Source organism: Salmo salar, chromosome 13 (assembly GCF_965601325.2).
Source record: "Salmo salar chromosome 13, fSalSal1, whole genome shotgun sequence".
In the NCBI taxonomy this organism is placed as follows: Eukaryota; Metazoa; Chordata; class Actinopteri; order Salmoniformes; family Salmonidae; genus Salmo; species Salmo salar.
In genome coordinates, this window is record NC_138303.1 from 59,138,892 (window position 1) to 59,210,980 (window position 72,089).

The following is a 72,089-nucleotide window of genomic DNA, read 5'->3' on the forward strand; positions in this document are numbered from 1 at the left end:
CAAGTGAGATGTTGGAGAGATATTGTCTGAGAGATCGGTTTTCAATGCAAACAGATATCATAAACTTCTGGTGAAAATCTAATAGAAGTGATGAGGTTTCCTATTACACAGGAAAGAAGGAAATCCAGAAAAGATATCTGGGGTGATTTCTGTCTGTGTAAATGTCTCAGTCCCTGTAAGAATAACTCCCATTCTGTTCCGCTTCCATGAACAGGGCTCAGCCTTATTTTTAAATAACCAAATCTTGGGACAAATCTCAAAACTACTGCTCTGGATAACTGTTTTCTCTTTGTCTTTCTTTTGTATGTAATTCATTTACATTTAAGAAAATAATTTTTGGGCTTGGGTCGTGGACGAACCTGGTATTCTGTAGAGGAATGCTGCTCTTGAAAAGTAGTTATGACTTAATGAGAATTCCACTTGCAGCAGGAAGGAAGGGTTTAGAAAGTGTGTCCCTCAGCGATTTGGGTGAATGTTAATCACGATGTCTTTCGCACACACGGAAGGGTCCGGTCTGGGCCCTGCTCTGCTCTGGGCTGCACAAGCACACAAAAAAGACGCATGCAGGGAGGGAGGGAGGGAGGGAGGGAGGGAGGGAGGGAGGGAGGGGAGGGAGGGAGGGAGCTTAGAGCTGATTGGTTTCAGATGATATACAATCACACAAGGTTGAGTTAAAGGAGAAAGGACTCTAGGAGTCTTAGTATTCCTGTCATTTCCTGATAGCCAGAGTCCACAGCATCAACTCCAAACAAACATATGGATTTGGTTTTCTGGTGCTGTTCCACTGAGGGATACATGAGTTCTCCAGACTTGTATGTGACCGCTTACTTGCAATGAGTTTATGTTCCTCCCTCCATCTCTCTCTTCCTCCATCCCTTTCACCCTCCCTCTCTTCCTCTTTTCCTCTTTTCCCCTCTCTCTCTCTCTCTCTCTCTCTCCCTCCCTCTCTCCCTCCCACCCTCCTAGTCTCTGACGTGAAGGACACCAGGCCTCCGGAGATCTTGTCCCAGTGGAAGAAATGCTCTCTGCTCCTTTTTTTCCCATAACATATTATTTATATCTGACAGGCCTCCTTGAGACAAATGGCTGCCATATGGAGACAGGAAAAACTCTCTGTCCCTTCTTTTTTCCCCCGTGTGTTTCAGCTTTTGAAATTTCAATCACTTTTTTTGTTTCAATCGTTTTTTTCTCCCGAGGATTTAGCTCTGGCTTCTTAGAAGGCATATGTGAGAAGTGTGCAGCTTCACCATGTTAAAGGACATATACTGGAGTGCAGATACACTACAGCACTCTAGTCTAAACCATGAGCGCTCTGGCACCAGCTAGTAGCCTATAGGATGCAAATCATATGTAGCAAGTTTATACTGTACCAGCATGGAATAAATCTTTGAGACTTGTTCATTTAAACAAATTACAATGTGATCTATAAAAAGCAACTATTAAAGTGTAATCAGTCAAAATACTAGTATGGATGTTTCTTTTCTCAGCAGGACAAATTTACAAGGGAATCTTATTTCCTACATTATATTCTCTATACATTCCCACAAAAAAAGGTGATATCGAGAACCTAAAAGGGTTCCCCATAGAAGAACCCGTTGAAGAACCCTTTTTGGTTCCAGGTAGAGGCCAGTATCCGAAAGGTTGTTGTTTCGAATCCCCGAGCTGACAAGCTGGCAAAATCTGCCAAACCCTACCAACAACCTAGTGATGTGGATGTCGATTAAGGTAGCCCCTCGCACCTCTCTGATTCAGATGGGTTAGGATAAATGCAGAAGACATACTTTGGTTGAATGCATTCAGTTATGCAACTGACTAGGTACCCCCTTTCCCTAGAACTTTTTCCACAGAGTTTTACCTGGAACCAGAAAGGGTTATCCTACGGGGACAGCCGAATAACCCTTTTTTTCTAAGAGTGTAGATTTCCTATATCTTATCATATTGTTTTCCTATATTGGGATTATCCTATTTGCTGTCATTCTACATCAGTCATGTTAAATTGATCCTCCGGCATATCACACAGGAAGAATACCCTGACGTGTTACTACTGTGAAATGGATGTTTCTTGAGCGGCTGTGTCACATATCTCCTCCCAGCAACTGGGTTAAACGTCTTCACCTTATCGCATTATATTGGAGGGATTGACAGGCCGACCCAAAGTGACATAACATGCCTTTCCTCCGGAGGGAGAAGTGACCAGTGTTTTCCCAGTGCAGCATCCATCCTATGTTCTTCAAAGTTATTTCTCCCTCCCAGTATGAAATGCCTCTCATGTCCTGGCCCTGAGGGGACAGCTGCTGGGTTAGCTATTCCCCCTGGGCCTCTCCCTCCCTCATTGAATCTTCCTTCCTTCCTCCATCTCTCCTCTAATAGCTCCCTTGTTCCTGCTGGACAAAACTGGCCCTTTGTGGCTGCTCTCAGAGCAACATTAAAAACAGGAATAGAGAAATTGTAAACAGGAGGCTTTTGGCCTAGAGGCCAAGGCATACACGAGACCTCTGAGGCCTACTTCATGCTAAGCAGAGAAACAGACCCTTGTTGCTAAGGGGATTAAGGGTTGAGGGATTTCGTTCTGAGGCACTGCGAGCGAAGGAAGGCATTCAGCCAGCCTGAAGTGGAGCCTTTGTAAAGCAGTGGAGGCTGATGCGGGCAGGATGGCTCATAATAACGGCTGGAACGGAGCAAATGGAATAGCATCAAACACATGGAAACATGTATTTGATGTATTTGATAGCATTCCACTAATTCCGCTCCAGCCGTTACCGCGAGCCCGTCCTCCCCAATTAAGGTACCACCAGCCTCCTGTGTTGTAAAGAAATACCTGCATTATATATCTCAGAGCAGAAATCCTACCTTCCTATTTATACAGTGGCGGGGGTGACGTGATATTGTTTCAAACTGAATGTGGACCCAGTAACACCCAAGCCAAAACACTGGGATGCATGGCCATTGGTAAGTCTCAAATGGCACCCTATTCAATTATAGTGCACTACTTTTGCCTGGTCAAATGTTGTGCACTACATAGTGAATAGGGACACAGCACTTGTTTTCAGCTGACTAATGGATCAGGCCGTGGCTATCATCTACAGCAGTGGTTCCCAAACTCTTGGCTTCTCCAGGCAAAATAAAACAGATATATATATTTTAAGAAACTCAGTCGGGCTTTCAACTTACTCTTGAAAGTTAGAATAGTAGAATGCACAAGGTGCAATTTCGAAATTGGGTAGTATATCACCTGTTTTCCTCTTGTCATGTTTGTCATTGCATACCTTAGAGTTATTTATAACTTGTCAGAAATGTCCAGATCAACTAGCCCATGTCAGCTAACATTTTTTAGCTAGGTTTTTTTGGCCATAGATTTTGTTGTAATGTTTGAGTCACTCAAATATCACATGAACACACATAAGACATGGCAAATGTGTAGAATTGTAGGAAATGTACTTTAAAACTGCAAAATGTTCTCTGCACCCCCATGACAGAATGTGTTGAATTGCAGAAAATAAGCTTAAACCTGCAACCCAGTGGGGAGTGAGAGGGGGTTCCCAATGCTGGAGGGGTGGCCTGAGTGAGAAAGTTTGGGAACCCCTGATCTACAGCGCCATTCAGCCAATGTAAACACAGGCTGATTTGTGATTAATAGGAGGCTTGCGTACGCTCTGTTTTCTTCAATGTTCCGGTTAAATTATTGAGTTCATTAGTACTGACCTCATCATGTAGAACCCCTATATATATATATATATATACTTTCTGAAGGCACTGTGTATATATATATATATATATATATACACACACTGCTTAAAAAATAAAGGGAACACTTAAACAACACAATGTAACTCCAAGTCAATCACACTTCTGTGAAATCAAACTGTCCACTTAGGAAGCAACACTGATTGACAATAAATTTCACATGCTGTTGTGCAAATGGAATAGACAACAGGTGGAAATTATAGGCAATTAGCAAGACACCCCCAATAAAGGAGTGGTTTTGCAGGTGGGGACCACAGACCACTTCTTAGTTCCTATGCTTCCTGGCTGATGTTTTGGTCACTTTTGAATGCTGGCGGTGCCAGTACATCAGGAGATGTGGAGGAGGCCGTAGGAGGGCAACAACCCTGCAGCAGGACCGCTACCTCCGCCTTTGTGCAAGGAGGAGCAGGAGAAGCACTGCCAGAGCCCTGCAAAATGACCTCCAGCAGGCCACAAATGTGCATGTGTCTGCTCAAACGGTCAGAAACAGACTCCATGAGGGTGGTATGAGGGCCCGACGTCCACAGGTGGGGGTTGTGCTTACAGCCCAACACCGTGCAGGACGTTTGGCATTTGCCAGAGAACACCAAGATTGGCAAATTCGCCACTGGCGCCCTGTCCTCTTCACAGATGAAAGCAGGTTCACACTGAGCACGTGACAGACGTGACAGAGTCTGGAGACGCCGTGGAGAACGTTCTGCTGCCTGCAACATCCTCCAGCATCACCGGTTTGGCGGTGGGTCAGTCATGGTGTGGGGTGGCATTTTTTGGGGGGGCCGCACAACCCTCCATGTGCTCTCCAGAGGTAGCCTGACTGCCATTAGGTACCGAGATGAGATCCTCAGACCCCTTGTGAGACCATATGCTGGTGCGGTTGGCCCTGGGTTCCTCCTAATGCAAGACAATGCTAGACCTCATGTGGCTGGAGTGTGTCAGCAGTTCCTGCAAGAGGAAGGCATTGATGCTATGGACTGGCCCGGCCGTTCCCCAGACCTGAATCCAATTGAGCACATCTGGGACATCATGTCTCGCTCCATCCACCAACGCCACGTTGCACCACAGACTGTCCTGGAGTTGGCGGATGCTTTAGTCCAGGTCTGGAAGGAGATCCCTCAGGAGACCATCCGCCACCTCATCAGGAGCATGCCCAGGCATTGTAGGGAGGTCATACAGGCACGTGGAGGCCACACACACTACTGAGCCTCATTTTGACTTGTTTTAAGGACATTACATCAAAGTTGGATCAGCCTGTAGTGTGGTTTTCCACTTTAATTTTGAGTGTGACTCCATATCCAGACCTCCATGGGTTGATAAATTGGATTTCCATTGATTATTTTTGTGTGATTTTGTTGTCAGCACATTCACCTATGTAAAGAAAAAAGTATTTAATAAGATTATTTATTTCATTCAGATCTAGGATGTGTTGTTTAAGTGTTCCCTTTATTTTTTGAGCAGTATATATATATATACACAGTGCCTTCAGAAAGTATTCACACCCCTTGACTTTTTTCACATTTAGTTGTGTAAGAGCCTAACTTTGAAATGGATTACATTTACATTTTGTGTCACTGGCCTACACACATAAATATCAAACTTGTTTTTGCATCGATTCTGATTATTTAACAGCTAGGACCGCTATTTCTTGTCCCAGAATCACGTTTAATTGACAGGTTAAAGTCTACTTGAAAGAGCCGCTAACCTAGCTAAGCTGCTAACATTAGCCATCAAGCTAACAAAGTTATTCCCAGATGAGTTTTCCAATGGAGCCCTCTTTGTCTAGAGAAGTAAATTAATGGTTCCAGCGCTGTAGGAGCTGTATCTACTATGCTTTGTTTCGGGACAAACTGGATCACTCAGAGTTCCAATGCGGCAATTGTTTGCTTGCCGAGGATTATAGGCTTGAGGTGGCTTGCTTGATCACACAGGTAGCCAGCCCACGTAAGAAACTGGGGAAAATGCAGAGTGGAATGTTTACCTTTTCTACGGCGGTGGCTGGATGGCATTCACGTATGTTGGATGCATCTCCGTCTTGTCGTTTGTTGTTATCCGACTGGCCGGTGTTGTCCGGAGTTCATTCGCCAGGGGAGCCATCTCCTGCCTCTCCTCCCCCATCTGACAGCGGAGTCAAAGGAGCACAGCAAGAGGAGCATTACAATCAACGATGGTCGCATGTCACGAGCCGTGGAAGCTGAAGACAGCGGCCTACCGCAAAGCAGTCTACACACCCAACGAGAGGCCTGGAGCGGATACAAACAACAAATTGTTTTGTCACCCTGGAGCCTGATCTTCCTGCACCTTCGTTGCTGGGGGTACTTGTGTCTGTGGCCACTGTGCCTACTCCTACTCCTTCCCCTACGAATTCGAAGTCGATGTCGGCAACCTTCCGTCCCTGCTCTGGATCGAGCGGGGATTTTCCATCTGTCAGAGGCATGCACCATCCTGTGAAGCGTGGGAGTGGGCGGATTTCCTCGTCCTTCTCGCCAGCCGTGATTTTGGGATGCTCCATGTTAAGAAATGTGACTGTTCCTGGTGCAAAAACAATGACCTCTCCCAGAGCTTGAGTAAATTACATTACTAAGCTGCTCCCAAATGTACTACTCCAAGACATGGACATCGATTGTATCGTAGTCCATGTGGGTTTTAATGACATTATGAAGGGCAGCTCTAAACAGTTGAAACTGGATTTCAAAGCGCTAATTGACTCTCTGCTAGACACTAATAAAATACCCATAATATCTGGCCCTGTGCCCTCTCTGAAACATGGCATTGAATGGTTTAGAAGGATTCTTTCTCTTTATAACTGGCTACGTGATTATTACAGTACAGTGGGTGTAACTTTTGTTGACAATTTCGATACCTTTTGGAAACAACACACGTTTTATATGGAGTATGGGATCCACCCAAATAATTTGGGTTCCTGGATCCTTTCACAGCATTATAAGGCTGTATTGAGACAATGACTTATCAATGACTCAAGCCCAGCTCAGTTAATTGTGAGTCATCATAATGCTTTAGCAAATGTACATTATACCAGGGGCATTGGTAGACACAATGTAAGTAACTTAATTTATGTCCTTCTAACTGCCCTGAATGCCTCTGCTGATCGTACAGCTATTGTATGCAGCAATCATGTACCTATGAACCAGATTTATGCTGTTAGCACTGAGGCAGTGTGCCCTAATAGGAAGTCCACTGTGTGCAGCTCACCCTGCACTAACATAAATAACATGAGAATATCTACTTCTGTTAAGCTTCCCAGTAAAGCAATGAAAACTAGCAAGCATCCCAGAAAAGTGCTCAAAATATCCAACGTTAACATATGCAGCTTAATAAAGAAACAAGGTTAATGAAATTAATAACTTGCTAGTAACAGATGGCACTCATATTCTGACTAGCTCTGAAACTCATTTACACAATATATTTGATGATACAGTGGTAGCAATACAAGGTTATAACATTTATAGAAAACACAGAAATACCAGTGGTGAAGGTGTCAATGTTTATATTCAGAACCACATTCCTGTAAAGATTAGAGAGGATCTCATGTTAAATACTGTTGAAGTAATATGGCTACAGGTTAATCTGCCTCATGTAAAGCCCATTCTTGTGGGAAGCTGCTGTAAACCACCAAGTGCTAACAGTCAGTATCTGGATAACGTGTGTGAAATCGAATCAAATCTAATTTTATTTGTCACATTCGCCAAATACAACAGGTGTAGACCTTACAGTGAAATGCTTACTTACAAGACCTTAACCAACAATGCTTTAAGATGTTTTAAGAAAAAAAGTAAGTAAAAATAGATACAGTTGAAGTCGGAAGTTAACATACACTTAGGTTGGAGTCATTAAAACTCATTTTTGAACCACTCCACAAATTTCTTGTTAACAAACTATAGTTTTGGCAAGTCGGTTAGGACATCTATATTGTGCACGACACAAGTAATTTTTCCAACAATTGTTTACAGACAGATTATTTGACTTATAATTCACTGTATCACAATTCAATCAAATGTATTTCAATCAATCAAATGTATTTACAAAGCCCTTCTTACATCAGCTGATGTCACAAAGTGCTGTACAGAAACCCAGCCTAAAACCCCAAACAGCAAGCAGTGCAAGTCTAGAAGCACGGTGGCTAGGAAAAACTCCCTAGAAAGGCCAAAACCTAGGATGAAACCAACCCGGACAGGAAGATCACGTCAGTGACTCAACCCACTCAAGTGACGCACCCCTCCTAGGGACGGCATGGAAGAGCACCAGGAAGCCAGTGATTCAGCCCCTGTAATAGGGTTTCAGGCAGAGAATCCCAGTTGAGAGAGGGGAACCGGCCAGGCAGAGACAGCAAGGGCTAGCACTGGAGACTAGCACTGGAGTAATATGATCACATTTTTTGGTTCTATTCAAGATTCTAGCAGCTGTGTTTAGCACTAACTGAAGTGTATTTAGTGCTTTATCCGGGTAGCCGGAAAGTAGAGCACTGCAGTAGTCTAACCTAGAAGTGACAAAAGTATGGATACATTTTTCTGCATCATTTTTGTACAGAACGTTTCTGATTTTTGCAATGTTACGTAGATGGAAAAAACCTGTCCTTGAAACAGTATTGAAATGTCAAAAGAGAGGTCCTTCACAGTTTTATTTGAGACGACAGTACAACCATCAAGATTAATTGTCAGATCTCTTTTTCTTGGGACCTAGAACAAGCATCTCTGTTTTGTCCGAGTTTAAAAGCAGAACATTTGCCGCCATCCACTTCCTTATGTCTGAAACACAGGCTTCCAGGGAGGGCAATTTTGGGGCTTTACAAAGTTTCATCAAAATGTACAGCTGTGTGTCATCCACGCCTAGCAGTGAAAGTTAACATTATGTTTCCGAATGGTAACCAAGAGGTAAAATATATAGTGAAAACAATAGTGGTCCTAAAACGGAGCCTTGAGGAACACCAAAATGTACAGTTGATTTGTCAGGGAACAAATCATCCACAGAGACAAACTGATATCTTTCAGACAGATAAGATCTAAACCAGGCAAGCGCAAGAGCTTTTTCAAAAAATGTTGAGAGGTATGGGAGATTCGACATAGGCCGATAGTTTTTATATTTTCTGGGTCAAGGTTTGGCTTTTTCAAGAGAGGCTTTATTACTGCCACTTTTAGTGAGTTTGGTACATATCCAGTGGACAGAGAGCCATTTATAATGTTCAACATAGGAGGGCCAAGCACAGGAAGCAGCTCTTTCAGTGGTTTAGTTGGAATAGGGTCCAGTATTCCGCTTGAAGGTTTAGAGGCCATGATTATTTTCATCAATGTGTCAAGAGATAAAGTATTAAAAAACTTGAGTCTCTCCCTTGATCCTAGGTCCTGGCAGAGTTGTGCAGACTCAGGACAACTGAGCTTTGGAGGAATACGCAGATTTATAGAGGAGTCCATAATTTGCTTTCTAATGATCATGATCTTTTCCTCAAAGACGTTCATGAATTTATCACTGATGAAGTGAAAGCCATCATCTCTTGGGGAATGCTGCTTTTAAGTTAGCTTTGCAACAGAATCAAAAATACATTTTGGATTGTTCTTATTTTCCTCAATTAAGTTGGAAAAATAGGATGATCGAGCAGCAGTGAAGGCTTTTCGATACTGCACGGTACTGTTTTTCCAAGCTAGTTGGAAGATTCCAGTTTGGTGTAACGCCATTTCCATTCCAATTTTCTGGAAGCTTGCTTCAGAGCTTGGGTATTTTCTGTATATGAGGGAGTTAGTTTCTTATGACAAATGTTTTTGTTTTTAGGGGTGTGACTGCATCTAGTGTTCCAGTGGGTGAGAAGTTTACATACACTAAGTTGACTGTGCCTTTAAACAGCTTGGAAAATTCCAGAAAATGATGTCATGGTTTTAGAAGCTTCTGATAAATGATGTCAATTAGCCTGAGTCAATTGGAGGTGTATCTGTGGATGGGGATTTCAAGGCCTGCCTTCAAACTCAGTGCCTCTTTGCTTGACGTTATGGGAAAATCAAAAGAAATCAGCCAAGACCTCAGAATACAACTGTAGACCTCCACAAGTCTGTTTCATCCTTGGGAGCAATTTCCAAATGCCTGAAGGTACCACATTCATCTGTACAAACAATAGTACGCAGTATAAACACCATGGGACCACTCTGCCGTCATACTGCTCAGGAAGGAGACACGTTCTCTCTCCTAGAGATGAACGTACTTTGGTAAGAAAAGTGCAAATCAATCCCAGAACAGCAGCAAAGGACCTTGTAAAGATGCTGGAAGAAACAGGTACAAAAGTATCTATATCCACAGTAAAATGCGTCCTATATCGACATAACCTGAAAGGCCTTTCAGCAAGGAAGAAGCCACTGCTCCAAAACTGCCATAAAAAAAGCCAGACCACGGTTTGCAACTGCACATGGGGACAAAGATTGTACTTTTTGGAGAAATGTCCTCTGGTCTGATGAAACAAAAATATTACTGTTTGGCCATAATGACCATCGTTATGTTTGGAGGTAAAGGGGGAGGCTTGCAAGCCGAAGAACACCATCCCAACCGTGAAGCACGGGGGTGGCAACATCATGTTGTGGGGGTGCTTTGCTGCAGGAGGGACTGGTGCACATCACAAAATAGATGACTACATGAGGAAGGAAAATTATGTGGATATATTGAAGCAACATCTCAAGACATCAGTCAGTAAGTTAAAGCTTAGTCGCAAATGGGTCTTCCAAATGGACAATAAACCCAAGCATACTTCCAAAGTTGTGGCAAAATGGCTTAAGGACAACAAAGTCAAGGTATTGGAGTGGCCATCACAAAGCCCTGACCTCCTTTTAAATGTATTTTGCTAAGGTGCATGTAAACTTCCGACTTCAACTGTAAGTTAAAATTTGAAAATAAAAGTAACAAATAATTAAACAACAGCAGTAAAATAACAATAGCGAGGCAATTTACAAGGGGTACCGGTACAGAGTCAATGTGCGGGGCTACCGGTTAGTTGAGGTAATTGAGGTAATATGTACATGTAGGTCGAGTTAAAGTGACTATGCATAGATAATAAACAGAGAGTAGCAGCAGCGTGAAAGATCTGGCTAGCCCTTTGATTAGCTGTTCAGGAGTCTTATGGCTTGGGGGTAGAAGCTGTTAAGAAGCCTTTTGGACCTAGGCTTGGCGCTCCAGTACCGCTTGCCGTGCGGTAGCAGAGAGGACATTCCATGACTAGGGTGGCTGGAGTCTTTGACAATTTTTAGGGCCTTCCTCTGACACCGCCTGGTATATAGGTCCTGGATGGCAGGAAGCTTGGCCCAAGTGATGTACTGGGACTTACACACTACCCTCTGTAGTGCCTTGCAGTCGTAGGCCGAGCAGTTGCCATACCAGGCAGGGATGCAACCAGTCAGGATGCTCTCGATGGTGCAGCTGTTGAACCTTTAGAGGATTTTAGGACCCATGCCAAATCTTTTCAGTCTCCTCAGGGGGAATAGGCTTTGTCGTGCCCTCTTCATGACTATCTTAGTGTGTTTGGACCATGATAGTTTGTTGGTAATGTGGACACCATGGAACTTGAAGCTCTCAACCTGCTCCACTGCAGCCCCGTTGATGAGAATGGGGGCATGCTCTGTTCTCCTTTTCCTATAGTCCACAATCATCTCATTTGTCTTGATCACGTTGTGGGAGAAGTTGTTGTCCTGGTACCACAAAGCCAGGTCTCTGACCTCCTCCCTATAGGCTGTCTCATCGTTGTTGGTGATCAGGCCTACCATCGGGCAAACTTGATGATGGTGTTGGAGTTATGCCTGGCCATGCAGTCGTGAGTGAACAGTGAGTACAGGAGGGGACTGAGCCACTCACCCCTGAGGGGCCCCCATGTTGAGGATCAGCGTGGCGGATGTGTTGTTACCTACTCTTACCACCTGGGGGCGGCCCGTCAGGAGGTCCAGTTGCAGAGGGAGGTGTTTAGTCCCAGGGTCTTTAGCTTAGTGATGACCTTTGAGGGCACTATGGTGTTGAACACTGAGCTGTAGTCAATGAATAACATTCTCACATAGGTGTTCCTTTTGTCCTGGTGGGAAAGTGTTGAGTGCAATAGAGATTGCATCATCTGTGGATCTGTTGGGGTGGTATGCAAATTGGAGTGGGTCTAGGGTTTCTGGGATAATGGTGTTGATGTGAACCATGACCAGCCTTTCAAAGCACTTCATGGCTATAGGCGTGTTCAGGTTATCAGTCAACCTACCAGGGTAGTTACAAACAGCACAGGAATGAAATCCTCGACATGTATTGATTACATCTTTACTAATGCTGTAAAAATGGGCTTGAAAGCAGTATCCATATCCATCGGATGTAGTGATCACAAAATAGTAGCCATGTCTAGGAACATCAAAGTTCCAAAGGCTGGGCCTAATACCCCTAATACAGTGTTTGGAGATCATACAAGATTTAAAGAATATGTGTTGGTCTGTGGTGTGTAATGAGGAGCAATCTATAAGGGCACAGGGTGAGACCCAGAAGCAGACACAGGAGACAGATGGTTCGAGTCTCTGATATTTATTATAATCCAAGGGGCAGGCAAAGAGAATGTCGTGGACATGCAAAAGATCATAAACAAGGTCAGAGTCCAGGAGGTACAGAGTGGCAGGCAGGCTCGAGGTCAGGGCAGGGAGTATGCTCATGCAGGCGGGGTCAGAGTCAAGGCAGGCAAGGGACAAAACGGGGAGGACTAGCAAAAGAGAGATAAGTAAAAGAAGGAGCACGGAAAACCACGCTGGTTGACATGACAATACAAGACGAACTGGCAACAGACAAACAGGGAACACCGGAATAAATACCCAGGGACTAATGGGGAAAACGGGTGACACCTGGAGGTGGGTGGAGACAATCACAAAGACAGGTGAAACAGATCAGAGTGTGACACAACCAGACGTTGCACTTGACACATTTATGAAATTGCTTATCCCAGTTACTAATAAGCATATACCCATTAAGAAAATGACTGTAAAAATGTTAAATCCCCATTGATTGATGAGGAATTGAAAAATTGTATGGTTGAGATGGATTAGGCAAAAGGAATGGCAAATAAGTGTGGCTGTACAACCGATTAGCAAAAGTACTGCAAATTGAGAAATCATATGACTAAACTGAATAAAAAGAAGAATCTACACTATGAAACAATGATAAAAAGACTTAAAGAATGATAGTAAAAAGCTTTGGAGCACCATCAATGACATTTTGGGAAAAAAGGCAAACTCAACTCCAGCCTTCATTGAATCAGATGACTAATTCATCACAAAACTGATTGATATTGCCAACTATTTTAATGATTTTTTCATTGGCAAGATTAGCAAATTTAGGCTTGACATGCCAGCAACAAACGCTAACACTACACATCCAAGTATATCTAACCAAATTATGAAAGATAAGAATTGTTATTTTGAATTCCGTAAAGTGAGTGTGGAAGAGGTGAAAAAATTATTGTTGTCTATTAACAGTGACAAGCCACCGGGGTCTGACAACTTGGATGGAAAATGACTGAGGATAATAGTGGACGATATTGCCACTTCTATTTGCCATATATTCAAATTAAGCATACTAGAAAGTGTGTGCCCTCAGGCATGGGGGGAAGCAAAAGTCATTCCGCTACCTAAGACTTGTAAAGCCCCCTTTACTGGCTCAAATAGTCGACCAATCAGCCTGTTACCAACCCTTAGTAAAGTTTTGGAACAAATTCTGTTTGACCAGATACAATGCTTTTTTACAGTAAACAAATTGACAACAGACCTTCAGCACGCTTATAGGGAAGGACATTCAACAAGCACAACACTTATACAAAGAAATTGATAATAAAAAGATAGTGGGGGCTGTTTTGTTAAACTTCAGTGCGGCTTTTGACATTATCAATCGTAGTCTGCTGAAAAAACCTATGTGTTGTGGCTTTGCACCCCCTGCTATATTGTGGATAAAGAATTATCTGTCTAACAGAACACAGAGGGTGTTCTTTAATGGAAGCTTCTCCAACATAATCCAGGTAGAATCAGGAATTCCCCAGGGCAGCTGTCTAGGCCCCTTACTTTTTAAAATCTTTACTAACGACATGCTGGCTTTAACTTATTCCTTGCCACCCATTCTGAAACTAACTGAAGCTTTATTCAGTCTTAAATATTTCAAAAACTAAAAGCATTGTATTTGGGAAAAATCATTCACTTAACCATAAACCTCAACTAAATCTTGAAATAAATAATGTGGAAATTGAGCATGTTGAGGTGACTAAACTGCTTGGAGTAACCCTGGATTGTAAACTGTCACGGTCAAAACATATTGATACAACAGTAGCTAAGATGGGGAGAAGTCAGTCCATAATAAAGCATAGCTCTACCTTCTTAAAACAGCACTATCAACAAGGCAGTTCCTACAGGCTCTAGTTTTGTCGCACATGGACTACTGTTCAGCTGTGTGGTCAGGTGCTGGGCCTTGGATGTATACAGAGAGCCAACATTAATAATATACATGTCAATCTCTCCTGGCTCAAAGTGGAGGAGAGATTGACTTCATCACTACTTGTATTTGTGAGAGGTTGAAAGCACCAAGCTGTCTACATGTTGAAAGCACCAAGCTGTCTGATTAAACGACAAGCACACAGCTCAGACAACCTTGCATACCCCACAAGACATGCCACCAGAGGTCTCTTCACAGTCCCCAAGTCAAGAACAGACTATGGGAGACACACAGTACTACATAGAGCCATGACTACATGGAACTCTATTCCACATCAGGTAAATGATGCAAGCCATAGAATCAGATTAACAAAACCGATAAAAATACACCTAAAGAACAGCACACAGTAAAGCAACAAACATAGGCGGAGACACATGCATACACATACACGATAACATATGCACTATACACTCGTACACATGGATTTTGTGTTGTAGATATGTAGGGGCTTGAGGGCATACACTTAGTGTGTTGTGAAATCTGTTATGAATGTACTGCAATGTTTTTAAAATTGTATAACTTCCTTCCTTAACTTCCTTCCTTTTGACGGACCCCAGGAAGAGTAGCCTTGGCAGCAGCTAATGGGGATCCATAATAAATACAAACACAAATACACAAAACCCCATAATGTCAAAGTGGAATTATGTTTTTAGAAATGTTTAGAAATTAAATAAAAATGAAAAGCTGAAATGTATTCAACCCGTTTGTCAAAAAAAGCTTAAATAAGTTCAGGGGCAACAAGTCACATAACAAGTCACATAATAAGTCACATAATAAGTTGCATGGACTCTGTGTGTAATAATAATGTTAAACGTGATTTTTGAATAACTACCTCATCTCTGTACCCCACACATACAATTACTTGTAAGGTCTATCAGTCGAGCAGTGAATTTCAAACACAGATTCAAACACAAAGACCAGGGAGGTTTTCCAATGCCTCGCAAAGAAGGTCACCTATTAGTAGATGGTTTAAAATAATAAAGCTGGCATTGAATATCTCTTTGATCATGGTGAAGTTATTAATGACACTTTGGATGATGTATCAATACACCCAGTTACTACAAAGATATAGGTATTGTTCCTAACTAGTTGCCGGAGAGGAAGGAAAACGCTCAAGGATTTCACCATGAGGCCAATGGTGACTTTAAAACAGTTACAGAGTTTAATGGCTTTGATAAGAAAAAACTGAGAATGGATCAACAGCATTGTAGCTACTCCACAATACTGACCTAAATGACAGAGCGAAAATAAGGAAGCCTGTACAGAATACAAATATTCCAAAACAAGCATCATGTTTGCAATAAGGCACTAAAGTAAAACTGCAAAAATGTGGCAAAGAAATTAACTTTATGTCCTGAATACAACACAATACTGGGTACCACTCTTCATATTTTCAAGCATGGTGGTGGCTGCATCATGTTATGGGTATGCTTTTCATCGACAAGTACTAGGGAGTTTTTTAGTACAAAAAGATTTGCTTAAAAAAAACATTTCTCTCTCTGCCAACAAGAGGGGTCACGTGTTACAAGGTGTGGGTTTGTTACCAGGCCGATAAATGACAATATCCATATGGACCTTTGCAACCTAGGACATTCGTGTGACAGGACCTTCTTAAATAGTACTTGTGTACCCCTGATGTATACTAGTAGATCAGATTGAGAAAATATGTTAATGTGGATATACATATTAGACAGATCTGTCATTTTCTGTAATCTGTCAGCAAGATAAAGGATACCTGGGAGAGTTGTTGTTTTGTTCTCTGAGTATGAACATATCTGAAAATAACACTGTCATCCTTATAAGATAAACTGTTATAATAATTGAATTGCTTTACTTTTGCATTTTTTTCAAAAGTTCTGTAAGCCAGTTGTCTCTTCTCTCACTGATTCATCCAGCAATCAGTTGATTCTATCCCCTGGGTGCTGAGCAACTCTGGACAACAGCACTTTAGGGATCCAAACATATACTCAACCTTTTGTCAAGATGGAGAAGGATGATGATGAAAGAAAATGTTTTAAATAAAAGTAATGACTAGTGTCATAGCTATACATAGATCTGAGCCTTATAGAAAGGTGGTCCTGTACGCACACTCTGTGTTGTTGGAATCTTTGGACATTAGACAATGTCTTGAGGGCCTGCTTTGTTGTCTGGGGTGTTGTTGTTAAACATCTACACTAGTTTCTCTGCAGCGCTGGCTGCATTCTTCTCCTTTCTGTATATAGAGTGGAAGGATATTGCCCCGATCGGATTCTTAATTAGCATGCCAATAAGACTTATAATAGGAGTAGTAGAAGGAAAAGCAGCCAGCAAGTGCTCAGCATATGTGGGAACTCCTTCAAGACTGTTGGAAAAGCATTCCAGGTGAAGATGGTTGAGAGAATGCCAAGAGTGTGCAAAGCTGTCATCAAGGCAAAGGGTTTCATAGTTTTGATGTCTTTAATATTATTCCACAATGTAGAAAATAATAAAAATAAAGAAAACCCCTTGAATGAGTAGGTGTTCTAAAACTTTGGACCGGTGGTGTATGTAATACTTTTGCATAGATGAAGGATGCACACAAGTTTTCTTCTAGTTTTAACTGATCTAGTGTAACACGGTAAATCATGACTTATATTTCCGTTCTACTATCCATAGTGCTTTGCATATGACCATAAGGTGTGTGCCACGTTTGTAAAATAGGTATGGTAGATGTGTAGGGGTGAATGACAACCTCATGTTGGAGATTTACTGCCGAGGGGAACGCAAAGTGTGGCAGGTTAGGCCAGGCCTTTCATGAGAGATATCAAATTCCCTTTGAGGGTCCCCCTCCTTCTCTCCACATCGCTCTCTTTCCCTGTATGATTCTGAACTTTCCATCCACTCGCGCTCACTCTCTGTGTGCTTTGATCTCCCAACTGCTCTTTGATGGAAAGTCATAAAAAGCCCTTTTATTCAGGCCTATTTGATGGGGTTGTCACTTTGTACAGTGCTCTGAACCTTCCTTCCCATTCAGGGAGAGACAGGCCTGTGTGTCTGGCAGACCAGACAGGCCAATGGGTTCAGAGTGGGACCAACCAAGCAGGCCCAGGCCCCAGAAGCATAGCCAGCCAAACCCAGGAACTGACAGCCCATCCTGGGTTAGAGACAGCAGACAGCGCCGCCCTCCACCAGCACACATGCTTACCATTGGACCCTGTGTTGTGGTCGCTCACTGTAAATTATACCTCATCTGTCTCTCGTCACCTGCTTTCTATTCATTTCCACTCATTTTAATCATGGCTCCGGTATTCTACTCTTGTTTTTATTCTCTTTGTTATTTTTTCTCGGTCCAGACTGGGTTGGAGTAATTATTTTTTCCTGAATGAATGCACTTGTTGACATTTTTGGAACAAAATGATCAGGAGATGTATTATCCACATTCTTCCCACATCTAGTGATGGGTCGTTCGCGAACGAACGGCTCTTGTAGAAAAGTTATTTTTGGTGAACGTCGAGAACCGAATCACATCGGTGAAAGAGCCGTTCATTTGGCTCCCTGATTTGCATTCTGCTACTATTGCTTTTTGAGCTCCAGACAACAAGAATCTGCTGATACATTACACATTAATTCTCTCAATACTGTGAATCCTCACTGCAGAAACAAACATTTCTGGGGTGAGCGCGTCATTCTGGTCCATGCCAATTTTTTCATTGCATTTAAAAAAGGCTCTCTTTTTTGCAGCCAATCTAAGGATTTGGCCATGTAAAAATGTATTTGAAAAAAATTGCATTTCATGTTCTGACATAATGGTAGCCTTCTTTCTCTGAGCTTTACATTTGATAATTGCACTTTTTTAATCGTTCTAGGTTGATTTTTAAAGCCCCCATGCAGTCTTTTTATTTATTTTATCATCACTATAAGTTTAATAAATCACTGTGTGAGTTTATTTCATGAAAATAAGTCTAAATATATTTGCAATCACTTATTTCCCTGAGCCTCCTTTTGCCAATGAAATGCTCAGTCTGATCGTGTTGGAGTGTTAATAGAAAAAATATATATCATCTAGAGTATAGATCCTACCTCGCTTACCCCTTCAAAGTAGGAGGATACATATGCAAATAAAAGATAACTGGTCATTGGTCAGAATAATCAGATCAAATTGTGATGTCAGGGCGATTTTTTTTTTATTTTTTAGCTCTTTCACTAAAAGTGCATTATCATAATTTTCACAATTTCATATTTTACCCCCCCCCCCATTTTCCTCCCCAATTTTGTGATATCCAATTGCAATCCAATTACGATCTTGTCTCATCCCTGCAACTCCCCAACGTGCTCGGGAGAGGCGAAGGTCGAGTCATGCGTCCTGTGAAACATGGCCCGTCAAGCCGGGCTTCTTAACACCTGCTCACTTAACCCAGAAGCCAGCTGTACCAATGTGTCGGAAGAAAACACTGTTCAACTGACGACCGACGTCAGCTTGCAGGCACCAGGCCTGCCACAAGGAGTTGCTAAAGTGAGATGAGCCAAGTAAAGCCCCCCCAGCCAAACCCTCTTATAACGACGCTGGGCCAATTGTGTGCTGCCCTATGGGACTCCCAGTCCCAACCGGTTGTGATCAAACCCCAGGCTGTAGTGATGCCGCAACACTGCGATGCAGTGCCTTAGACAGCTGCGCCACTCGGGAGGCTTCAAAGTGTTATTTTGATTTCCAGAACGGCAACCATCTCTGCAGCACTCCACCAATGAGGCTTTTATGATAGAGTGGCCAGACAGAAGCCACTCCTCAGTAAAAGGCACATGACAGCCCGCTTGAAGTTTGCCAAAAGGCACCTAAAGACACTCAGACCATGAGAAACAAGATTCTGACAAGCTTGTAGTGTCATATCCAAGTGTCATACCTTAAGCCATTTTGCCACAACGTTAGAAGTATACTTGGGGTCATTGTCCATTTGGAAGACCCATTTGCGACTAAGCTTTAACTTCCTGACTGATGTCTTCAGATGTTGCTTCAATATATCCACATGATTTTCCCTCCTCGTGATGTCATCTATTTTGTGAAGTGCACCAGTCCCTCCTGCAGCAAAGCACCCCCACAACATGATGCTGCCACCCCCGTGCTTCACGGTTGGGATGGTGTTCTTCGGCTTGCAAGCCTCCCCCTTTTTCCTCCAAACATAACGATGGTCATTATGGCCAAACAGATCTATTGTTGTTTCATCAGACTAGAGGACATTTCTCCAAAAAGTACGATCTTTGTCCCCATGTGCAGTTGCAAACCGTGGTCTGGCTTTTTTTATGGCGGTTTTGGAGTAGTGATTTATTCCTTGCTGAGCGGCCTTTCAGGTTATGTCGATATAGGACTCATTTTACTGTGGATATAGAAACTTTTGTACCTGTTTCCTCCAGCATCTTCACAAGGTCCTTTGCTGTTGTTCTGGGATTGATTTGCACTTTTCTTACCAAAGTACGTTAATCTCTAGGAGACAGAACGCATATCCTTCCTGAGCGGTATGAGGGCTGTGTGGTCCCATGGTGTTTATACTTGTGTACTATTGTTTGTACAGATGAATGTGGTACCTTCAGGCATTTGGCAACTGCTCCCAAGGATGAAACAGACTTCTACAATTTTTTTCTGAGGGCTTGGCTATTTTCTTTTGATTTTCCCATGATGTCAAGCAAAGAGGCACTGAGTTTGAAGGTAGGCCTTGAAATACATCCACAGGTACACCTCCAATTGACTCAAATAATGTCAATTAGCCTAACAGAAGCTTCTAAAACCATGACATAATTTTCTGGAATTTTCCAAGCTGTTTAAAGGTACAGTCAACTTAGTGTATGTAAACTTCTGACCCACTTGAATTATGATACAGTAAATTATACGTTAATTAATCTTTCTGTAAACAATTGTTGGAAAAATTACTTGTGTCATGCACAAAGTAGATGTCCTAACCGACTTGCCAAAACTATAGTTTGTTAACAAGACATTTGTGGAATGGTTGAAAAACGAGTTTTAATGACTCCAACCTAAGTGTATGTAAACTTAATTTGTTTTTCAACAGGACAATGACCCAACACACCTCCAGGGTGTGTAAGGTCTATTTGACCAAGAAGGAGAGTGAAGCAGTGCTGCATCAGATGACCTGGCCTCCAAAATCACCCAACCTCAACCCAATTGAGATGGCTTGGGATGAGTTGGACTGTAGAGTGAAGGAAAATCAGCCAACAAGTGCTCAGCATATGTGGGAACTCCTTCAAGACTATTGGAAAAGCCTTCCATGTAAAGCTGGTTGAGAGAATGCCAAAAGTGTGCAACACTGTCATCAAGGCAAAGGGTGGCTACTTTGAAGAATCTAAAATATAACATATACTTTAATTTCTTTAACACTTTTTTGGTTACTACATGATTCCATATGTGTTATTTCATAGTTTTCATGTCTTCACTATTATTCTACAATGATTTTTTAAATATTTTTTTTACAAATTAAGGAAAACCCTTGAATGAGTAAGTGTGTCCAAACTTCTGACTGGTACTGTATGTAATTAGGCAGTGCTGTTGTCCCTCAACAGACAAAGGAAAGTAACAAAAAATTTGCTGTGTGTCCTGTCTGTATTTGGGGGTAAAGTGAGAGAGAACAAAGGGGGGGTGGAGTGGTGGTGTGGAGGGGTGCCTGGGAACTTCCAAGGATGGACCTGTCCGGATGGCTCTCCTCTCCCTGTCCCCGCCACACAAAGGCGGCTGGATGAGCTGGCACAGGTCCAGTGGCGGAGCCCCCGCCGACCCAGGTGTAGGGTTACGAGGCGCCATTCAGCCCAGGAAGTGTCCCATGTCGCACTGTCCCCTGGCCCATCAAAGGGCCTGCTATGTGCTCTCCATCTGCCCAGGCTAGGCAGGGGCCCATGGGCAGGCCCGTCAAGAGAGGGCCATTACCTGCTGCCATTAGCTCGTTCCCAAGCTCCTGTTCTGTTCTGTTCTGTCCACCTGAGCTGCACCGGAAAGGAAGGAAATGAATGACGAACAGAAACACTCTTGGAAAGACGTGCCGGCAGACTGTGTTACACCAGGATTTGGTTTAAACAAGGACCTTTTAGGATCCTTTGTTATTCAAGACAAATATTCAACAATGGTTCGAGTGGACAAACTCCTCTCAGTTGGAAACGCTGGTTTCCAATGGCGTATTCTAAAAGCCAAAGCAGAGAGAGTGAGAGAGATATTGAGAGAGATATATAGAGAGAGAGACAGAAAGAGGGCAAGAAGGAGTTCTGAGCATTCAACCTGAGCTTCCTGAGTGTCAGTTTCCAACCAGATTTGGCCTGTAAAAATACAAGTATCAATTTTTAAAAGATTCATTTTCACTGCTGACAATCTTATTACTTTCATGTTCAGACAGTTACACTCAGGAGCTATGACTCCAAGAGTATGCTAAACAGATGTGAAAAGGCACTACTGGCACATCATTTCTCTGTTAAACCAGTTTGATAAGCAACCTGTTTTCTGCTGGGCGGGAGGATTTCCTTTCCTTGCTGCTTTGTTTGTCTTCTCCATATGAAGGCTGTGAGGCCTCGTCTGTCTCGACTGACCCTAAATCACACACTCACATTCTGAAAACATCCTAAGAGCCATCTCACCCTGATTGCCACAATGTTATCTGTGCATTTCTAGACCAGGGTAAATGAACAGTTTAATTAGTTGTGACTAAGGAGTGGAGAGCATTGACTTACAACAAAACACAAGTAAGGACATGTTCAACTCACTTCAGTTCCTGGTGCATGGGGTTCATTCACTAAGTCAGCCTGCTTCTCATTTAATAATATGTCATTAAACACAGATATAAAAAGATTAATCAAAACAAACTTGAGATGACAATAGAGAGGTACAAAACATAACATCACATCTAATCTATTTTCCATGAAAAACGGAAGTTATGAGTTCACCTTTATACATACACATCAAAGCACATGACTGGATTGACATCACCAAAGCAAGATTTCATTGAGAAATCAAGCCTCAGGTCACTGGGTCATAGAGCCACTGTCCACAAAGGAGGACAAATGGTCACCGGCTGACTGCACTCCTCTGAATAGCCGATCCCCAACCCTCACCACCCATAATGACACAGTGTCACTGCGGGTGGTGTGGGGGCGGTAGGGGCGGCAAGGAACAAAGTGTGAGCCCCCTCGGATAGGGTAGAGGCCACATTTAGCCTGGATCGGGTCGGATGGGTGGCAGGGAAGTCTGACAGGGAAGAAGGGGGCTAGATGAGGGAGTGACACTTTAAGCAGGGCTAGGCTGCATGTTGTTTCAGGTGGCCAAACTCACAGGCCCCCAGCTGGCTGCAGGATGCGGCCCTGGAGGCAGTATTGGCAGCTCATTAGCTCAGATCAAAGGGGACACTTCACCCTGAGTAAACCAGCTCCCACACACTGCCCTTTACCTTGCTCACCAACAGCCCATCTGATTGATATGCAGGCAATGGGGTTTCAATGAACAACATAGGAGTGACAGGGGAAGCAGTTGAGACTGATGGGGTTGGTGACAGTCATCTCACCAACCCCATGATGATACAGAACAGAACACATTTGAACAAAATAACTCTGAGTCAGTCAACCCATTCCTCATCTTATATTTCCTCCTCTACAACTCTCTATTACCATTTAAAACACATGATGCATTTGTATTTAGCATGAATCAGCTACAGATTAAGAGAGAGCAGCCTGTCACATCCGAGGGTGGAGCACCTCGCCCCCTCACCCTCCTCAAACCTGCTGCCTCACAGGAAGTGGGCTAGCTGCTGATGTTGAAGTGTACTCTTCCCAGATGGAGCTTTTTTTTGTGGCTGTTAGCCTGTTAACAGAAGCACTCAGGGGATGGGTAGTGCTGATGCTCTGTACACGAGCCAGGCCTGCGCTGCTGAATCAGGTCTTAAATATAGCATAGCCCCTGGTGACTCTATGATGCTGTTACTGCTGTGGGGCTTAATGAAGGTCAGCACGTCTCATGTCTCCGCGACTGACTGACTGACTGCTGAGGTACACACTAAACTGTCACTTCCTCTCCTCTGACTGCCTGCCTCCCACCCACACCCCGGCCAAGCTCTAGCTTACCCCCCTCCCCCACTTCCCTTCCTCTGTGAGGCAGAGGGTACTATATTCACACCTACTGTACCAAGGCTAACATGAAAGCTCCAAATGTTTAACGTGATGACAACGGGGATGAGTCATTTGATGGACAAGTGAGCTCAGAGACCCTTTGCCTTGATATAGTCATCCAGCAGGATTGAAGTGAATGAGGTTTTGAGAAGGATGTCTTATTTGAGGTCACTCTTGATAAGTGTGTTTGCTAAATGACTAAAATGGAACTGTGAAAGTACTTTTCTATTCTCTGAATTCTTTATTAGTGAGGTGTCACAAGGGACCAAGTGGATCTACATCATGATAAGCGTAAGCATTGAAACTGCTGACAGCAAGCCCATGACTACACACACCCCCACACACATTTGACTAAGAGTTTACATAACGTCTAACAAACAGCTTTTCAAAATGTCTTAAAGGTAAGTGCAGAATGCCATCATGCTTTTCCTGACGAATAAATCAAACTAAATCATCATTGCATTAAGCAGGCATTAGTGTGAATCACAGGCGGCTGGTGGGACCTTAATTGGGGAGGACGGTTCATAGTAATGGCTGGAACAGAGTTGATGGAATGGTATCAAACAAATCAAACAATTTGTTTTCAAGTGCTTAATACCATTCCATTCCAGGTATTATTATTACCAGCCTGTGCTGTGAATGTACAGTAGGACAGCCATGCTGCCCTGATTGGGGCGCCCATTTTACACAGCCTGATGACAGTTTGATATGATGTATAATTCCAGCCATGTAATTACTTCCTGGTCTGGGCTGCTAGGCTGGGCCAGCCCATTGTTGGACTTGAATATATCCAGTGCCACAAGATGCGAAGTGGAGAGCACCACTTTGGGCTGAGCCACACAGGGAGGATAAATATAAACCACACACACACAAACACACACAACGCACAGACACAGGCCAACAGGCTTTACCAGACAACCACAGGCGAGTACAGCCCTCCCACAAACCAAGCTGTCTGTAGCAGTGAAAACAGTCTAGATGTGCATGCCATACAGTGTGAGCATCCACCATGTCCATGAAGGCCCCGATGTAGGGCAGCCCATATGTAGCTCATAGGTCTCTATTCCTCTCCAAGTGGGATGTACCGCTATGAATCATGAGCCCGACTGGAGAATGAAGTGTGAGACGTCCCTCTTTCAGGGTGAGAGACGGGACCACCTGTGCCAGGGTTGTTTTGTGTTGTGGATGAGGGGGTACTGGGGTGGGGTCTCAGGGGGCGTGGATGATATGTGCACGGAGCAATGCGTGAAATGCCTAGAATGTGAGTGGCACGAAGGGTGCTGCACCACGTCCCCAGCAGCAGTTCACGCTTCAGCGTTGGTTGGTCTTCCGGGTCCTGGTCACCTTCCACCAGGGTCTCAGCTTTCCCCTCTGTCACTGCAGGGGGGTAAGGGATACTGCCTCCAGTCTTCCCACATCGCCCCCAGCTCACCAAAGGCCCACATCTCCAACATACGTTGTCCATATCAGCCCCTCTTCCTGTGGGTTATGTCCATGACCACAGAGGCCCTACAAATATCTGTAGGTGGCCAACAATCTGTACGTTTCTGTAGGTGGCCAAAGCTGTGTTCATTTAGTATGGATTTTCTATCATATATTGTTATTTGAACTTATGTGTAATGGATCTGAATAGATTGAACAAACAAAAGTTATAGTTCTACATAGAGGAGAGGACAGTTTGTCAGCTGTGTGTTCGAGCTATAAAACTAATAAACATACCTTGCTTATTACATGATTATTACAGTCCATTGCTGAGTGTTGTGAAATGAGACAGTGTTTACAGGTCCAATGAATTGAGCTTTGGTCAAAACTCATATTTACACAAGAACATTCTCCATATATTACCTATGCTCATATCTAGATAGAAATAATGATTACATTTTGAGCAATTTCTAGGGAATATAGTGCTACTATTTCTAAAAATGGGTATAGATCACAATGCAGTTCAAGAGTCATTCAATGCTCTCTGATTAAAGATATTGAAGTAATCACAATCAATCTATCTCAATTCTACCATAAGGTGCTATATTCGGCTTTCGTTTCAAAATGAGAAGGCTCATCATATTAGTATTCATTGGATTCAGATTGAGAAGAAATGCATATTGGCCAAAGTAATCAATCTTACATGAGACACTTACAATTATGATAGCGACACACAGACAGGAAGGCAGGACACATGCTCTTGTGTGTACAAACACACACACACATACTCCACACACACACACACACACACACACACACATACAAAAATATACACACATACTCCTCCCCTTCCTACTTCCCACAGACCTTTCTCCACTCCAAAGCACACAAACACACCTTCTGAAAACCCAGTTTCTGCAAATTCAGGAAGTCAATATTTGAAGAGTTAAAATTACCCGCCTCCATGTTTGAGATATGCCTTACTGCAAGGAACGTACTGCGGAATGCATGATCACTCTCATGTTGTCATTGGGTCAGCACTGGAACACCCTATCATTGCTTATTCATTAAAATAGTTTATTCTGTACAACAAGAATGGAGGTACCAAGAGGATGTGGGAGTGACCATAAAGATGATCACACTGACAAAGACATCTGCAATTCAACAGGCGCCCGTGCATGCAAGCTACACAGTTGCAAAGATAGAGAGGTAACACTATATTTGGATAGTTCATCTGTAGACGCTCTACAGACTACCTAGTCTATCAGTAATATTTCAACTAACTATCTACTGACCCTAACCTTAACCCTTATCCTAACCCTAAATGTAACCCTAGTCCTAACCTTAAACTTAACCCTAACTTTAGCAAGCAGTTGCTTATCAACAGATAGTTGGTTGATAGTGTGATGGAAAATCCAAACTATTCAAATCTGGACCATTCAAAGTGAGACTGAGACTGAGAAAGAGAGAGAGAGGAGAGAGAGAGAGAGAGAGAGAGAGAGAGAGAGAGAGAGAGAGAAAGCTCAGTGGGTGCCACCAGGCAGGAAGAGAATTCCATAGCCATGTGTGATAGTGACCACTGCTACCCAAAAACACAATTGGAGCTGTGAAAGACCATCATTTCCCAAGTGGCATCCTAGTTCCAATGTGTGGTCATTAGCACTGAATAGAAATGATTACAGACTGGGCAGGAGATGTATCTATGTGTATTCACACTTTTCTAGTTTACCTTTATTTAACTAGGCAAGTCAGTTAAGAACAAATTCTTATTTACAATGACGGCCTACCCAGGCCAAACCCTAACCCGGATTACACTGGGTCAATTGTGCTCTGCCCTAACTGCTGCTCTATAACATAACCTTTTATTCACATAAACTGATATAAAATAGTGTATCTCACAAAATGTTGAATCTAAGTGATTGCCCAATTGCTGCATGGTCTCAGATGAATTAAATAAATTCAAACCATTGCCAGCTTATTTTCCCTTGAGCAAGCACTCCCAAACAATTACAATTTGGCAGTTAAAATGATGGTTAGGTTGGTTAGGTTGTCATGGAAATCTGTGCTAATGTAGTGGACTATTAACCTTTGACAGAGCATTACAGGCACAAGCTGGAAGCTGCTATCCGTGGGGGAAGGGCAGACAGTGGGATGTTAAAAAGGAAATTCACACTAATTTCCTTATTGTGGTTTCGGTCCTTATCAACAACATCCTGTTCTTTTGTGAATCCTGCCTGCCCTCATGCTGTTTGCGTTTCACAGTTTGGCGTCATAAACTGGCCTTTTACTGCGCAAGGACTCGACTCAAACTGCAACTGCACTAAATGGAGAAAGCAAAATGACCTTATTCGTAAATGTAAATAAATATAAACACAAGAGCTAGGCTAAGCAACAGCAATCTAAAAATGTCGTTGTTCTGCCCTTTGAATTGTGATCCACAATGTAGCCTACATGTAGGCCTCCTAAAGTTATTGATATAATACGATATAGTAGCCGATTTGCCCCAATCTAGGTTGAGCAAACATATTAATTTAGAGGTTTTACATTTGGGGCCAAGCTTTGATCTAACAAAGCTCTCCTGCATAGAATTTTATTCGCAGTTTACGCAGCTCTCCATAGGCTAATGCTTGTGTGTTTTCTGGAGAACATATTTAGATACATTAGTGTGGAATGTGGATGCATTTTCTATAGCCTACTCTATAATAACGACAAAATAAACGTAACCTTCTTTACACTACAATAGTGTGCCACATAATGACAAATCCCACTGGGCACAGACGTCAGTTAAATGTCTAGTTTTGATTGATATTTGGATGAGTTGTCAACTAACGTGAATTCAACCAAAAATGACACCCAGTCATTGGATTTATGGTAAAAGATCGGTGAAAAAAGACAAAAATCCCTTACGTGTATGTTTTTTTTGCAAATCAATCAGTTTTCCACGTTGATTCAACTTCATCATATTGAATTTCTTGGTTGAAAATACATCAAATATTTATTTTCCTAATGTTATTTCCCATTACACAATTGAAAATGGTCACAATGGCCCTAACATGAGGTTAAATATTCGTAAATTAGCGTTCCCTTTCTGGTCGAAGGCCCATTGGGAAACATGAATGAGTGAATGCATGGTGTGAGACTCATAGCTGCCTCATTCATTTAATTCTCTATGACATTGCCCTTGTGACGAAAAGCTCCCAATTCTTCCATTCATGAAATCTTGGTATTACGCTTGCGCAATGAAATTCGGAGTCCTCCCATTCATAAAAATGTAACCCCTGCATTTGAGCCCTGAGTCGTTCTGCCCTCCCATTCACAAAAAAATCGGTCAATGCATCTGCGCAGTTTGTTCTTTACCCTCCCATTCATAAAAACCCATTTCCCCATGTAGTTGCAACATCGTATCAAAAAGCCAGTGTCCTGACCGCAGTACGCATCGAGTGGATAGTGTTTAATAATTTTTCGCCTTGGCCTTTTTTCTTTACTTGGGAGTAATATCTTTGGAATATACATGCAGTCGTCAAGCTCAACAGAGAAATGCGCTGCTAGTCTGGAAAAGTAAGTTATTCTCTCGGATTTATGACGTTTTCGACATAGGCTAGGCGGGTTTGGGTATCCCATCACGTTTTGGTTGAAAAAATTAGAATACTGTTGTGTTTACTTCAGTTTTGTGGTTTATGTGTGTGCGCTGAAAAAAAGCTTGCTCTTTTACAACAAGCTGTTCCCGTATTTACACTTTGTCAATATTTAACCATGGATCCTACAAGGTTGTGGGCGAGAGATGAATAATAATACGAATAATCGTTCATTATGATAGGCTAGGTTGTAAGCCGTTTATACACATCTGAGAAATGGTGTTGTGTTTAAAAACAAACAGTCTAAGGTATAACTAACGGACTGCTCACCATTCGCATTATTGAGGATCTTTGCGTGACGCTTCTCTGCAGCGTTTGAGCTGGCACATCATATGCATATGTCAGGTGGTTTTGTCATCTATTCCTTTAAATAACTCAACGTTTTAAAAGAAACCGTTTGTCCAATAAAATGAAGCAGTGTTTTGGTCTAAACGGCCACCCTCCTTTTATAAATCAATAGCGACTTGCGCGTAAAAAAAAAACAGCCTATGTTCTGTATGCGATTTGGCTATTATTGTGAATTAACGTTACTTGTCGAATGATGCTATCATCGTGTCTCGATTAATATTTAATCCGATTTTACATGTATTTAATATTTCTAGCGACTGTGGTGCCGCGTCGCCTCCGATTACGATCACTCAATTCACCCGCATTGAGGGGAGGGGGACACTTGTACCTTCTGTGGATTCACTAGGGTCCTACATTTGATCAGGAGCATTTGTCCCCCTGCCAGCAATGTCGCAACAGGTTTGTTCAGTTGTTCAGGTTTGTTCTTCATAAACTGGTTTTTGCAGATCTGAGAGACACAGCATTATAGTCACAATTAGGCTATATTCAGGTTCTGTGACTATTTCTCTGGCAAATGATCTGACAATCACATAATTATTTCAATGAAATAATCTATTGAGAGATGTATTGGTCAACACTATATGAAATATTATAAAGTTGATAGAATTCCCCTATACATGTTATTTTCTCTACATAGCCTACTCCATCATTCTTGACATATAGGCTATAGGTCGATTTTCAAACAACTCTTTTATTATCTAATGCATTTCTACTTCCTTATGTCTAACAACCTGTAACCTACCACACTACATTGTAGTGGCTACTATAGAGTAACTGCTGAGTAGCAACTGTTTTTGTCCTGTAGATCTATTGGGAAGTTAAATAGTTGTAGTTATTGTCTAGTCTACTTACTCATTCTAGTTGTCTAGTTTCTGCATACTGGCTCGTAGTCATATGGAACCGTAGTCTGCATGCACCAAAAGAGATCCTCTCCAAACACCAGTGTCTGCCTTTTGTGAAGATCAGATGGGTACATTTGTTATTTGTTTTTACTACCATGAATAATTGTTCGTTTTTTTTAACTACACACATTGTCTAGCCCTGTGAAACAGCCAAGGCCTACTTCATGCAATCAGTACATTAAGAATAACTTACAACCTTTTAAGGCAAAATGAACACAGATCAAATGCAATAAAATCAACATTGCACATGGATTTATGTCTTCTCACCAATCATCTTTAAAAAAAAAAGAAGCAATATCTATTGAATCTATGACTGGTCCTTTGGTGAATGTATTTATATCACTTAAAGTCATGTGTTAGTCTCAATCTGGTCTATGGGGCCCCTCTTGGTCTTAATCTAATTTGGTCTAGGTTGTAATTATTTTTGCATACAAGTCTCCCAATTAATTTTGGCCTTGTGGTTATTTTTTTCTCATGAGAAAGTGTGGAATGTGAATTGAGTAAATTACATATTAATGTTGATTGTATTGCATTCGAAAACAATGTATTATTAGAATTTATTTGAAATAGCGTGCTTGTGAATATTAGTTGTAAACCGATATAGGACGTTCTCTGAATGTAACTTTCATCAGTACCATCTACTGCTATGAGTCATTGTTGAGAATATAGATTTTATGCTGACTCATATTTTGTACAACCACCGACTGAGAGCCTCGTGTTAGATATGGGTTTGTGTAAGTAGGGTAGCCATTCCAGGAGGCTGACTGTCATCTCTATGTTTCTGCAGGACTGCTAGATGTTGAACTCTCTGTTTGCTGTATGAGGGACACAACTGCACAGATGGAGTCAAGGGTTCCCCACCACATCCCTGGAGTGTCTTCCTTCATTATATCCCAGCCGTTGCTGGACAGTAGTGTCCCCTATGGAAGGCTACAGCACCCGCTCACCATCTTCCCCATCGACCAGATGAAGTCCTCTCACATGGAGAATGACTATATTGACAGTCCGGCTGTGGTCTCCCAGCAACCCCCCAGCCAGAAGGTTGCCAAAAGGGGGCCCCACGAGCCACTGCTAGGGGCCCCCAAGCTGGCACGCTGCGACCCCAACGATGCCACCACACATCCCTGGATCTCCTTCAGCGGGCGGCCCAGCTCCATCAGCAGTAGCAGCAGCACCTCGTCAGACCAGAGGCTGCTGGACCACGCAGCCCCTACCCCCGTGGTGGACCACAGGTCCACAGTAGTCACCACCAGGACCCCCTGTTGCGAGCCCAAGGTGCTCACTTCCAAGCCTCTGGACCTAAAGGCTGCTGCCCAGGGGGCCATGGTGGTGGACAAGAAGCACATGCTGCTGTGTGAGACATGTGGTAAGTGCCGCTGCACAGAGTGCACCCTGCCCCGGACCCTGCCTTCCTGCTGGGTGTGCAACCAGGAGTGCCTGTGTTCGGTGCAGAGCCTGGTGGACTCGGCCACCTGCATGTGCCTGGTCAAGGGCATTTTCTACCACTGCACCGAGGATGAGGACGATGAGGGCTCTTGCGCCGACCGTCCATGCTCCTGCCAACAGTCTAACTGCTGCGCACGCTGGTCCTTCATGACGGCCATGTCCCTGGTGCTGCCCTGTATGATGTGCTACCTGCCCGCCATGGGCTGTGTCAAACTGTCACAGAAGTGCTACGATAAAACCAGCCGCCCGGGCTGCCGCTGCAAGAACTCCCAGCAGGCCTGTAAGAGTATGGATGCCAAGGCTGGAGGCCAGGAGAAACAGTCCTCATGATACTAACTGGCTGTTGCCTTATCAATACCCTTTGGATAGACCAATCCCCCCACCTGCTGGAGGACCTCCCAAAAACTATGGTACTTACAGAAGGGTTCACACCTGTCCTTCTCAGTTCTAGTGATGTTATGCCACACAAGTTAAAATAGGTCTGTCTGCTAGATCTGTTGGCCTAGACAACTGCTTGCCTCAGAACTCATCCTTATAAGTGTAACAGACTGGTGGATTTTGTTTTATAAAATGGCTGAAGGCACAAGTCATACTCCCTCTATACGGCTCTGAATTTATAGCTTCATGATAGCTAGCTACTCCATGACAAATTGGACACCAGTTGTTTTTCCCCTAACATAAAGATATATGTTTGAGAAAATAAGCCTGTTCCAAAGCAGTTTCCCTCTATTTTTTGCAAACTGTTGGTTTTCCTTTTTGGTAGTTTAGGATACTTCAAGTGAAACTACCACCTACTCTCCCCTATATATGAACATTCTTTAGGTTTCAGTCCCACACAAGCTTTCCTGTTGCTAGCTTGATGTTGAGCTTTTTAGGTCAAGGTGACAAAGTGAGAGGTAGTCATGTGGCTTTGGAGCAATAGTCTGTTTTTTATATTCTTGTTTGTGTGCTCGTACAATATGTAAGGTCATACCACAAGTGAGTGAAAAACTGTGTTTAGGATTGCCTGACTTGATCACTTTCTATTTCCTTGAGGGGAAACGTAATATCGATTTTAACCTAGCTTTTACCAATCACTTCAGAAAAATTGCATGTCATGCGCTGCATGATGTAACTTAGTGCTTAACCCCAGTGCTAGATGTGGATGTGTTGTCGAAAAACCTCCTCAGGGATTGTTCCTCATCAGTAGAATTTGGTCTAGCACGTCAAAACTGCTTGAAAGCCCAGTTGACTTCACTTTGCACAAGAGGCGAAGAACCGTTTAAAAAGGGCAAAGGGGCAATGGTGAATTATTTAGGAAGATTGAGAGGAAATGGGTGGAAAATAGCGTTTTCAGGAAGAGGGAGAGGTAGAGTGAAGTTGTAGCGTATCTAGCCAGCCTTAGTTAAATCCAATCTGCCACTTGCACAACCTTTTTAGATGAAGCAAACCTCTTATGATGGACTAAAGCACAGTATTAAGTATAAAGGCTTAATGTATTTTGCATTACTCTGTGAACTACTTTGAGTCCACATTGTATACCCCACTACTCAAAAAAAAAGTAGTTTGTCTTATGTTAGAAATATTCTTGATCTTTATTTTCTCAATCTATTTTTGTGTCTTGCATGGAGTTCCAATGACTTTGCCAAAAGGAGTTTAGTATAGCTTGTTTAGCTGTCTAAGGGATCATATGTGTTATGCACTTGCCAAATGGTCAGAAGGCAATTGTTCTTAAAGGTACGGTGCCCTTTTTGCAGTTTGCTTCAGTTTGGCATATTTCTGTCATGTTGGTTCTAAGGTCCCCTAATAACATTAGGACCTGTCACCTTCTCATGTTTGTACTTGTCTTGTTGCACAAAGCAGAAAACATACAGGAAAAAACACTGTTCTTAGTCTTGAATGTATAAGGCAATATTACTTTCAAATGTTTGCAATTCAATCCAAGGAAAGGTGCCAAAATTGGGAATGATTTTGTGGCTGGCAAAGCCAGGGAAAAATTGCAAATGTGTTGACAATATGTTATAGAAATAGACCTATGCAGGTGACATGCTGTTGTAAATAGTTTCAAGACACATGTTCTTTAGAAGAGTTTTAAATGTCCTTGAAAAATTGCATGGTACATTATAACTAGAATTCAGTACAAAATATATAGAGATATGTAGATATATATTTTGGGGGTGAAGTTGAGGGGAAGAGGGTGGGGGGAAGACATATTTCTATCATAAGCACTTGACTTAGAAAAGTGTGCCCTGCAATAAAAATACCTCTGTTTATGCTATTCATGCCTAATTAGCAGGAGAGAGGCGAAGCTAATTCCCAGTCCCTCAGTGCCCCTGAAACTGAAGGAATACAATTTCGGCCTATCCGGATCAACCCATTTAGTCCTTTTTGTGCTCAGTGTCGCAACTTTTTTTCCCTTCCCAAGTTGTCCGACAAATACCCTTGGCTTGATTGATAAATACAGCTGCTGTGCATAAATTGTCAAAACCACCGGTAGGGAAAGAGAACTCTCTCAAGCTACATTCCATTCCATCTTGTTTAATAGTGGTTGTCTTTTGCTTTTCTGCTTTTTTTTAAATGTCTGTCTCTCACTGTGGCTAGGGTAAAATCCTTAGCTCCAAACTGCATTAGCTTTATGTTTATGCCATGTGTTTGCTGGCCTGTTAAGGTATTGAATGATGACCAACCATGACAACTCAATGATTAAACTTTTTTTCCCTGTTAGAATGCTGTGACTTAAACTCCATTTTGTGGTACACTGTGGCCACTAGAATTTTCTTCAACTCAATCAAAAGAACCTTTTAAACTGCTGGCTTCTGCTATTCAATTTCTTTGCGTTTGCCATGTCAATGTTGATTGAAAAAGAGCTTTTGTTTTGTTAAAATATAACAAAAAGAAAAATTCTCACATATAACATTTTCCCTTTATAGATATATTTATTTTGAAGTTCTATTTTATATAGTATTTATTTAGATGCCAACTTTTGTTCGAAGAAAGCTTATGTCGAAACGGAATGTACATTGACATTGGAAATATATATTGTTAAATATAAACAAGTTGTGGTGTCTGTTTTTGTCTCTTGTTACTGATATTCATCTACTTGAATCATACACAAACTGAACTCTTAGACAGACGGGAACCATATCAGTCCATACTCTGGCCTTCTGCCATGTCTTTTAGAGATGCGCATGGTTGGAGGAAGATGGTTATGTTTTAACGCTACAAAGGAGTTCAGTTTCCATAGTTAGACTTAGTTTGTCATTTTGTTGATTTTGGAGCTGGGGAGTTATGGTTGGAAGTTACGGAATAAAAACGTGGGTCGGAAAAAGGCTGTTTCCTGCTCATTCTCAGAGGACCAAATTAAAACTGTTAATAATTTTCAATCAAAACATTTAGTGGTAGTCACTGTTTCATTTGAATGTTTCCACTTTCTGAATTTCCTTCCTCTTAGTTTAAATGGTATTATTCTCGTATAAAAGAGCAGTAAGCCACACTCCAATTCAAGCCAGAATAAGCAGCTTGACCCTACATTTTTCTGCAAGAAAATATGACATTTTACGACTAATAATTCAGATATTTCCTCAGTCAGACAGAAACATGCCCTGGTCAAATTTCCAATCAAAGTCAAAGATAAGGTCTTGGTTGTGTGTAACTGTAAGTAGGAAAGACCGTGCTGAGCAAATCCTTTCCTCAATTTGGAAAAAACAGCAACATGAGAGGGTATTATCCTTCCAAGTTGTGCGTGCAAACACTGACTGCCTGCATAATTAAGGGGTGGTATTTTATGTCTAGATGTGAAACATTCCTTATCTCCCAACAAGCACACCACCGTACGTGGCTGGAATATCTCCCTCCACTCCGCCCCCTTCCCCTGGGCCGACCTTTGCCGATTTCCCCCCCCCCCCCTCCCCCCCCCACCCCCAAGGGGAGGCAGGGCCCTGTTTCCTGAGTGTTACCTGTGAGCACCTGGGAGAGATGAGTGAGGAGCTGAGTTGACTTCCCCTCCTGGCTGAGCTGAGGCTTCCGCTGCAGCCTGTGGCTCTGGGGCCTGTCTGTTAGAACAGGTGAGATCTGAGACAAACCTGCCTGTTTACCTGCCTGCCTGTCATCTCCCCACCCTGCGCTACCCTCCCTCCCTCCTTCCCTACCACACACCTCCACCACATCATCAGCTCAGGCATTTAAATTGCAGCAAGTAAAGTGAACAAACCCACCTCTCTCATACAGGAGGGTGAAACCGTAATACTGGTAGGGGCAGTATTATTATCTTAGCTAACCCTAGTATTTCTTGGCTGAGCTGTTAGGAAGTGTGCTGCTTCATGCTTAAGGTCAGTGCACAATGTTGAGAATAAGGTCGTCACACCCCTTCACACAGCATATTCTCTCACCCTGCAGGTTAGAACGGCTGTGCTTTCTTGCTGATGGCTCCCATGTGCAGCACTTCCTAAATTCCATTATGATCAAAGCTGTGAAAATATCTGTTAAAGGGGGGTTACATGACAAATAAACAAACAGTTATGGCCGACTTCATCAAATAGAGTACCAGTTCCTATAACTTTTATTCTGGTTTGTCCTTACTCTGATAGTATAATTCTCCTACATTTTATTTGTCACATGCGCCAAATACAACAGGTGAAGTCTTTATCTTGAAATGCTTGCTTACAAGCCCTTCCCAATGATGCAGTGTTAAAAAATATGAATTGAAATAAAAATATCAACACAAGAGGAATAAAATACACAAGAATGAAGCTGTATACAGGGAGTACCAGTACCAGATCAGTGTATGGGGTATTTGAGGTCGATACAGTGCATTCAGAAAGTATTCAGACCTTAAGAGGATCTGCAGAGAAGAATGGGAGAAACTCCACAAATACAGGTGTGCCAAGCTTGTAGCGTCATACCCAAGAAGACTCGAGGCTGTAATCACTGCCAAAGATGCCTAACAAAGTACAGAGTAAAGGGTCTGAATACAGTGCATTCGGAAAGTATTCAGACCCCTTGACTTTTTCCACATTTTGTTACGTTACAGCTTTATTGTAAAATTGATTTAAAAGTTTTTTCCCTCATTAATCTACACTCAAAGCTCCCTAATGACAAAGCAAAAAAAGGTTTTTAGAAATGTTTGCACGTTTATAAAAAAAAAACTTATATCACATTGACAGAAGTCTTTTCACACAAGCGATTACAGCCTCGAGTCTTCTTGGCACACCTGTATTTGGAGAGATTCTCCCATTCTTCCCTGCAGATGCTATCAAGTTCTGTCAGGTTGTTTTCATCAAGGATCTCTCTGTACTTTGCTCCGGTAATCTTTGCATCGATACTTACTAGTCTCCCAGTTCCTGCCTCAGATAAACATCCCCACAGCATGATGCTGCCTCCACCATGCTTCACCGTAGAGATGGTGCCAGGTTTCCGCCAGACGAGACGCTTCAGGTCAAATAGTTCAATCTTGGTTTCATCAGACCAGAGAACCCTGTTTCTCATGGTCTGAAAGTCTTTAGGTGCCTTTTGGCAAACTCCAAGCGGGCTGTCATGTGCCTTTTACTGAGGAGTGGCTTCCGTCTGGTCACTCTACCATAAAGGCCTGATTGGTGGTGTGCTGCAGAGATGGTTGTCCTTCTGGAAGTTTCTCCCATCTCCTCACAGGAACTATGGAGCTCTGTCAGAGTGACCATCGGGTTCTTGGTCACCTTCCTGACCAAGGCCCTTCTCACCTGATTGCTTAGTTTTGCTTGGTGGGAAGCTCTAGAAAGAGTCTTGGTGGTTCCAAACTTCTTCCATTAAGAATGATGGAGGCCACTGTGTTCTTGGGGACCTTCAATGCTACAGAAATGTTTTGGTAACCGTCCCCAGATCTGTGCCTCGACACAATCCTGTCTAGGAGCTCTACAGACAATTCCTTCGACCCGACGGCTTTGCTCTGAAATGCACTGTCAACTGTGGGACCTTATATACTGTAGACAGGTGTGTGCCTTTCCAAATCATGTCCAATCAATTGAATTTACCACAGCTGGACTCAAATAAAATACAATTTTATTTTTCACATACACATGGTTAGCAAATGTTAATACGAGTGGAGCAAAATGCTTGTGCTTCTGGTTCCGACAGTGCAATAAAATCTAGCAAGCAATCTAACAGTTACCCAACATCTACCTAATACACACAAATCTAAAAGAGGTGAATGAGAATATGTACATATAAATATATGGATGAGCGATGGCCGAGCGGCATAGGCAAGGTGCAATAGATGGTATAAAATACATTATATACATATGATATGAGTGATGTAAGATATGTAAACATTGTTAAAGTGGCATTATTTAAAGTGGCCAGTGATTGTATATGTATGTAGCCATGCAGGCAGCAGCCTCTGAGTTAGTGATTGCTGTTTAGCAGTCTGATGGCCTTGAGATAGAAGCTGTACTTCAGTCTCTCGGTCCCAGCTTTGATGCACCTGTACTGACCTCACCTTCTGGATGGTAGCGGTGTGAACAGGCAGTGGCTCGGGTGATTGTTGTCTTCGATGATCTTTTTTGCCTTCCTGTGACATTGGGTGCTATATATGTCATGGAGGGCAGGTAGTTTGCCCCCGCAGACCGCACCACCCTCTAGAGAGCCTTGCAGTTGAGGGGCGGAACAGTTGCCGTAGCAGGCTGTGATACAGCATGACATGTTGCTATCTCTCGATTGTGGATATGTAAAAGTTTATCAGGGTTTTGGGTGACAAACCAAATTCCTTCAGCCTCTTGAAGTTGAAGAGGCGCTGTTGCCCCTTCTTCACCACACTGTCTGTGTGGGTGGACCATTTCAGTTTGTCGTTGATGTGTACGCCGAGGAACTTAAAACTTTCCACTTTCTCCACTGCTGTCCCTTCAATGTGGATAGAGGGGTGCTCCCTCTGCTGTTTCCTGAAGTCCACAATCATCTCCTTTGTTTTGTTGACGTTGAGTGAGAGGTTGTTTTCCTGACACCACACTCAGAGTGTCCTCACCTTCTCCCTATAGGCTGTTTGTCGTTGTTGGTAATCAAGCCCACTACTGTGTCGTCTGCAAATGATTGAGTTGGAGGCGTGCATGGCCATGCAGTCGTGGGTGAACAGGGAGTACAGGAGGGGGCTGAGCATGTACCCTTGTTGGGTCCGAGTGTTGAGGGTCAGCGAGGTGGATATGTTGTTTCTTACCTTCACCACCTGGGGGCGGCCGTCAGAAAGTCCAGGACCCAATTGCACAGGGCGGGGTTGAGGCCCAGGGCCTCCAGCTTGATGATAAGCTTGGAGGGCACTATGGTGTTGAATGCTGAGCTGTAGTCAATGAACAGCATTCTTACATAGGTATTCCTCTTGTCCAGATGGGATAGGGCAGTGTGCAGGGTGATGGCGATTGCATTGTCTGTGGACCTGTTGGGGCGGTGTGCAAACTGAAGTGGGTCTCGGGTGGCCGGTAAGATGGAGGTGATATGGTCCTTGATTAGTCTCTCAAAGCACTTCATGATGACAGAAGTGAATGCTATGGGGCGGTAGTCATTTAGTTCAGTTATCTTTGCCTTCTTGGGTACGGGAACAATGGTGGCCATCTTGAAGCATATGGGGACAGCAGATTGGGATAGGGAGCGATTGAATATGTCCGTAAACACACCAGCCAGCTAGTCTGCGCCTGCTCTGAGGACGCGGCTGGGGATGCCGTCTGGGTCAGCAGCCTTGCGAGGGTTAACACGTTTAAATGTTTTACTCACGTCAGCCGCTGAGAAGGAGTGGGAGGGTGCAGTTCTTGTTAGCGTGCCACGACGGTTGCACTGTATTATCCTCAAATCGGGAAAAGAAGGTGTTTAGTTTGTCTGGAAGCATGATGTCGTTGTCCGTGAAGTGGCTGATTTTCTTTTTGTTGTCCGTGATTTCCTGCACACCCTGCCACATACGTCTCGTGTCTGAGCCATTGAGTTGCGACTCCACTTTGTCCCTGTACCGGCATTTCACTTGTTTGATTGCTTTGCGGAGTGAATAACTACACTGTTTATATTCAGCCATATTCCCAGACCTATTTCCATGGTTAAATGTGGTGGTTCGCACTTTCAGTTTTGCGCGAATGCCGCCATCCATCCACGGTTTCTGGTTAGGGTAGGTTTTAATAGTCACAGTGGGTACAACATCTCTAATGCACTTCCTTATAAATTCACTTACAGAGTCAGCGTATAGGTTGATGTTATTCTCTGAGGCTGACCAGAACATATCCCAGTCCGCGTGATAAAAACAATCTTGAAGGGTGGATTCCGATTGGTCAGACCAGCTACGAATGGTTCTAGTCACTGGTACATCCTGTTTGAGTTTCTGCCTATAAGATGGTAGGAGCAAAATGGCGTCATGGTCAGATTTGCTGAAGGAAGTGCGGGGGAGGGCTTTGTATGCATCGCAGAAGTTAGAGTAGCAGTGGTCGAGTGTATTACCCCCGCGTGTAGTGCAATCAATATGCTGATAGAATTTAGGTAGCCTTGTTCTCAAATTTGCTTTCTAAAAATCATAAATCCCCAGCTACAATAAATGCAGCCTCAGGATATATCCTTTCCAGTTTACTTAGAGTTCAGTGAAGTTCCTTTAGGACCATCTTGGTGTCTGCTTGAGGGGGAATGTACACAGATGTGATGATAACTGATGAGAAATTTCTTGGAAGGTAATATGGCCTGCATCTGATTTGTGGAATTCTAGGTCGGGTAAACAAAAAGACTTGAGTTCCTGTATGTTGTTATGGTTACACCATGAGTCATTAATCATGAAGCATACACGCCCGCGCTTCCTCTTCCCAGAGAGGTGTTTATCTCTGTCGGCGCGATGCATGGAGAAGCCCGGTGGCTGACCCGATTCCGACAACATATCCCGAGAAAGCCATGTTTCCATGAAACAGAGAATGTTACAATCTCTGATGTCTCTCTGGAAGGCAACCCTTGCTCGAATTTCATCTACCTTGTTGTCAAGAGATTGGACATTGGTGAGTAGTAGACTTGGGAGCGGTGGGCGATGTGCACGTCTACGGAGCCTGACCAGGAGGCCGCTCAGTCTGCCCCTTCTGCGGCGCCGTTGTCTTGAGTCGGCTTCTGGGATTAGATCAATTGTCCTGGGTAGTGGTCCAAACAGAGGATCCGTTTCGGAAAAGTCGTATTCCTGGTCGTAATATTGGTAAGTTGACGTCGCTCTTATATCCAATAGTTCTTCCCGGCTGTATGTAATAAGACTTAAGATTTCCTGGGGTAACAATGTAAGAAATAATACATAAAAAAAACAAAATACTGCATAGTTTCGTAAGGACTCAAAGCGAGGCGACCATCTCTGTTGGCACCATCTTACTCCAATCAAGTTGTAGAAACATCTAAAGGATGATCAATGAAAACAGAATGCACCTGATGCCAATTTCGAATCTCATAGCAAAGGGTCTGAATGCTAGTTTTTTTGTTTAGAAATTTGCAAATTTAAAAAAAACAAACTGTTTTTGCTTTGTAATTATGGGCTATTGTGTGTAGATTACTGAGGATTTTTATTTATTTAATACATTTTAGAATAAGGCTGTAACGGAAAGAAAATGAGGAAAAAGTCAAGGGGTCTGAATACTTTCCGAATGCACTGTATGTACATCAAATCAAACTTTATTTAACTTTATGCGCCAAATACAAGCCCTTAACCAACAGTGCAGTTCAAGAAGAGTTAAGATAATATTTACCAAATAGACTAAAGTAAAAAATTTTAATAAAAAGTAACACAATAAGAATAACAATAACAAGGCTATATACAGGAGGTACCTGTACCGAGTCAGTGTGCGGGGTAAAGCAGGGTAAAGTGACTAGGCACAAGGATAGAAAATAATACGAGTAAAATAAAGAACAGAGTAGCAGCAGCATATGATGAGTGTGAAAATGTGTGTGTATGTGTGCGTGTGTGTTTGTATGTATTTCTGTGTGTTGTGTCCATATGCATGTGTGTGTTATGTGTGTGTGTGCGTATGTAGGTAGTCTGGGTAATCATTTCAAATCCTGTGCGTCATCTAATTAACATTATAAAAAAATGTTCCCTTCAAAATTTCTCAGTTTGAACTCAATCCATCCCAGCCGCTATCGGCCTTCCGCATCTGCAGTGGAAAGTGGCAGAGCTACAGCACTATTTGTCAGACCAGGAGACGTCTGTAGCTGAAAACGTCTGTAGCTGTAGCGTCCGAACAGTTTGGCTTACTAACTATTATGACACTCTATGGAAAGATGAGACTCATGAACACGATGGTGTTCTCCGTTTGGCTCTACCCCCACAAGTGTCACTGGACTCGTCTGAAAATAACCCTTACAAACAAATGGAAGTATGGAGGTAGTTTTGTGCCAACAAAAGAAAGGGGTAAAAAAAAATAGATATTTTCGGGGCTTTCTCTTATCTCCTAGATATAGGAGAGAAACTATAAAACCTTATTCCTTAAGATTTTTTACTATCTTTTTTGCCATTTATGAAAGTGTTATTCAGTGAATTTCTATATTTTATCAAATAATTTTTTTATATATATATATATATATATATATATGTCTTTTTTTACATACAGAGGTCCTAAAATTCAAAATCAAATAGCTTAATGATCCATGGTATGACCATCTTAAAATAATTCCATATGTTAGCTTAGTAGATAGCAAAGCCCTTCTTTCAACAGAAGTGTGTCACCAGTCCTCCACCTATAGAGGACTTTGTTCTGTTCAGGCCACATGTGCCCTACTGTAAGGCCACACCTTTCTGGAAGTCACAGTGAGAGAAAGCCACAGCCACAGCAGACACACAGTTGGACTGTCAAAACAGATCACCCTGTCCAACTTTGGCCACATAACATCCGTTGATCCTTCTCTTTTTTTGGGCTGTTTTCTTTGCTTGGTGTTTCTCATGTTCAGCAGCCATTTTGTGCAGCCAGTCAGTTCGTGCTGTGACTGGAACAGACCTGTCTGCACATTTCTCAAGTAAACTCATCCATGTTGATTTGGTTCAAGTAAATGTCCCCTTGCAGTTTGGATGACATATTGCAAAAGTCCTTTCCACATCTGGTGTAGTACTCATTCCCCTCTCTCCCTCCCCCTCCCCTCCCCTCCCCTCTCCTCCTCCCCTCTCTCTCCCACTCTCTACTAGTAGTGAATACAAATGACATGCACTAGAGAGAGAGAGTGTCAAACAAAGTGCCTCTGAATGATTTGTGAGGTCAGGGAATTGGAGGAGAGATCATTCTGGGTTTTCCTACGGGACATGTGCAGGTCTGCAAGAATGCACGCTCAGATGGGAGGAAATGGCAAGTGCACGCTGTTTGGAAATGTAACTTTGACATTTAGACCTGGAGATTGCGAAAGCCATCCTGCACCATTCTTTTACTGGTATTCAGAGCCCAACGAACCAAGTGTGACAGGAAGACTTCAGCGCAAGAGAAACACACTTCAACACTGCAAGTGGGAGAGAGGAAATAGGGGAGCGAGTTGTGGAGAGAAAATGGAGGGAAATTGGGGCGAGAGCGCTGGGGGGGGGGGGGGGGGCTGTGCTGGAGGGAGATAGAGATAGAGAGAACGGGAGATGGAATTCAGAGTTGGCCAAAAGTTTCAGAGTGCACCAGCCAGACTCCTTCATTATCCGAACTCCGTGGCATCTGGCCAAGCAGCAACTTGAAACAAAGAGCTACTGTCTTGCATCATTTCCCCTTTCCCGAGGCCGGTCAGGCCAGCACTTCTTATCGCCATTTATTGCCGCCCTGTATCAGAGCTTCCACTCTGCTAACACCCATTCCAAATGGATTTGCACTGCTCAAAACACAGACAGTTGTAAAACGCATAGCACTGGTGTCTTGCAAGAGCATTTCATCTTGTAAATATGTCCTCTTGTTCCCATTATATGATTTCTTCCATTCACTACATTGTGCAGAAGGAAAACATTATTTCCAAGAAGGCCAACCGTTTCAGTCAATGTTTGTGTGCAAAGACATGCAGCATATTCATACACAAAGCCTATTAACTGGTGGATCAAAGTCGTAGCTCAGTAAACTGGATTTTTTTCATCTTTTAAATGGCTCAAGGAATGGTAACAAAAGTGAATTGAGGTGAATGGTAGGGGACAGGAATCTCAATGAGACTCTTCGACCCACCACCATTATAAATAGACTGTGTAGTTTGACAATTTAATACCTGATTCTGTTGTATATGTCATGTGGATGAATCTTTCAACTTGAATGTCTTATGCCTGAGAGGAGGACATGTGTAAAAGAGCATTTCTGTGACACAAGCACACACACACACAAGTGCACACACACAAGCACGCACCCACACGCGCACGCACACACACAAACACACACTCATTCAGATACTCAAAACACACACAATTCTCCGGCCTATGCACTCTCTGTGCTGCGTGAATAACAGCTCTTCCATAGAGCGCAGCAGTCCCCCGAGGCGCCAGAGGGGCCAGAGCCAACCAAACTTGGCTTCCGACCCCACAGCGCTGACACGCCCACTTGGACTTAGCTGCAGTGAATTCTTTGTAAGCGCATTGTCAAAGCCCAACACTTCCTCTGGAGCTCGGCCAAAACAACCGCAATAACATTTCATACATTTATTTCTCACAGAGAACACTGTTGCAAAACCTTCCCTCTCCATGTCTCCTCTCTTCTCCTCCCCTCTCTCCTCTCCCTCCCACACCCAGTCCAACTCTCACTGACTTCTTCTTCTCATGTTGATCCCAGGTGTTGTTAGTTCCATTACGTTATGTTGGTAACTACTTTGAACCCATGTTTGGGAACATGGAAAAGGGAGTGATGACACCAGTCTAGTGATTGTCAGTCTCGTGTCCTCTCTCAGTACATTCCATAAGGATAAAGGAATTTAGTGTATGTACCTGGCTATATGATGCAAATCCGTTTTTTATTTAACCTTTCTTCCAGTACCGCTGCCCTGCAGATCTACCATAGTAGTAGGCTAGAGACTCCAAGGCCATAGACTCAGGAAGCTGCTTTCTCTAGGCCCTGAGGGAGTATGGGAAGGGTGGTTTTCCAGTTTGCCCTGAGGTCCTGTATACGAGGACCATGAACAGAAGGATAACCAGTCAGAAGATATGATCTGCTATTTATGCAGCCCTCAGTGGCTCCTCTACTCAGGCAGCTGGCAGCTGTACTATGGGTCCTCAGCCACATTGTCTTCACTACTAATGTTTCTTGCTCTCCATTGTGTTTCCTCTTTTTACCAAACCTGTCTGAGGAGGTGTAGCCTGGCTGCTGTGGTTGCATTGTGAACAGGACACAAAAGGGGGAGGATTCCTGAGGTGAATGGTCAACATTGTTGTGTCTGTCCTCCTCACCTAGATAGATAGAGCTCTGCAGTTGGCTGAGATGTCTACTGCCGGGGGATAAGGAGGCGTTCTATGTGTCTGTCTGTGTGTGTGTGTGTGTGTGTGTGTGTGTGTGTGTGTGTGTGTGTGTGTGTGTGTGGTGTGTGTGTGTGTGTGTGTGTGTGTGTGTGTGTGTGTGTGTGTGTGTGTGTGTGTGTGTGTGTACATGCGAGTGTGCGTGTGTCATATAAAACAGCTCAACATCTCAATCAGTGGAGGCTCCTCAGAGGAGGAAGGGGAGGACCAACCTCCTCAGTGAATTTCATAAAAATAAAAATAGTGAAACAAAAAAACGTATCCGTTTTATACTAAACACTATACTAAATATATTCACGTCACCAAATAATTGGTTCAAAAAACTGTTTTGCAGTAGGCTCAACATCACTCTGTAGGGTAGCACCATGGTGTAGCCGGAGGACAGCTAGTTTCCTCCTCTTGGTACATTGACTTCAATAAAAAACCTAGGAGACTCATGGTTCTCACCCCCTTCCATAGACTTACACAGTAATTATGACAACTTCCGGAGGACGTCCTCCAAACTATCAGAGCTCTTAAAGCATGAACTGACATGTTGTACACCCAATCAAAGGATCAGAGAATTAATCTAGTAGTGAAAGCATAAGCTATAGCTAGCTAGCACTCATTTCCTAAAATGTGGTGAGTAGTTGACTCAAAGAAAGAGAAAGACAATAGTTGAAGAGTTTTGAACAAATAAAAAAATGAAGGAAAAGCAAGAGTGAGAGAGTTATCAAATCAAATCAAATGTATTTATATAGTCCTTCTTACATAAGCTTATATCTCAAAGTGCTGTACAGAAACCCAGCCTAAAACCCCAAACAGCAAGCAATGCAGGTGTAGAAGCACGGTGGCTAGGAAAAACTCCCTAGAAAGGCCAAAACCTAGGAAGAAACCTAGAGAGGAACCAGGCTATGAGGGGTGGCCAGTCCTCTTCTGGCTGTGCCGGGTGGAGACTATAACAGAACATGGCCAAGATGTTCAAATGTTCATAAATGACCAGCATGGTCAAATAATAATAATCAAAGTAGTTGTCGAGGGTGCAACAGGTCAGCACCTCAGGAGTAAATGTCAGTTGGCTTTTCATAGCCGATCATTGAGAGTATCTCTACCGCTCCTGCTGTCTCTAGAGAGTTTAAAACTGCAGGTCCGGGACAGGTAGCATGTCCGGTGAACAGGTCAGGGTTCCATAGCCACAGGCAGAACAGTTGAAACTGGAGCAGCAGCACGGCCAGGTGGACTGGGGACAGCAAGGAGTTATCATGCCAGGTAGTCATGAGGCATGGTCCTAGGGCTGACATATGCTGACATATGTAATTGTTTTAAGATGGTCATACCATGGATCATTTAGCTATTTGATTAGAATTTTAGGAACCCTGAATGTAAAAAAAAAAAAACATCCCAAAAACGCTTGCCAAACAGACCAGGGTTTGGTGTTTGAGAAGTCAATGAAAGAAGAGTAAAATTCTTTCTTAGTTGTGAATTTTCTCGAAATTTAAAGGCACAATCGAGATTCGAGCCAATGTCTTAAATAGTTGAACATGTTATTACTCCAACCTTGTGAATGTGACAAACTGACTCATTTAAATTTGAGTAAAAAAGAACTTCATATTGAAGGATTGCCTTTGATTTGACGGCCTGCACAGGCACAGTTTGGAGCGAGACAACCGTTATACCTACCCATGAGCTTTGCTAGCCAACTTTGCCATGACATCATCTATAATTGTGATCAGGGATTTCTATTGGAGTACTCTTGTGATTGGTGAGATTTAAACCCTCATCTCTCACGGGAGAAGCCAATGTTAATATACAGTGCCTTCAGAAAGTATTCATACCCCTTGACTTATTCCACATGTTGTTGTGTTACAGCCTGAATAAAATGTAAAAAAGCAGCACCCATCTACACACAATACCCCATAAAGTGAAAACATGTTTTTAGAAATGTTTGCAAATGTATTGAATATTAAATACAGAAATATCTCATTTCCATAAGTATTCACTCTCCTGAGTCAACACTTTGTAGAAGCAGCTTTGGCAGTGATTACAGCTATGTGTCTTTCTGGGTAAGTCTCTAAAAGCTTTCAACACCTGGATTGGGCAATATTTGCCCATTGTTCTTTTCAAAAGGATTCAAGTTCTGTCAAATTGGTTGTTGATCATTGCTAGAACCATTTTCAGGTCTTGCCATCCATTTTCAAGTAGATTTAAGTCAAAACTGTAACTTTGCCACACAGGAACATTCACTGTCTTCTTGGTAAGCAACTCCAGCGTAGAATTGTCCTTGTGTTTTAGGTTATTATCCCGCTGAAATGTGAATTCAACTCCCAGTGTCTGGTGGAAAGCAGACTGAACCAAATGTTCCTCTTGGATTTTGCCTGTGCTTAGCTCTATTGTGTTTCTTTTTTATCCGTGAAAAATTACCCAGTCCTTAACCATTAAAAGCATACCCATAACATGATGCAGACACCACTATGCTTAAAAATATGGATAGTGGTACGTAGAAACATGTTGTATTGGATTTGCCCCAAACATAACACTTTGTATTCAGTGAAAAAAAGTTTTTTTGCAGTATTACATTAGTGCCTTGTGGCAAACAGAATGAATGTTTTGGAATATTTGTATTCTGTATAGGCTTCTCTCTTTTCACTCTGTCAATTAGGTTAGTATTGTGGAGTAACAACAATGTTGTAATAGCCATTAAACTATGTAACTGTTTTAAAGTCGCCATTGGTCTCATGGTGAAATCCCACTTTGACATTATGAGGTGTTGGCCAGTGACCAAAAAAATCACAATTTAATACATTTTTCATTCTGTGTAACACAACAAAATGTGGAAAAATTCAAGGGGTATGAATACTTTTTGAAGGCACTTTAGATGACATGGAGAATTCAATAAATCAGAGTTTTGATAGGAATAAAGTGCCAAAATTCAGCATTTTGACATGTCCCTGTGTCAACCCGGTGTCACTTCTAGGACATTTTAACACACTTAACCCCAAAATGTATGCAAGTTTTCACCCTCATTGTAAAGCCGTAGTTATTTTGTTGCTTTGACAAAGTCATTTCTGAAGATTATTATTTATTTCATGTGATTAGTGATTCATTTATGTCTGTCCCTCATTTTAAGAAAAAAAAAGAAAAACCATATCCCTCATTTTAAGGTCAAACCTGTTATGTGAACTGAACTCTTGTTTTAATATGGTGAAAAGATTCATTTCAAAATATTTTTTCAAAAGATACATTGAACATCTAATAGTCAAATCATAGTGTAAAAGCAGGTGAGCTGGTTCTTCTCTTTTTGGCAATTTTCTGGCGTTTTGTGGTTGAAAACTGAGCAGATCGAGCGTAACACGTCCACCATGTTACCCATAGATTTTTTGTGAAGCTTGCATTCAATTGCCACTCCCTGTTGCACACAACAAAGAGTATTTCTGGCTGATTTAAGATTAAATCATCAACCCTGTTATGGTCAACCCTTACTTTATTTGGCACTTAATAGGCACTACTATAGTATTTGTTTTTATTTAATCTTTTGAGATGAGGAAATTCATTTTTTTAATGAAGTTTAACACGTGCTCTTTGTTACATAATGTACAATTAGGCTAAATACAAAGTTTTCTTTTACCAAGTTACATTTCTTAAATGTCACCAAATTGGTGGAATGACCCAAATGCAAATGTGATTTTCACGTGTAAACATCTTTCACAAGTTGAAACTGCAATTCACATTTGAGGTGAAACCATGTTATTCTCCTAACATGAAAAGGTGGTGTTAGCATATGAATTATAATTGTAATACGTGTGAAATTCAAGCTCAATGTGTGAATACAGCCATTTCACATGTGAAAACTTTTTTTGTAAGGGATACGAAGGGCCATGTGGGTCCTGGTCAAAAGTAGTGCACTGTGTGAATAGGGTGCCATTTAGGGTGCAGTAACTAGGTCCATGAGGACAAATCTTCCTAAAGGCTTATAACATAAAATGTTGAAAAATACCCCCAGTCCTGTTTGAGGATGGGAGTGACCATGGCTCAGAGAGAGAGATGGTGGTTGGTTTCCAGAGAACACAGAGAGGTTTGTAAATCCAGGATGTGAGTAGGGTAGGGTAGGTGGTGTGTGTTGCGTATGAGCGAGCGGTGGCCTGGTCTGGAGCTGGCCGGAGGGCGGCTGGCAGCGTGCCTCCCTGGCCTAGGCTGCTGCTCCTGCGGCTCCTAGCGTAGGATGTGGTGTGTCACGATGAAATGCTTACGAGACACATCCTTCAGCGCCCGTCCTGTCGTCCAGGAGCATCGGATATTGGATTAGTGTGTTAATCTCTCCCTTACTCTTTTCTCACGTTCTTTTTTCCTGTGTCTTTCTCTCTCTCTTCTTCCCTCCAATCATCCCTCCCCTGATCCATCTTAACCTCTTAACCCATCCTCCGCTCTCTCTCTCTCTCTCTCTCTCTCTCTCTCTCTCTCTCTCTCTCTCTCTCTCTTCAATAACCCACACTCCGCATCCCCATCCCTCCCTCCTCCCCTTCTTCTTCTTCTCTCCTGGTATTAGGGTGCAGAGGGAGGAGAGGGGGGTCAGTTTAATAAAGTCCAGTTCATGTGCTTGAGGATTTCCTTTATTTGTGAGAGAGAGAAGATCAATAATGCCCTTCCAGTCTGACGATCAGAGCGCATCTCTCTCTTTCTCTCCTCTATTCTGTATCATACTCTCTCCATCTTTCTGTATAATTTCTCCATCGCTCTCTCTCCCTCCATCTCTCTCTATCCCATGGGAGAGGAGGGGGGCCAGCTGGGAGAGAGGGGGCTCTCATCCGCCCACCCGCACGATTCTTTCCTGCCCCCGGGGGGCTGGATACAGGAGCTCCCCACAGCGAGAGGAGAGTGGGTAAGACAGCACCTGCTAGGCGACGGTGCCCCAGACAAAGGTACCTCTGTCCAGGCCTCACAATGGTGGCCCCTGCCTGCCTGCTCTGGCAGCCCCACAGCAAGCCATCCTTACAGTCCACATGTATACTCCCCTCCACAGCCTTTGCACAATGACTGACTGTTGTTCCCAGGGTCCCTCATATTTGGCCTGAAACCCTTCCTTTATAGCATAGTAAAGGCTGATCTCTGGTCGTGTGAATGGTTGGTGGTGTACCCCACACAGTTTGTCTAATAGGATGGTGCCCTGGGCCGGCGTGAGGGAGAGCTGATGGTCTGAGTGACTGGCAGAGAGTGTGGAGCCGCAGCACTGACCACTATATCTCTCTGTCTCTGGCCCTCTGGCCTTTGTTTGGATTCAAAGATGCCACTGGGCGGAAACAGCCCATGGAATTGATTTCTGTCCACTGGGTCTAGTTTTGAAGTGGTGGTGAAATGACTTCTTCTTGAGCAGCGGCTCCTAATAATGCATGAAGGAATTTTCACTCAGCCGAGGTCTGCCTCTCACTGGAGTTCATGTTTAAGGTTTCATAACCCCCCTCGCACCTCCACATTCACACACTAACAAACACACACACAGAGAGCCTGCTCAAATTTTAGACAGGATGTTTTGTTTTTTTTACGGGCAAAAGTAGGCAGGTCACAATAGTCTTAGACCATTCGTCCATACAGAATCTTTCCAGATCCTTGATATCTTTTATCTGCTCTTATGGACTCCCCTCTTTAATTCAAACCACAGGTTTTCAGTGGGGTTCAAGTCCGGAGACTGAGATGACCATTGCAAAATGTTGATTTTGTGGTCAAGTAACAATTTCTCTGTGGATTTTGATTCGTGCTTGGGGTTATTGTCTTGCTGGAAGATCCACTTGCTGCCAAGTGTCAGCTTCCTGGCAGAGGCAACCAGGTTTTTGTCTAAAATGTCCGGGTACTTGGTAAAGTTCATGATGCTATTGACCTTAACAAGGGCCCCAAGACCAGTGGAACAAAATAGCCCCATAACATCAAAGATCCACCGCCATATTTGACCATACGTATGAGGAACTTTTCTGCACATGTTTAAATGTTTCAATGCCAAACCCACCAAAGAGCTCTATTTTCATGTCATCTGACCATAGCACCGCCTGGAGTTTGATAAACGGCATTGGCACTTGGATTGGAACCGGAAGCTATGGTCGGCAGAAAAGTACTTCATACTAAACGGTAAAGTATGGTGGTGGATCTTTGATGTTACAGGTCCCTTGTTAAGATCAATGGCATCATAAACTTTACCCAGTACCAGGACATTTTAGCCCAAAACTTGGTTGCCTCTGCCAGGAGGCTGAAACTTGTGGACTTGTGGATTTTTCAGCAAGACAATAACCCCCATAATTTTGAATTTGGTAGATTGAAAAAATACTCTGATCACGTATATTATTTAGGGTTAGGAAAATATTAAGGCTCTACAGGTTAGTGGAGACTTTACGCACTAAATATATTGGTGAATCAAAAAATACAGTGGTTTGATTCATCCTGAAAGTTGACATATTCAATTGTTCAGGCCATTAAATATTGGAAGGTGAGAAGTGTACAATATGTGTTGAACAGTAGTCTATATAGTAGTCTATAAATCCTCACTAATCATGGAACTGCGATGACAACGGTCCAGTCCTCGTCAACTGTGTGCCAGGCTCCAGGTTTAAACTGCTCTGTATGGTCTGCCTTCCATAATGATTCAAATAGGCTACATGTCCCAAATTATTGCACAACTTGTAATACGTTAGCCCAATATGATCCACTTTTTCTAGCGATCCTCAGGAACAACAACACAAACGTCAGTGAGGAAAGAAAGGTAAACTAACGATGTAGTGGAATGATGCAAAATGTAAGGAAATGAACACTAAAGTTACAGTTATAAATGTATTTGGGAATAATTAAGTCATAATGCCCGAGAAGCCGATGTTTGGAGGATATATTGGCACGGGTGTTGTGCGGCCCGAGACTAAGTCAAGTAAATGTTTAAAAGTATGAGAACAGCCATAATTCATACACATCGAAAGGGACCCATGAACATTTGTTTAAGATTTTAAAAAATGTAAATGTGAAATATTGGCGTTTATCGTGTTTGGAATTAAACCCATCGATTTTTCACGTGGCTTGTTCACGCGTGTCCAAAAACCATGTGTTTTTTTTAATGTTTTTTTTTTTTTGTAAGGGTATACTCTGAGGGACTAGCATTTCTCTGTCCTTGGCTTTATGGTATATTCCATTCATAATAATCCTCCCATAACAGTGCATGCAGTCGAGGCAAAGGCCAAACACATGCAGGAGGTCCAATAGGTCCCTAATCCCTATTGCAGCACCTGTATATCACCAAATTATTCAATACGGTGCGCAGAACCATGTCTGTCAATCAGCTTTGAGAGAGAGTCCTCCGAATGAATTAATGTTAGCGTCTCTCTCTTTGCTTTCCCCCTGAGCTGGGTGACACTGGGTATTACTCTCCCCCTGCCTGCTCAAATGGCATCCAGATGAGGTTCTGCTGGAAATGAATAGTGAACGGAAACAAGGAAGTGAACGTTACATGGACATGCCATATGATTGGTTTAATTAGCGGAGGTGTATACAATGTGATTGCTAATCGGGGGAGGGATTGTAAGCAGCGCTTGATCCTGTCTGCTAATTATGCGACGACTAGGTTTCCTAAACCGGTGCCTCTGTCTTTCATCCGACCCAGGGAAGAAGAGGAGGGGGTCGGGAGGGTGGGGAAGGGAAGGGAAGGGAGGGGTGGCTCTGGGAAGGCTCACATGCATCTATAAACGTAAACATAGACAGTATGTACATAGCTTAGCTCACATGCACTGTCTCGTCTCTTATCATCAATATAATCGTCTCCAAAAAGACTTTCCACACTGGTTGAAGGTGATGCACGCCATGCCAACACAAATGCGCAGTTTAGCCAGTAAGCTAACGTTGGTCATGTTCTCTCTCTCTCTCTCTCTCTCTCTCTCTCTCTCTCTCTCTCTCTCTCTCAATGATGAAGGCGTTTAAAATTGTGTCTACATTGGCCTACTCGGATTGGCGGTCAACCATGGTTGGCTAAATAATGTCTAGAAAGTGTTGCATAGCTCATTGGAGTTTGTGGAAAGTTGAGGGTGATTTATACGCGAGTGTACAGTATATCCGCAGTATTCTTGTTCTGTATGAAACCATAGTGCCTCATGGAGCAGATATTATTTATGGGTGCTGATGTGGCCGTATGCGCTTTTTGTTTTACATCACGGACTTGGCTTGAGCTCTCAACAGGAGAGAGGAGGTATAATTCAATTATGAACACAGTACAACACAGTGTGAACATAAGAGCACAGGGTAAGTAATGGTTCGTTGTGGTAGCGTGCGGGTTGAAAAAATGAACAGTCATAGCCGGGTATGACTTCTGGCCCCCTCTCTGGAGTGTACACTACTGCACTTTCCCTCCGTCAGACTGGATCTGGTTCATGTAACAGAGGTGGTTCAGGGAAACTCGCTCGGGTGATGCATAGTTTGCCTGAGACTTGAAGACTTGCGTTAGCTCCTCACAGTCTTGTGGGGCACATTGAGCAGACACTCTTTTCCAGAGCGTACATTAAACTAAGGTAGGTAAGACAACCACATATCACAGTCATTAAGTAAAACCTTGATGTGCTGAATGATAATGGCAGTATGGCTCTAGCTGTTCTCTCTTTCCCTCTGTGCTCTAGCTAGCTATCTGCAGTGATACACTGCAGAGTTTTCAGACTTGTCTGTCCGCCACACTAGAGCCTCTAGAGCCCACCGCATGGCAGCCAAACTCCTCCTGAATATGCCACCACTGACTGATTAACCCATTGAATCTTATTTGCTGTTATTGAACATGGCTCAGTCAATACAACCTATTGGATTAGAATACATTACCTTACACCAATCTCAATGGCTGTGTCTGTACTATAAAGGAAATTTGTTTGGTCTTAAGTGTGAAAAATGTTGCACCCGTTATGTTTGACCCAGTAAACCTCGTCCAATATATTAAATCACTTAAATGGGACTTGTATCCTTACTGATGCAGGATGTGATTTATCACTTGTTATGTTTAAATTCCAACCTTTCCGTTGGACATAGGGGAGAGTGGGGTAAGTTGGGCCATTTTTTACGTCCAGCATCACTCTGTCATGGAAAATATAGTATTCTTTCTAACAAAGATATTTACATATCTCGTTAGAGCATGTTGTGTATAACTGTAATTAATCAGAACTAATGCAAACATTACAGTTTTGAAAACATAGCTTGTCCAAAAATGTAGCCTCTTGGCACGACTTATCCCGGGTATGGGGTAAGTTGAGCCAAGGGAAAGGGTAAATTAAGTCGCCTAGAAATTTCTGTACTGATTGAAATATTACCACTACCTTTTTAAAACCATGTCTATCTATATTTCCCAAACACAATCACAATCGCTTTTTTGTCTTTTAATCATTTTAAACATATTTTAAACACAGGCATAACACCTAAAAAACACTTTGTACTTTTTTTAACACAGGCCAGGCCCTGTTGTTACCTCATATCCCAGCGATAATGCCCTGCAATACACTTGGGAAGAAGACACTTGCTATTGGCTCAACTTACCCCATGGCCATTGGCTCAATTTACCCCATGGCCATTGGCTCAATTTACCCCATGGCCATTGGCTCAACTTACCCCAAGGCCATTGGCAAAATTTACCCCAAAGCAAACATTTTGGCAATATTAACCCACACAGCTTCAAGGATGCACTTTCATGCTTGGTTTAGGACCTTATTATTGAAGCTTATAGAGACCCCAACTGATGTATAGAACAATCTTAAAATGATCTACTTTGGTTTAGATACAAGCATCATGAAACCTCTAACACTTGATGAAAATATATTTTGGGGACCTAACTTGCATATCACTTTTTCCATGTGGTTTCTTCCTTGACATACTCCATTAAATGATGACATTTTCCTAAATATTTGGTGAAATGATTCATTTTGTGTATGGTTTCCCAGAAACAAGGGTAGCTCAAGTTACCCCACTGTTCCCTATAGAGGAAAGTGAACAAATGTATATGAAGTGAAGATATGGATGAAGGGTATGGATAAAGAACCTATACAGTGTTTTCTATATCTTTGTGTTCTTGATTACTTTGTAAGAAGAAAGAAACTCTACTTCTCTGATACAATTAGCAGACATTTGCAGCCTTTGCAGCTGCATGAAACACTGGGACATGGAGAGTCTCCTCAGCTTGTAATGTTTCCCTTCTAATGAGAGAAAAAATGGTTTGAGCAATTTGGGCTGAGTTCTTTTTCCGTGCAGCAGCGTGGAGCGAGGGGTTGGGGGGGGGGGGGGGTTGAGGCTAGAGGTAAATTAACGTGATTGTGTTTATTTGTGGGATGTGTGTGGGACACAGGAAGCCTCGGGGGCCTGGCCTCGCACGGCCTCTGTCCTCCATAACTGCTGGGAATGGAGCCTTTGTGGAGCCAGCCTAGTGCAGAGGCAGACACTTTTCTTCAAACACATGCAGCAAACACCAGACAGGTTTAACCCTTCCTCAGTACTACTGTAACACTTTATTTAACATGGCATGAAGATACAAGCTCCTATTCCATTTTTGTTTATATTCAATCTTATTTTTCCCCACCTCAGTGTATCTCCTTCTCTCTCATCCCCTCTTGCTTACTTCTCCTCCACTGCTTTGAACAGCATGTTGTAAAATACAAACACGTCCGTCTTTTTTTCACTCGCCTGAGGTTTCCCTTTAGTTTCCTTTAGTAATTTGACATTTTCACCACATCCAGTTTGGTTTTCTTGCTGGTGTCCTGGCTGGGAGCAGCAGGGCTTTTTCAGGAACATTCTCCCCCCTGCAATGCTCTCTTGTGTGGTTTCCTTATTGAGGGCCTCCAAAGCACATGGCTGTGGTCCCAGAGGAGGCCGGAGCAGGTTCTGAACCAGAGCAAACACGGTCAGACCAGCACAGCACAGAGCAGAGCTGAAGAGAGCAGAACAGGCCTCCCTCACTAGGCATAAACACCATGTAGCCAACACACACCAAGACGTGTTTCATTGAGTAATTTTACTATTCCCTTTTTAACTTTATACTGTTTCTGCTACAGAAGGAGAGAGAGAGAGAGGGGGGGGAGAGAGAGAGAGAAAACACTGGAGCTCTGTCCAAACAGGTCATCTCCTCTTTGCGCCATTCAATCCTTTCAGTGGGAACACAAGCAGAGCCAAGACGTCTCCTCTGGCAATCCCTCTCTCCCACAGCTTATATGAGAAAAATATGAGTATAAAACTCTAATTTGTTAATGAATAATTTCCGCGGTCAGAATCTGTTCCCTGTCATTTGTCTTATTTTACATGCAGCAGAACGATGTCCAGAATTCCAGAGTTCAAATCATGATGTTTTGGGGCAAGAGGTAAAATATTAAATGGATTTGGGAAAATCAAAGCCAGGAGGTCATGCCGGGCAGATTGGAGTCAAGCCATTGTTCAGTCATTAAAGCCAGTTGTACATGAGTGGGTCTGATAAACACCAAGGGCCTGTCTCTTGCTTCCTGGGGGATGAGGATTGGAACATAAAATGAGGTTTCTTTCTGATTGCCACACCACCCCCCAAACATGTTCCAATCCTCATCCCCAGGAAGAGAGAGACAAGCCTGAGCGGGTCTGATAAACACCAAGGGCCTGTCTCTCTCTTCCTGGGGATGAGGATTGGAACATGTTTTGGGGGTGGTGTGGCAATCAGAAAGAAACCAAATTTTAGCTGATGGATTGACAATTCAATTGACAATTAAACACAAATAATTCACTGTCATAATGTAAAATCCCCAGACTAGATCTATTAAACAGATTTCAAATGGACAAACATTTCAGCAATGCCTATCCAAAAATGTTGGAGGAAGAGGAGGAGGAAGAGGGGGAGAAGGAGAGGGGGATGAGGATAATTAAAATTAGGAGGGGTGGGGGAGGAGTATGCAGAGGGGAGGATGAGGAAGGAGAGGAGGCAGAGAGGGAGAGGAGGAGGAGACAGCATCACTTAGCACTTAATGGATCATACTTCCTTCACACTAGCTAATTCCCAAATTTATTGGCACTAGAAAAGTGGCGCTGATTCCTGGAGCCGAGCCGCCGCTGAGCCTGCCCTCTATGCCTCACTGCATTTATCAGACTGGAGCACAGTGAGAGACTGTAAAAGGCAACATGACCCTTAATCTCTCAGCGAGCGAGAGAGAGGGGGAGAGAGAGAGAGAGAGAGAGAGAGAGATGGAGGAAGGGGATAGTGGGAGAGATGGAGTGGTGGAGAAAATGAGAGGGAGAGAGAAAGAGTTATGGAGAGGAAGAGAGAGATGGATAAAATAAAGAGGTGAATATAGAGAAAATGTTGTAAGAGAGAAAGACAGAGGGGGATAGAGAGAGATAGATAGAGAGAGAGAGAAGATTGTAGGGAAAAATTAACACAAGGAAATAATGAACCTAATCCAGGACCAGGCCATGTATTTTATGGTCACCCAATAAAGTCAGCAGGATGTCTGGCTCAGGAGGGGAAGTGTGCCATATATCCATTATTTATTTATTTGTTTATTCCTTTAATTACTTACTTTTCATGTCTCAATACTTTGTTTTATAAGACAGGGATAAAAGCATTGATTCATATATGTCATTCTATGAAGGAAGTCAACGGAGTGGGTTTTCATGGATTTTTTTTATCACCATTTTTTTGGGAGTTATTATCATGATTTTTATTAAACAAACATTAGTGATTGATGTGGCTTTTCTGCATGTGGTTGATATTTTGGGTTCTGCCATGGCTTTAATGAGTATGTTGTAGCCCACTAATGTATGTGGAGAATAGCTAGTGCAAGACTAAGGGTTGTGAAAGGGACTTTTGGCAGTTTGCTGCACTGAATTGAAAAATCTAAACTGCAACATAATCAAATGAATGACGTTGTTTAAATTACTGCACAGACATTGAGGAGAGTACTTGGAAGGGAAGGCCTGGCTGTACTGGGAATGCCTGGATGTACACATCAGATAGCTAATTCTGACAGTGTAGAGTGACTTGAAGACATAGACATTGTGAACACATGCAGACATTAGGTGAATAGTCACACCCAACATCCATGGAGACCAGATCACCCTTGGGTGATTCACCGCAATTCAGCTCTTTCCTCCAGCAGAGTAGCTGCGGTCCCTTTGGTCTAACAGCTTTCAAATCTGCACCCACCCAACTCTCCTACAGGCTTCCAGAGACACCCACCTATCTCTCCTACAGGCACGTCTCTCTGATTTGAGGACGAGGAGGGCTTAGTGGTGTCAGGGAGCAAGGAGGGAGCATTGTCCTGGAGGACAAGGAAGAGGACAAGGAGGAGAAGGAGGAGTAGGGGAGACCAGGGAGGGAGCACTGTCCCGAGGACCTATAGCGAGGAGGATCACGAGTCGGAGACTCTTGTTTTTTAATTGGCAGGCCAAGGAGAGAGAATTCCTCAATGACATGTTCTATCATATCCTAAGTGCAACCTCCTCTCTGCAGCATAAATAAAAAGGCCACCTGTGATCAGGGGAAGATAGATGATCCCCTCTCTTGGCTGAGGTGAGCCTCTAGTGACGTGTCTCGGCTCCCAGCAAGCTTTGCTCGCCGCGTGGAGAAGGGAGAGAGAAGGGCAGATAAATTCCCTGTTTGTTTTGTTTAACGTGACAGCAGGAAGGAGAGCAGATTAACAATCGCCGGGCCCTAGGCACCCAGGCACATGTTGATTGCACAACCAGGCAACTACTCTTATACACACTCATGCACACATATTCTGGCGTGCATACACACATACGCATGCACTCACACACATACACCACAAGCATTCACACGCACAAAAACACCCATGTGCACACACACACACTTACACACCTATTCATTTGAAATCCGTATGAACACTTCCATAACAAGGAAACTCTCCAATCACCCACACCAGTACACTAGTCTCATTAGTCCCAAGCATGTTGTTGGTATACCATACAAAAGCTGTAATAATAGCTATAGCTACATTGTGAAAGACATGGTCATTCAGTTGAAGTCAGAAGGCAACGATCAGCATTTGTGCATGAGGGTAACTAAGTGGAGTCAGACTCTGAGCAGGAAGGAGAGAGGGCTGCAGGGCTGCATCAGGCAGCACAGACTAACATCTTCTCCAGGTGGAACGTCTGTTATTATATTCTGCTGCTCAAGGGTCCTGTGCTGAAATTTCCTCCCTGAGATTTATTGACCCAGAGGCCCCATGTGGAGAGGTGCTGGAGCTTGGGAGTTGAGTGGTGGAGAGAAAGAGAGAGAGCTGGAGAGAGAGAGAGAGAGAGAGAGAGAGAGAGAGAGAGAGAGAGAGAGAGAGAGAGAGAGAGAGAGAGAGAGAGAGAGAGAGAGAGAGAGAGAGAGAGGGAGGAGCCCTTGCAGTACCATGAGCTGAGCATTCACATAATATTACACACACATCTCCTATTATGGTGGTTCTGCCCTGATCACTATCATGCATTTTATTTTGAAGGAGACTTAGCAAGAGACTATAGTCTTTAACATATCATCCAGAAAAGCCCAATCCTTCATTTCTGACTACTGGGCTTGTCAATCCCTCATACTTCATCCTTGTACAGTGTCTTGGGCAGGGGCGCAGCTTTGGTTTTAGAAGTGGGGGGGACATTATTTATTTATTATTACCATTTTTTTTAATCCAGTCGGATAAACACTCTAAACAGCCTACCTGAGGCATCCCCATGGCCCTAAACCACACCATTGCCTCGTTTTGCATCACAATCCAATTATAAAACTGGGGGGGGGACAAAAATGCAATTTCCAGTTTACAGTGGAACCTGGGTTTTGACATGTGTTGATTGGAGAGCACATACTGTACGTACAGTGTGTATGGGGAGGTTGAGGGCTTGTTCATGGTCATGATGACCAGCCAAGCAGAAAGGACCCCCATTTTACCCATTAACTTGCTGCGACCACTCACCTATGACCCCTGATCTGCCAGAATGGAGTTTTAATGGAGGGCAGACGGTAACGCCAAGTGGGCAGGAGGGGTGGGGACGCTCAGCTCGGCCCTGTGGACAACTCACTACTGTCTTGGGACTCTGCCTTCGCTCCCTCATTTTCCCTCAGGAGCAAGCCTAGTGAGGGTCTGAGAGAATGGCAGGGAGAGAGAATGAGAGTGAGCGAGAGAGAGAGCGAGCGAGAGAGCGAAAGAGAGAGAGAGAAGACTCAGGAGAGGAAGTTTACACAGCCAACTTTGGAGTGCTGCAGGAATATGGTTATTTATAAAGCTAGCATTCCCTTGCTAAAAACGAATAAATATGCACAATTGAAGGCATCCTGTTATTTTACGGTGAGGATTGAGGAAGTTATTTTGTGGTACACTGATAACGTTGGTTAGAACACCAGGCTATAAATACTGTCAGTGCTGCTCCCTCACTCCAAATGAAAAACTGTTGTTGGACAACAGCAAAAAAAAAGCATCAAGTGGGTCATAAAAAAAGATAAAACGTTTACAACTGAGCTCCGTCAATCTCCATTCGTGTCAGATTCACTGTCACAACTCTGCTCTGTAAGACCCCACCATGGCATTGAGAACACATGTTGTCACTACACGAGGCCTGCCAAGAAATTCTTTCAAGGGCATGTTAATATTCCAGATGCTTTTGCATATAAACAATGGCAAATCGCACAGCGGAAATTTGGAAGCAGTGCAGCGTAGCAATAAAGCGATGTCTATCACATCAGCAGCCTGTCACCAGATCTCTGTGGTTGCTCAGCCCGGCTAGTCTCTCACTGTTTGTTCAGGATAAGGTCCATGTTTGGCCACTAGCTAGAGTCTCTGGGGGACATGTTTTTATGTAGAGCACTAGCTTATAATGCTTCAGTTCAACAGAGGGTCCCTCCCTCCCTCTCTCCCTCCCCAGCAGTATTTAGCCATTTAGCCACCCCACTGGCCGTCTGTCTCCAGTCTACTCCCTGTGAGACCCAGACACACTCCCAGAGTTCACAGGCTCCAGGAGTAAACTGAGGGCAGCATGCCCCGCTGAAAACAGCGAGTCCAAGGAAGGGGAGAGGAGGGCAGGGGAGAGAAGGGAACACAAATGAGCTCTGACCCTAGTTTGGGAATGTTAACAACAACATATGTTTAATGACTAGGTTACTGGGCAAGGAGTCTTTCCTGATTATGTGACTGACCTGACCAGGAAAAGCTCTTGCCTCTGGCTATACCCTATAGTAAGGGCCCAGAGTTTTTTGTATCAGGTCACAGCATGGTCAGGAAAAAAACTCCTCAGGAATGACAGCCTGTGATTCAAACCTGGATCTAAGTTCGTCTAAGGTCGTTATCATTAACAGAGATTACACTGTTGAGCTCCCTCTCATGAACCCATCTCTCCTACAGTCCCCTTAAAGATTGATTTTCCACTGCACCGCAGGTGGCAGCCTTCATTTTCCATGGTGAGGCAGACAGACGTCCACGCAGACTTTAACTACCGGCAGTGGCTTTAGGAGGTCCACCCAGCTGGAACATTAGCACCCTTCCCCATCCCTCCCGTCCCCCTGTCCCTGCCCCCGGCAGTCTAGCCTATGCAGCAGCGGGTAGCCTAGCCGCCATGACCCCGGCCTGTTGCCGTGGGATATGAGCTGGAGCCAGCCAGGCTTGTTTAAGCCTTGTTTATGGCCTCTGAGTGGCAGGAAGTGCCGTGAGGGATTCCTGTTGAACCTGTCTTGTAGTTCATTTTACTGCCACTTTTTATTTACTGATAGTTGCGCTGGGGCCTTGTCATTCCGTAAGAAACAAGCAAGCCCTTTTTAACCTCTTCCGCCCTTTTTAACCCCCTCCTTCTCCCTCCCCCCTCCGTCTGTGGAGGAGGATGATAGTGGGAAAGCCGGTCGGGTCAGAGGGAGATGCTGTTATCATTCGTTTCAATCAGCGGGTTTTGTCCTGGGAGTTATCCCTGGGCATCGGAACTCTCTGTTTATTCCTCTCATAATATGTTTCATTCACTGGGGGACATCTTGATTAGCCAAAAGGTCTGTTTTTCATTCAAGACGTAAGATGGGAAAGAGAAAAGGCTAACCCCAAAAAAATGATGTCCTATATGCTTTTGTAATGTCTGCTAAAGCACGAAAGTAAAGCTTGACTAATCAAGGTTACATTAAGCTAAAGGTTGAATTACAGTTCACATCTACAAAGTTGCTGTAAGACCAAGAATAATTGAAATCAATGACACAGTGGCTTACTTTATTTCCCCTCACAATACAGATGTTGATTTCGTCATAAATATCAACGTTTGTGTTTACGCCCTGTGAAGGACACGCGCGTGTGTGATGTAAGCATCAAGCGACTCGGTCCAAGAGGCTTTGCAGAGAGCGGATTTCCAGTGTTCACATGGCGTCCGGCGCTATCCCAGGGTGCCCCACTCAAGGGCCATGTTTATGTGACTGGGCCGCACTCACGTGACAGATAAAGACTGGCAGCGTAAACATGAGTGGAGATACTGTACTGATAGAGTGTTCCCATGCTTCCGCTACCTTCTATTTACCATCTGATGAAGTGGGCAATAAGCCACGGCGAGGTGTGTGTGTGTGTCTATGCGTGGGCCTGTATTTGTGTACAGTGTTGTGTGCACTGGCCTGTTGGAGCAGAATGCCTGCTGCAACAAAAGCCCATTTCAACCTGGAGTGCTAGTATTGTCCGATGGGCATCAAAGTTAGGGCCAGGGTCAGACGGTGGCACTCGGTGGAATTCCCCTCTCCACTCCTCTTCCCCCCCCCCCCCCCCCACCCAAAAGTTGAACACGTGTCCCGGGGAGACAGACGCAGATCCCCGTCCCACAAGGTAATCAATCTCAATGAAAGCACAGCCGAGCTGAGCCCGACACAGTTATCCTCATGTCCAAAGATAATAGCAATTAGCAACCCAGAGTTGAACTGAGGGCAAATATCCGGTAGCACCTCCATCCTCCTCCCACACATGCTTTAATAATCACCTGAGAGCTGCTGCTGCTGCCGAGGCACGTGGAGGGCTGGAGTGAGACAGTAGTCAAAAACACCAGCCTTATTGAAGGCTAAGGTTATCTCATCCATAGTCTCCTAAATGCACTCTGGCTTTGGGTATGGAGGGGTCTTGACTTGTCTGATGCTTGAGGGATCTGAACAACATAGATCATTCCTAATAGCTCATACCTCAGACTGTTGATGTCTTTCTCATTCCTGACTTATACAGGTAACTGCCAAAATAAAGGAAACATTTGAGTTGCTATGAGGGGTGCATTTTTCTGGCATGGGTTAGGTCCACTCAACCCCTTAGAGGGCAAGGTATAAACAGCAAAAAATAAACAGCCATTCCGAGTGATCACCTTCAACCTATGGTGAAGCATTCCTATCATGATGGGAGTGGTCTCTTCCAGGATGACAATGCCCCCATCCACAGGGCACGAGCGGTCACTGAATGGTTTGATGAACCAATTGTGTTCCACCACTATCAACAAAACACCAAATGATGGAATTTATCGAGGAAGAATGGTGTCGCATCCCTCCAACAGAGCTCTAGAGACTTGTAGACTCTATGCCAAGGTGCATTAAAGCTGTTCATGTGGCTCGTGGTGGACCAATGCCTTATTAAGACATTACTTATTGGTGTTTCCTTTATTTTGGCAGTTACCTGTATATTAACCGGATTGGCTACAGCAACATTAATGGAGACGGATCCTATTCCCTATATAGTGCACTGCTTTTAACCAGGGCCCATAGGGAAAATAGGGTACTATATAGGGAATAGGGTGCCATTTGGGATGCCCTCTGATAGGAAGAGCACTTGCACCACGATCCCAGTAGCCGGCGTCTCCATCATCGCAGCACTCTGTGTCGCCACATTCCATCCCCTGGCACCGGTGCATGAAGAGCCATGGTGTGAAAGAGGAGGGCTACCAGACAAAAACTTTCACAATCCATCACCAGGGACACCCTGTCCTGCTCTTGACCAAATAACCATTGTGTTCTCTCAGACCATGGGAATAAAGTCAATGTGCATAGCGACTTCTTTGGGGGTTGTGATAAAGCAGAGAACACATCTTCTACTTGTTTTGTCATTTCTGCAGTGGGAATATTGCTGTACACTAGATAATGACACATTATAAACCTTTATTTAAACAAACAAAGGAACAAATGAAACAACCTACTACTAAATGGAGGTGTACAGCCTCCGTTTTGAAGGGCCGATGTGAGGCCTATCTAGGGAAGTGGTTGACTGAGGCTGGCTGTGTAAGAGCATACAGGCAGGCAGGCATGCAGGCATACGGGAGGGAGGGCCTTATGACAAACAGAATGCATGTTTTGGAATATTTTTTATTCTATACAGGCTTCCTTCTTTTCACTCTGTCATTTAGGTGTTGTTGATCCATCCTCAGTTTTCTCCTGTCACAGCCATTAAACTCTGAAACTGTTTTACAGTCCCCATTGGCCTGAAATCCCTGAGCGGTTTCCTTCCACTCTGGCAACTGAGATAGGAAAGCCGCCTGTATCTTTGTAGTGACTGGGTGTATTGATACACCATCCAAAGTGTAATTAATAACTTCACCATGCTCAAAGGGATATTTAATGTCTGTTTATTTTTTACCCATCTACCAATAGGTGCCCTTCTTTGCGAGACATTGGAAAACCTACCTGGTCTTTGTGGTTGAATCTGTGTTTGAAATTCACTGCTCAACTGAGGGACCTTACAGATAATTGTATGTGTGGGGTACAGATATGTAGTCATTCAAAAATCATGTTAAACACTATTATTGCAAACACTATTATTGCACACAGAGTGAGTTCATATTATCTGACTTAAGCAAATGTTTACTCCTGAACTTATTTAGGCTTGCCATAACAAAGGGGTTGAGTACTTATTGACTCAAGACATTTCAACTTTTAATTTTTAATGAATTTGTAAACATTTTTAAATACATAATTCCAATTTGACATTATGGGGTATTGTGTGTAGTAAGCCAGTGACACAGATCTCAATGTAATACATTTTCAATTCAGGCTGTAAAACAACAAAATGTGAGAAAAGTCAAGGGGTGTGAATACTTTCTAAGGCACTGTAACAAAACAGGTTATAGGGGCACACAGACACACTGTGGCTGGAGTAGGGTTGGTGCATGGGGTTTAAAGGCCTTGTTCTGTCCGATCCAAAAAAAAGACAGACAAAGCTCTGCCCAACCCAGCCACCTGCCACATTCCCCGGCAAGGACAGAGCCAGCGGAAGGAGCCATTATTCAGGAAGCCCAGGCGGCTCAGGAGATCCTCTTAAACCCATTACCAGCGAGAGAGCCAGCACGCTTGACTTGAGCGTTTCAAAGCAGGAAAGAGCTAGCCGCCACCGTGCACATTTAAGGGGGAGGTAGGAGGGTAGGTAGGGGTAGAGGGCAGGGGTGGGGGGAAGACACAAACGGATTAAAAACAACCATTAACCTCGCCGGCAAGCTCCCACACCTACCTCACCTCAGAGATAGCGGGCGGGGGCGGTTTGGGTTTGGGCAGACTCCCTTACAGCCTACGAAGTAGGAGAAATCCCTTCCCTTAGTGTTTGTGAGGGAGCAGAGACAAACTTAAATCAGAAGAGAGGAATTCTGCAGAAAACTTGATAGTATTATCAATCCAAGACATGCTCACAGAACGTTCATTTCCTCAAATGTCTTATCATATGATGAATAATAGGAAATTGTTCTGATCATTTTTATCATCTTTATCCTCTTCTTAGGCAAAGAGCCAGACACAGGCCATCTGGTTTATTCTGACACACACACCCCAATCCAACCCCACAACTTTAGCAAGAGATGTGATATTGGTTACTATACCCAGCCATAATGCTGATTGGTCATTCCCCACTGGTGACAAACTGGTTAAATCAACATTGTTTCAATGTAATTTGTCAACGTATTGTGATGTGGAATCTATGTGGAAAATACATTGGATTTGAAAAAATTCATCAACTGTTATAACTGTTGTTATGTCCACTATAGACTGGGCAGCACCTCCTACTGGAGAGTTGATGTATTTACAGCTAATCAGTTGGTCTCCCGTCCAGGGTTTTGACCAAGCCCAGTTTAGCATTGACATTTGTCACTGACTACTACCAATGTCCTATGATTAAGCCAACGAAACTATCCAAGCATTACATATCCTTTACATGTTAATATTTGGTTGCGTTGTCAACCAAACACAATTCAATATTACTATAGTAAGACAGTAAATAGCCTGAAGTTAAGGCTATCTTACAAACTAATGGAACAGTATTTATTTAACCTTAAAATGAGTAACACATCCATGGTCCCATTTTCAGGTTAACCTACAGTAACTATACAGTATATGTCTTCTTATGTAATCGTAGAAAGCATGCATGTTCAAGATAGCATGCAAAAGTTGCAGGTCTGTGGAGATCATCACAAATGCTCGAATAATCTGTGCAGGATCTCAAACAGCAATGATCACTTGCGCTATGTACCTTTAACGTAATCTCAACTGCAATCCAGGTCATTTGGTTGTGCTATTAGATGAAGCACAGTGATAACACAATAAGTTGTATAAATACAAAATATCTGACATTGTATTCCCATTTGAATTTGCATTGTGCTTTTAAATGGTTGAAAGCGCAGTGATAACACATTTAGGCGACAACTAAAACCCAAAATATGACATTGTTATCCATTGGAATTTGGTTGTGCTTTTTGATTGTTGAAAGCATAGTGATAATGCACTGGAAATTCAACACATTTCTGGCTGTCTTTTTGAGTGGGTGAATCAAGGCTGAAAACTCATTGATCAACGTCTCAAACAAATGTTACCCACATTTCCACGCTGAAATGACGTGGTGTGCCCAGTGGGATGAGGAATGCCGGGTTATCAGTATCACCATGGATGCAGAGCCCTCTGATTTATTAACAAGGATTTCCATTGCCTATACATTTAAGAAGTAATAAAATCCCCCTCTCCGTGTAGCATATATGAATGACTTTCCTACACAGCTAAATTAAAACACCACCATTCAACAAGTCATGGGAGGCAGCAGGGAAATGTGAAAACAGTGCCTGTGTCTATATGTTTAAAGATGCAGTCTGGGATCTTAAGCACTTACAAATCCGTTACATATTCTTCCGAATTGCAAGTATAATTGTTTATTTTTGCAGGACGTAACATATCATACGAAATGGCGTAGTACACAATTGTGCACAATTTTCAGGGACCGGTTTTGGCTCGTGAACACTACTTTCAAACCTCTACAAAATCTCTGGCGCATCTCTTAAACAATGCTCTTTTTCCTACATGTTTTCTCAGTCATTTGGGCTGATTTAAGACCATTAAAGGCCACTCAAAGACTCCAGCTTAACCACTTAAGATTAGGACCTCTTCCATTTCCCATCGTTATCCCCCACATCAAGGAGCACAACAGGACAGTCAGGCCCACCCTCTGTGCAAGACGGGGATCCATAAAATTACCCTGTTTTCAAGTGAGGTCACTGCCAATTAGGGTCCAGCCCTGGGCCTCAATACACACCCTCAACCCAGGAGGGGCTCAGCAACAAAAACCACGGCCCTAACTCTCGCACTGACAAAACCTCTCTGCTTCTCTCTTTACACACCCAGCCTGCATGGAGTGTACCTCCAGCCCCCAACCTCCCACGCCCTGCCTCACAAGTTCTCCCCTTGTCCCTGCACTCCACACCAGTTCAGCCTTAGCCCTCGCACTCTAACCCCGCCTCCAGCACCTGTGCCCCTCCGGAGGGGGAGTTCCGGAGAGGAAGCCCTCCAGGCACTTCACAGATGGTTCCCAAATTACACCTTCATTATCCTTCCTGGCCCTCCGCCTCACCCTCCTCCTCCAGCCAGCACTTCCTCTCAACACCGCAACACTTCACAATGACTGTTACTTCAACACCTCAGCCGCTGACAGCTCACTGGGGGCACAGATCAGGCAGGCTGTGGTGGACAGCCTCCCATCTACCACTCTCTCACCCTGCTGGCCCAAACACAACAACAACCCACTGTGGTGACTGGCGTCTATCAATCGGATGATTTAATTACAGGCTCATTAGAATGATATTTCCTTGGGTTTGATTCCTTAGGCCTTTTTAGGTCAGTGGAGATATCAAAAGGATACAACACTCCTGATGTCATGAGAGTGGAATGTGAGTATGGAGAAATAAAACAACATACACTTATGGCTGGCTATTCAGTGTGTCAGATTGTAAATGTGGATCTGAAGCCGTTGGAAGAATACCTGCCTTGTTTGATAATGACCATTAACCGCTCTGAGTATGTATCTCATTTTCCAACCTTTTAACGGGCCAACGGGAAATCACAGGGCCCAGCACACAGCACAATTAGTTCTGGTAGGAAAGCAGAAAAAATATGCACCTAACATGCATGACCAAGTGCCTGTTCCAGGAGATTATTGTAAAATGAATGTACCGTAGCTATGTCCCCCTTCTCCAAGCCTCTCCTTTCACCTTCACATTCCCCCCACAGGGAAGTGGGCTGCCTGTACTGCCTGCCTGGGCTACATACAGGATGCAGCGGAAGGGAGAGGAGGACCCTGAGGGCCAGGCAGTAGAGAGGCAGGCAGGCAGTAGGGAGGCAGGCAGGCAGTAGGGAGTCATGCAGGCAGTAGGGAGGCAAGAGGGAGGCAGGCAGGCGAGAGGGAGGCAAGCTGTATGGTGGAAGGGAGGCAGGAAGTAGGCATGTAGGCAGGAGGGAGGGAGGGAGGGAGGGAGGGAGGGAGGGAGGGAGGGAGGGAGGGAGGGAGGGAGGGAGGGAGGGAGGGAGGGAGGGAGGGAGGGAGGGAGGGACTGACTGATGACTGACCACTGCTGCAGTGCGATGACAGTGGGAGTGGTTGGATGAGTCATAGACAGGGCTATCTTATGGAGCGCATACATACATACATACATACATACATACATACATACATACATACACACACACACACACACACATACACACACATACACACACATACATACATACATACATACATACATACATACATACATACATACATACATACATACATACATACATACATACATACATACATACATACATACATACATACATACATACATACATACATACATACATTACCGTTGAAAAGTTTGGGGTCACTCGGAAATGTCCTTGTTTTTTAAAGAAAAGCAGATGTTTTCCATTAAAATAACATCAAAATGATCAGAAATACAGTGTAGACATTGTTAATGTTGTAAATTTCTATTGTAGCTGGAAACGGCTGATTTTTTTATGGAATATCTACACAGGCATACAGAGGCCCATTACCAGCAGCAATCACTCCTGTGTTCCAATGGCACGTTGTGTTAGCTAATCTGTTAGCTAACTGGCAGCTTCATTAAATAGTGCCCGTAAAACACCAATCTCAACTTCAAGAGTGAAGAGGCGACTCCGGGATGCTGGCCTTCTAGGCAGAGTTCCTCTGTCCAATGCCTGTGTTCTTTTGCCCATCTTAATCTTTTATTTTATTGGCCAATCTGAGATATGGGCTTTTTCTTTGCAACTCTGCCTAGAAGACCAGCATCCCAGAGTCGCCTCTTCACTGTTGACGTTGAAACTGGTGTTTTGCGGGTACTATTTAATTAAGCTGCCAGTTGAAGACTTGTGAGGTGTCTGTTTCTCAAACTAGACACTCTAATGTACTTGTCCTCTTGCTCACTTGTGCACCGGGGCCTCCCACTCCTCTTTATATTCTGGTTAGAGGCAGTTTGCGCTGTTCTGTGAAGGGAGTAGTACACAGCGTTGTACGAGATCTTCAGTTTCTTGGCAATTTCTCGCATGGAATAGCCTTCATTTCTCAGAACAAAAATAGACTGACGAGTTTCAGAACAAAGTCTTTTGTTTCTGGTCCGTTTGAGCCTGTAATCGAACTCACAAATGCTGATTCTCCAGATACTCAACTAGTCTAAAGAAGGCCAGTTTTATTGCTTCTTTAATCGGGACAACAATTTTCAGATGTGCTAACATAATTGCAAAAGGGTTTTCTAATGATCAATTAGCCTTTTAAAATGATATTGGATTAGCTAACACAATGTGCCATTGGAACACAGGAGTGGTGGTTGCTGATAATGGGCCTCTGTACGTCTATTTATTTTAAATTTATTTTACATTTTTATTTCACCTTTATTTAACCAGGTAGGCGAGTTGAGAACAAGTTCTCATTTATAACTGTGAACTGGCCAAGATAAAGCAAAGCAGTTCGACACATACAACAACACAGAGTTACACATGGAATAAACAAACATACAGTCAATAATGCAGTAGAGAAAAAGTATATATACAGTGTGTGCAACTGAGGTAAGATAAGGGAGGTAAGGCAATAAAATAGGCCATGGTGGCAAGGTAATTACGATATAGCAATTAAACACCGGAGTGATAGATGTGCAGAAGATGAATGTGCAAGTAGAGATACTAGGGTGCAAAGAAGCTAAATAAATAAATAAATACAGTATGGGGATGAGGTAGTTGGATGGGCTATTTACAGATGGGCTATGTACAAGTGCAATGACCTGTGAGCTGCTCTGACAGCTGGTGCTTGAAGTTAGTGAGGGAGATAAGAGTCTCCAGCTTCAGTGATTTTTGCAGTTCACTCCAGTCATTCGCAGCAGAGAACTGGAAGGAAAGGCGTCCATCTAGGAATTGGCTTTGGGGGTGACCAGTGACATACACCTACTGGGGCGCATGCTGCGGGTGGGTGCTGCCATGGTGACCAGTGAAATTAGATAAGGTGGGGCTTTACCTAGCAAAGACTTGTAGATGACCTGGAGCCAGTGGGTTTGGCGACAAGTATGAAGCGAGGGCCAGCCAACGAGAGCGTACAGGTCGCAATGGTGGGTAGTACTGTACATGGGGCTTTGGTGACAAAACGGATGGCACTGTGATAGACTGCATCCAATTTGTTGAGTAGAGTGTTGGAGGCTATTTTGTAAAGGACATCGCCGAAGTCAAGGATCGGTAGGATGGTCAGTTTAGCGAGGGTATGTTTGGCAGCATGAGTGAAGGATGCTTTGTTGTGAAATAGGAAGCCGATTCTAGATTTAATTTTGGATTGGAGATGCTTAATGTGGGTCTGGAAGGAGAGTTTACAGTCTAACCAGACAACTAGGTATTTGTAGTTGTCCACATATTCTAGGTCAGAACCGTCCAGAGTAGTGATGGACGTGCGGGCAGGTGCGGGCAGCGATCGGTTGAAGAGCATGCATATATTTTTACTTGCATTTAAGAGCAGTTGGAGGACACGGAAGGAGAGTTGTATGGCATTGAAGCTCGTCTGGAGGTTAGTTAACACAGTGTCCAAAGAAGGGCCAGAAGTATACAGAATGGTGTCGTCTGCGTAGAGGTGGATTAGAGAATCACCAGCAGCAAGAGCGACATCATTGACGTATACAGAGAAGAGAGTCGGCCCGAAAATTGAACCCTGTGGCACCCCCATTGCGACTGCCAGAAGTCCGGACAACAGGGCCTCCAAATTGACACACTGAACTCTATCAGAGAAGTAGTTAGTGAACCAGGCGAGGCAATCATTTGAGAAACCAAGGCTGTTGAGTCTGCCGATAAGAATATGGTGATTGACAGAGTCGAAAGCCTTGGCCAGGTCGATGAATACGGCTGCACAGTATTGTCTCGTATCGATGGCAGTATATGTAGATATTCCATTAAAAAATCTGCCATTTCCAGCAACAATAGTAATTTACAACATTAACAATGTCTACACTGTATTTCTGATCAATTTGATGTTATTTTAATTGACAAAACAAGGACATTTCTAAGTGACCCCAATCTTTTGAAAGGTAGTATACATACATATATGTACATACTAGTGGTTATGTAGTGTACAAGTAAAGAGTGCTAACAGTGTTAGCGTCTATGAAATCCTCCTGAAGTAATTACAACATTATGGTTGCTATATATATCGTCAGAGTGGGAGACATATAAAGATCAGAGATCTTTGACACAGTACAATTGAGGCCCAAATAATAGGACAGTCATTGCTTGTGACATTCCAAACTGCAGCTGACCTTGCTCTCAAGAGACGCCCACCTACAAGCTCTATATCCACCCTGCCCCTCACACACATGCACTTCCTCTTCCCCATCCCCTTCATCTCTCTCTCTCTTTTCTCTTCTTTCTCCAGCTCTGTTTTGCAGTGGTTTTCAAACCTCTCCTCTTGGACCCACAGACACCTGATTCACCTAGTCAAGGGCTTGACGGTTAGTTGACCATTCGAATCGGGTGTGCTAGCTGCAGAATAGTTCAAACGCATGGATCGGCTGGGGGACCCCGATGCGAGGTTTGAGAACTTCTGCATCCAAATCCATTTGGTTAGATCATCGCAAGACAATAAGCTATGCAGGCAGCTAATAATAGGCTACACTGTGGATCGGAGGGCCGGATGTGACAGCATGCAGCGTTTGTGGCAGTGCGTGTGCGTGCGTTTGGCCAGGCTTACAGCAGGAGATCCAATCCCAGCCCCTCCCACAGAGCACTGCAGCACTGACTCATACGCGATCAAGGCAGAGACGGCCAGGGTCTGCTGACTGACAATGAGCACACGCAAATACATTCCTCTATCAGCATCACACAGGCACAAATGCGTGCGCACCCACACACAGACACACACACACACACACACACACACACACACACACACACACACAGCCTCACAG

At 43.4% G+C, this 72,089-nt stretch overlaps 1 protein-coding gene across 1 annotated transcript; it reads left to right on the forward strand.

Annotated features, from left to right (window-relative positions):
- The first annotated feature begins 28,112 nt into the window (after window positions 1-28,112).
- LOC106567494 (protein sprouty homolog 4) lies at window positions 28,113-34,385 on the forward strand. Its single transcript, XM_014136788.3, has 2 exons — window positions 28,113-28,305; window positions 30,420-34,385. The coding sequence occupies exon 2, from the start codon at window positions 30,452-30,454 to the stop codon at window positions 31,406-31,408; it is 957 nt and encodes a 318-aa protein (XP_013992263.1). The 5' UTR covers window positions 28,113-28,305; window positions 30,420-30,451; the 3' UTR covers window positions 31,409-34,385.
- Window positions 34,386-72,089: the final 37,704 nt, after the last annotated feature.

Excerpts from the sequence above, each read along its gene's own strand:
- LOC106567494 (XM_014136788.3), top strand. The coding sequence starts at position 30,452 with ATGAGGGACACAACTGCACAGATGGAGTCAAGGGTTCCCCACCACATC.